At 44.9% G+C, this 63,876-nt stretch overlaps 1 protein-coding gene and 1 long non-coding RNA gene across 8 annotated transcripts; one reads left to right on the top strand and one right to left on the bottom strand.

The window, feature by feature from the left end:
* Positions 1-9,619: 9,619 nt before the first annotated feature.
* Positions 9,620-57,207, bottom strand: LOC125942614 (uncharacterized). 6 transcript variants are annotated; one of them, XM_049660803.1, is made up of 7 exons: positions 56,805-56,852; positions 56,665-56,718; positions 56,537-56,590; positions 56,360-56,446; positions 56,236-56,283; positions 10,176-10,920; positions 9,620-10,069 (listed from the first exon to the last, which is right to left on the bottom strand). In XM_049660803.1, the coding sequence occupies exons 5-7, from the start codon at positions 56,254-56,256 to the stop codon at positions 9,852-9,854; spliced, it is 984 nt and encodes a 327-aa protein (XP_049516760.1). In that variant the 5' UTR covers positions 56,257-56,283; positions 56,360-56,446; positions 56,537-56,590; positions 56,665-56,718; positions 56,805-56,852; the 3' UTR covers positions 9,620-9,851. The 6 variants fall into 6 exon arrangements, with proteins under 6 accessions (XP_049516760.1, XP_049516756.1, XP_049516757.1 ...); XM_049660799.1 differs by having other exon boundaries at positions 56,537-56,718; positions 56,805-57,207; XM_049660800.1 differs by having other exon boundaries at positions 56,360-56,590; positions 56,805-57,207.
* LOC119437719 (uncharacterized) lies at positions 42,806-55,634 on the top strand. 2 transcript variants are annotated; one of them, XR_005189502.2, is made up of 5 exons: positions 42,806-43,219; positions 45,536-45,617; positions 48,705-48,909; positions 51,463-51,676; positions 55,499-55,634. It is a non-coding gene; the product is annotated as an uncharacterized LOC119437719 (long non-coding RNA). The 2 variants fall into 2 exon arrangements; XR_005189503.2 differs by having other exon boundaries at positions 45,517-45,617.
* Positions 57,208-63,876: the final 6,669 nt, after the last annotated feature.

The raw sequence follows: 63,876 nt of genomic DNA, 5'->3' as shown, positions 1-63,876 counted from the left end.
ATCATGCTGGATTGAATCTTGTGAACTGAATACGTGTGCAGTAGTTGGCTGCAAAAATAGTGACTGGCATATGAAGGAATGGAATGAAGCTGTGTGGCCAAGTTCGCGGACTGCTGCTGCAAATGTCCATACGTGTTACCAGCAGTTTGAGATGTACGGCTTTCCTCGAGGATACGGAAATTTGCTCATCTGCCAGCGTTGTTTTGCTAACATTCACAGAAAGGACTTTAGCCCCAGAACATCGGCGAGAGTGCATACCGCTCGTTAAACAATGAAAAAGAGATTAGCGCCACTTCCTGTCATAGTAAATTTCGCGCACAGTTTCTACACACATCTACCCCAAGTTGCACGGAAATTTACACCCACTCTATCGCCAACGTGTCAAGAATAAGTGAATGGGTGCACACTTGAACATATGCGCACAATAAATGACGGACTACACCGTAGTGCACAAATGGTCGAAGCTGAATGTTTCGTGATGGTCCACAAGAGCAAGCGAGTTGCTATAGTGATAGCACATCTTTGCTAGAAGATATTACAAATTACAAAACAGCTATGTTTCAAACCTTGTGTGCAGCAAGAACAAATCTATTGGAACTGAGCACACCCGCGAGGGATTAGGCAGAAAATAGTCGGATAGTGACTGGCACCAAGCAACTTTATTCAGTCAGAAACGTGACAAGCTGCTGGTCAAAATATTTGCCAAATAAATAACGCAGAGCAAAACACACTAATCATGATTCAATTCAAAAGCGGAATGTTTGGATAGTTTGGAATACATTTTTAGCCCCGGTTTTAGAACAAGCACCATATACACTGCTCGCCCCTTTTGAACATAACTTAATCAGCTCCAAAAGCGTTTTTGCGTGTTCTCTGGAGCTGTGGCCAAAGCTTTGTGTCGATCACCCAGTCACAATCTACGATATCTCCCGAAACAGAGGTTTGCTTAACCGCATCGGCGTAATACACATCCATTGTAAACACGGAGGCAGTTGAGGCAAGCCATGGATGCATCACCATGTGATCAAACATGGCAGTGCCCATGAGATCGCTGTGAAAAGGGCCAATAGTGAGCTTGCGGCAGCTGCAAGAGCCTGTCTGTACAAAGGGCAAAATTCCAGACTTCTAATTTTTCCCATTGCACAGCTCCTAGGCCTATAATGATGTGGCGTGTATGCATTGAAGTAAGCGGCAAACACAGAGCATAATACAAGCGAGGTACCTAGCAATGGCGGACAGTCGGAAGAGACAGTGAATGTGACGTCACATGTAAACTATGTATACAATTTGATGAAAACAAAATGAAGCATAAAGAAGTGAACATGTAATTAGTGAGTCCTCTCTTTCATTGACTGTAGTTTGGGCAACCTTTCTCTTTTTTGTTAAGCTATGTCTCTCTTAAATTTCCCTATATACCATTTCATCCTTGTATCTTATTTTATTTAACTGAATTAGAGCAACACATTTTTCTCCTAAAATGCTGTTACCACCTGTTAAATGCTCACGTGCAGTTTTGTAATTGTACAGACAAACTGTATTAATAAATGCAACGAGACGAGTCGTGCAGGACAGTATACAAAGGTAATAATTGACAACTTGCACGTTTGCACCTAATCTAGTCTGACAAGATGTGTTCTCTAGATAGCTGTTATACTTTGCTGTTAGCTGTGTGCTTTCATTGTATTTTGTTCAGCACATCAAAAATGGTGTAAAAGTGTCTAGACTTGGCGATTCAGGCTTTTAATATAAAGTGCTTGTTTGTACTTTTTGGTGTAGTGATATTGGTCATTTCCTTTACTGTTAACTCATGCCTTGTGTGAATTCTTTGTCTTGTGTGAATTCTTTGTTGCACTAATAAATACTGTGTGCACAAGTGTAAATGTGGGAAAAAATGAATTTTGTGTCGTTCTGTGAATGATAATTTTTACCAGTACTTTTTTTCTACTTTAATTTACCACCAATGGTAGCACTGCTGCATAGGGCTCCATCCAAATTTATTGTTGCAGCCCATTCTAAACTTACATTTCAACCTACCAAAGCTGTTTGAGTGAACAAAACTATTTTTGTTGGTGAATGAAAGAGCAAGTACACATATTCTTGTGTTTGCTAAATAGAAGATCAAACTTGTTTATTTGTGTATGATACTAAGGTTTTTATAACAATGATAAGCATAGTCTGTTTGCCTAGGTGGAATATAGGTAAACATATTCTGATGACTAGTGCAGCTTTTCACTTTTCTGAAACCAGTATGCGATAGTTTTCTGTGGCTTAAGTAAACATACTTTTGATAGTATATGACTGGTTGAAAATGTAGGCATGCGCCACGAATAAAGCACTCATTCCAATTTCACTTGTAAATACATCTGACAACTTTCTTTTTATCAGGAAAGCTTATTCACCACCAGACGTATTCAGCATGTATATGCTTAAAAAAATAAGCATGTGAAAATTCCCATATTTTAATGCTACGAGCATTCTTGGAGAAATTACCCAGTTTATGCGTATGGTCTTCGCCGAAACTCTTTCCAACCGTCTTGGGTCACTGGGTAGTCCATTGTCAAGTGGGAATAGCATCCGTTTGTGATGAGGCAACTGGGTTCAAAACCAACCTTTGTACTGACTTTAGTCAGTGCCTATGTAACTCTTGGTATGTGGAGCTCTTCAGTAGTATCTCTGACGCCAACTTTGGTCACTGGGTATGTTTTGCTGGGTATGCGCCACCTTTTATAATGATCATTATATAAAACATAATTACCCACAACCTTAACATGCATTGCTAATAGCATTAAAGATGCCAATCATCTCTATAGGGTGGATGAACTGCCACTTTACTTAGTTCGCACTCATGTCTCCCTTTGTTTTCCTCACTTTATCCCGAAAGATTCTAAGAGTGCTCACTTTTCTAATGGCTGTTTGCTTCTGTATTGAAATAGCTTCCAATTTGTTTGCAGTTCTTTCATATGTCAACAAGGATAACTCTTTTAATACTAAAGATTTTGAATGAACTGTGGTACACTCATTTCTTATATAGTTGGCTGTGCAATGAATTATCAAAAATAATTATCGTATAACTTTTGATATGGCTTCATTTTATAGTAATGCATGCCTATCAGAAGAGCATTTTTTTCAGTCATTTCATCATTTCATTCCCAGAATCTTTCACATGTTGTTAGTTGTAATTGTGTCATTGCACAGATCAATGTCTCCCCTGTGTGACTGCCAAACATCGAGTGTAGTGAGCATAATTTAAGTTATATAACTGCTGGCATCACAGTCACCTTGTTAACATTTGAAGTAATGAAATCAGAATGCATTGAGTGCATGCTAAAAATTTTAACTCCAGGTAAGGTGGTTTCTTTTTTTTTACGACTTAGCGTTATACACAGTTGATGTGCTTTGACATTAGCAATACCAAAAAAAAAGCTACCTACTCATCTCATCAGAAATCCTAAGATGCATTGCCATTTGAGTCTCTGATGTACTTGTGATGCTAAATAACATTAGACGATGCATTTCTGATGCCTGTCTGATGACACATTAGGAATGCATAACGTCCTAATCAGAAACTCATGGTTCATTTTTATAAGGGAGGAGCCAGCGGGCCCCGCACATTGTCGGCTGGGGATACGATCGACATCGGTAAGTGTCTGCGCTCAACTCGCAATGTTTTGCCCGCAAATTTAGCGTAGAATAAGCAATGCATGCTGTGTTGCATCGTTTGGAGAGTCTGTGATCGCTCAGCGAGCAATTACGTACAGGATCATCTATTAGTTGTACAGTGCATGGAGTGTTCGTAGCAGCGTCGCACGTTTGTGGCGGCGCGGACACCGCGTCTTCCCGTTCGCTCGCTGTCCTTTTATCGGCAACATCTTATCGCATGGCTGGTCTGCAACCAAGCTGCGTAGGATGGCTTTGCGGCGGTGTCCTGCCGAAATCTTTTCTCGCTGTTGCGAGTGCTTTCTGATCAGACATGCGGAACAGCTCAGTTTATACTGATCCGCGATCGCGGAAAGCCGTCTAGCCGTGCTAATAAACAGCCCGCATCGCTGGCGTGCTACGAAGCCCTATCTCGCGTAATAAATGGAAACGATGTGGGAACGATGCAATATGTGCCGTCTCATGAAAAGGAACACTCCGCGGCAGCCCAGTAGCTATGACGTTGCACTGTTGGGCGTGAGGTCGAGGGTTCAATGCCGGCCGCGGCGTCCACATTCCGATGGGGGCGGAATGCAAAAACGCTCGTGTGCCGTGCGTTGTGTGTAGAAGCCCAGCTGGTCAAAATAATCTGGAGTCCCTTACTACGGGCAGCAGTTAATGTTTTTAGCAAAGGGAATGTAGTAATGTTGCAGTCTGAGCCACGGGCATGTTTATCGCGTCCAGTTGCATCTCACAGTTTAACGCATGGGAGATCGATGATCTCTGTTCTCCCATCGCGTGTTCCCATGGTATTTGATAACCTGCCGTGGTGGCGTTGCGCTACTAAGCTTGAGGGCGCGGGATCGAATCGCGGCCGCATTTTGATGGGGGTGAAATGCTAAGACGCCCGTGTACTGTGCATTGGGTGCACGCTAATGAACCCGGTCGTCAAAATGAATCCGGAGGCCCTCTCTACGGCATGCCTCATAATCAAATTGTGGTTTCGGCACGTAAAACCCCAGAATTAAATTTTTAATCGTCGTATTTGGTGTGCCAGTATATATATATATATATATATATATATATATATATATTGTGCCCAAGGAGGCTCGATTAGGCAGTCCTTACAGCATGCTTGTTTTAACCTACATATACACTCACTGCTTGATGTCACCTATTTTTCAGATGGCGTGACCTACATGCACCCAATGTGCGTAAACATCTGGGTGGACGACGTGAAGGCATGGCCAAGTGTGTCCAGTGCCCACATTGTGTGCTACGTCATAAGGAGCAAGGCATGTGACCTCAAGGAAGCAGAGGCATACAAAAGCCTAGACTCCTACCAGTGGCGTAGCCAAGGGGGGGGTTGGGGGGGTTCAAACCCCCCCCGAAATTTTTTGCACCCCCCCCCCCCCACTAACCCACCCTTTTCTCTCGTCGCTTCGCGCTGACATATTTCAAGAAACCGGCGCTACTTTCACAATTTCATTCCTGGGCGCTTCCGTTTGGGTTGGTAATTTACAGCGAATCATGTCTGCATATGGAAAAAAACTGTCACGGTGTTTGTCAAGGCCTTGACACTCTGTGAGGTTTTGGGCGCGAATGTGGCGGCCGCATTCTGAAACAACAAATGCGCAACATATGAAGCAACAAATGCGGCAGCCGCATTTAGATGAAGGCGAAAATGCTCGAGGCCCGTTTACTTAGATTTAGGTGCACGTTGAAGTCCCCAGGTGGTCGAAATTTCCGGTATACATTTCCGCCGCTTCCCTTCAGGTGCTGGTTAGGCCGCGTTCGCGTAGGAACTTGGCCTCGAAGCTGTCGGAAGCGGCTAAATCTTGCAAAAATCCGCCCGCCTAGGCGGCAAAACAGGCAGAAAAACAGGCGGCGAGCCAAATTGGTCTCGGACCGATTTTTTCGCCATGGCGAAGCGGAAACGCGGCGGAAAGTCGTTCTGCTCGACCGGAAGCTACACTAGCATGTAAACTTCCGGTCGTAACATTGAACATGGCACCAAAAGTGTAGGCTGTAATGCTGATCGACGCGATCAAGAACCACCCCTTGCTCTACGACAAGAGTGGCACTCAAACGTACTGTCAGCAACACTCGCGATAGTATTCAACGTCGCGCGACAGGAGGTGCGGCAACGAAGCCTTGGCGTGACCCAACTTCTTACACTTTTGCAAAGCCAGGCGAACCCACCACTGCCATTTCCGAGGTTTTCTTGTCTTCCGTTTATTCATTGTCTATTTCTAGAAAACAAGTAGGTAGAAGTATAAAAGCCATTTCTTCTTCCACTTCCATGGAAGACAATAGTTAGGCAGATTCCTCGTTGGCGCTCCATAATTCTCATCGCACGTGCACGGTATGTTGCAGAAGTCGCGGGGTGCTTTTCTCGTCGCGACGATAGATTGGGAGCGTAGCTCTCACGTAGGACGCGCAGGCTTCGGCGAGCCTCAACACAAGGGCCAGCCCGGGTTTTAGCTTTGGTGTTCCCGTTGCCGCTTTCGTGTCCTGGAGGCGCCGAAAATAATACGAAATGATGAAATGTTATTACAACTTGTAAATAAAAGCTATTAAAGAAATATAATCACGCCTATGACACAGCGAACCTGTGACACAGCGCTACCGCGCCCGTGTGAGGAGAATTACAGAACGCCAACGAGGAACTTACCGAAGGTCGCAGATGACACGCGAAATTGCGCAAGATGATCACTTTTGATGACGGGTGGGTCAGTGAATGAACATACCGCTCGAAATAATGCGATAATGAGCGCCACCACGCCGACAAACGTACGCAGACTAGATGGATGTGGACGAAAGCGGCAGCGCGGCCGCGGTGGTAGCAAAACAAATGTGAACTTGGACATACGCGGAAAAGATTTTCCGGCCGCTTTGGCCTCTCCACCCGTTTGCCGCTTCCCAAATGTGAACGTAGCCATAGTCTGCAGCGCAAAACGTCTCTCGTTTGCGATTGCGCTCCTACGGAAGGCTGGTAGTTACTGTTGTGTTGCTGAATCCCAAACCAGCAATTACGAAAGGCTGGTAGTTGCTGTTGTGTTGTGGAATCCCAAACCAGCAATGTACAAGCGAAAGGATTGATGCCAGCAGTGAAATTCCACCGACTCGCAACAGAATGCACGAAACAGACAGCCGACAAGCATGGATTACTGCTGTGCGTAGTACAGCGTAAGTAAACTCTTGTTGCAGGCGCTGACAGTTCTCGTCGGAGTTCACGCGTCCTGAGAAATTGATTATGTGCACTATGCACTGAACAAGACCGGAGTTCATTCCTGCATCACTAGTACACCAATCAGTCGAGATTCTGTGAGGTACAAGGCCACTTCCTGTTTGCACCTGCCTAAGTGAAGCAGAAATGACTCGCACGCACTATATACTTAAAATGCGTACTCATGCCATAACTATGCAGTGCGGTGAAATATTCTGTACAATTCTGAATCTGTTGACGTAAAGGCAAATGACGGCTGCACCCGCCGTGGTTGCTCAGTGGCTATGGTGTTGGGCGGCTGAGCACGAGGTCGCGGGATCGAATCCCGGCCACGGCGGCCGCATTTCGATGGGGGCGAAATGCGAAAACACCCGTGTGCTTAGATTTAGGTGCACGTTAAAGAACCCCAGGTGGTCCAAATTTCCGGAGTCCCCCACTACGGCGTGCCTCCTAATCAGAACTGGTTTTGGCACGTAAAACCCCATAAATTAATTTTACATGACGGCTGCACGCTCGCACACAGCGGAAGACACAGCGGCCCATGCACTTGCCGCAGGAAATGCAAGGCGACGAAAGCTTCGTAAAAAAAAGCATTACTCGTTTTTGCGCGTATTTAAGTTTTTAGCGCAAAGACGCAGCGAACAAGCTATTGCTATGGGAGTAGGTATAGCCTGGTAACACGTGCATTTTCACATGTATAGCCGTCCTTGACCTGTGAAACGCACTTCGCCCCGACGAGGACGACGCCATCCACGCTTAACGGAGATTAACAATTAATGATGTCTTCTCCGATCGGGCGGGTCGTCTCAATGATGCCTTTTCGAAGACTGGTCCATTCAGTGGCGCGATGAGAGACGGTTGCTCCAAACGCCCACTGTACCCGTCGTACTCACTTTATTTTACTGAGCTTACATTACTTTTTACTTAATTTCTTCACAAGCACACAGTGCCACACACACACGCGAGGGGGGGGGGGGGGGTCCCATGTTTTTGATATACATGCATAGAGTGTGCTTAAACTACCGATACTTATTATCGATCACGTCACGTAGTGGAAAGCAGACGCTTGCCCCCCCCCCCCCCCCCGGTCGGGCCGATGAACCCCCCCCGACAAAAATTTCTGGCTACGCCCCTGACTCCTACAATTTTGTGCAGAGTGGCTGGGTTGGCCAGGTGCTTTGTCACATGTTAACAAAGACTTTGTGTACCTCAAGGCGGATGTTCGAACCTCGCACGCCATAAATCAAAAGCCTTGGACAGCATGGGCTTGTGTCAGGCACACCGGCCAGGTAATCACTGCTGGATGCTCATGTATGGCTGGGAAAGCAAGGGTTTGCAGCCATGTTGGTGCACTACTGTGGAAAGTCGATATGGCTGTCACGTCAGGAATGACCGGCACATCATGTACTGACCAAGCAGCTCAGTGGAACAGGGGAACAAAGAGGAATGTGGAACCTGTCCTGCTTGAAGATATGGACTTTAAGCTCCAAAAACAAACTGTGGACTCCGAAAATAAAGAACGAAAACCCTCAAGAGTTTCATCACTTCGGAAATGATGAAGAGCTGATAAACCACATCAGGAGCAAACCATTCTCAGATCTCTTCAACATTCCAGGTGAGGGCACATTTCTTTCCACAGGTGAAATGAGTGAATTTGTGTTAAATTAAGTGCCTTAATATTATAGTGGCGATTGTTTGTTAAAACTCATTAGTATGTTTTCATTGAACTGACTCACATTGCCATTTATTTAGCTTAACAATAATGTAGATTGTGACGGTAGATTTTGGTGGCTTTCAAATACAATAGACATGATGTTTGGTTATTGTATTTAATTATAAATACAAGTGGTGTTAGCTGGCAGAATGCAGTGCAAATTAGTTGCAATTGTTTTATGTCATGCAGGTACTTTGCTTCATAGCACTATGAATGCGGCAGCTTGGGACCCATCTGCTGCTAATCTGCCAAGCCAGCCTCGCCACTCACATACAGACCCATTGGAACTTCCAGAAAGCTGTGGCCCTTGCAAATTATTTTATCAAAAATTTGTTGTGCTTTCGGATGAAGGACGGGCTTTGCTTGAGTTTTCCATTAGGGAACAGGGGTGCCCACTATGGCACATGGCCAGGCGCCTTCGCATAACTGCATCAAATGTGAAGCGGGTTCCTAAAAAGGAAAGCACTGACCCCTCGAAAGCTGTTTCTGCACTTTCAAATCCAAGCTTTACTGGCAATGCTGCCACAAAGCATGGGCTGAAGTACGAAGCCATTGCAAGAGTGGCATTCATGAGGAAAACTGGTCTGGCTGTACCACAGTCGGGGATGGTAGTGAGTAGTACACATCCTTGACTGTCTGCAAGCCCTGATGGCATCTGTGCTGATAATGCCCTACTTGAGATCAAGTGTCCCACAGTTTCTGATTGCAAGGTGTTAATTGAAGGGGGAAAGTACGACGTTAAGCTTGTGAATGGCGAACATGTGCTTTGCCCAGGCGGAAAAAATGGGTACTATGACCAAGTACAGTTTAATATGTTTTGCTGCGGCAAAAGCATGTGCTATTTTTATGTGTGGTCAGCTGAAAGTGATGTAATCGTAAATGTGCCAGTTGACACACGGTACATTGAACAGAACATGAAGAGACTCGAAGCATTCTACTTTTTGCACCTGCTGCCTCACCTTGAGGACCTACATTATAAAATGAAGCTGGCTGTGTGCAAGACATATGTTGAGATTTCTCAAATAACACATACGTAGCAAGCAAATTTTTATTTATTCATAATGTCTGCTTCATTAGAGCCCTCTAAGTATATTGAAAGAATAAACAACATTCAACCACCTGTTTTACACCTTGGCCTCATATCACTTCATAAGCTTCACAGGTACGAGACCAGTGAGGTTACAAAAACAGCATCACTGAAGTGAAGTGTCGTTTACCCTACTCACTTCTCACAGAGCGCTTAGGGCAAAAATTACAATATATATGGGATATTTACGCTCGAGTTAGTTCATTGATGAGTGGACTTTTAAGGTTGCAGAGTCCCGCACAAACAAGGACAATTTTGCTAGCATACTTTCTTGACTTGATGGGCAGTACTTGTTTGAAAATTCTGTACGTCTTGATTCGGTTGATTGCCCGCTCAACATGAATTCGCAGCGAAGCGATGCGCCTAGTTTCGGTGACTTCACTTTCAGGTAGCTGATCCTTTCCTAAGAAAAGAAGAAAAACAAAAAGGCAATCATGTACACGCTTGTAATTACTGTGCAGCTCTTTAAACTTATGGAGGTCATCACAAACACTATTGTGGATACCTACCTTTTGTGAATGCAGGCCTGTTCATTTTAATCCCTTGAACTTCAAGATGAGTGTCAAGCTTGAAACCGCGGTCTGCCATTATCTCGTCCCCTGGAAGGAGGTATTCTTCCACTCCACATGTCTTTACAACGTATTTGTCTGAGGCCCTGCCTCCATACACATCTGACACGAACATTATAAATCCATTTGGTGCTATGACGGTAAGAAATTTCATTGTGTTTGCACCCTTGTATTGGCTGTAACATTGGGATCTGGCCATCAGTTTCCGTGACCTTTGCATTAGTGCCTCAGTGCAGTCAAATATGCATGTTGTACGACTGTACTCACTGTTTCTGAAACTCTCTGGCATGCTTGCCCGCCACCTTGAGCGAGGCAGCCATACAACAACTTCTTGCATGATCTTCACCAGGTCGTCCAGCACTCTCGAAAATGTTCTAGAAATATAAGCGACTGAGACCTCGAATCGTCTTGCTAGATCTCCACAAAGGAGGCCAAGTCTAAGCCTCATGAGGGTCAATAGCAGCTGGTCTTCGATGGTCAAAACCTTGCGGACTGTCTTGTCCTGAGTCTTCAGTGCTGACACGAGTTTGTCAAATACAGCGACAGGAATGCCAGTGTAAAAAAGAATGTCATCACTGGTCAGTGTTCGATAGGAAATAGTTTTCACGATCATGGGATGTCTCGTGCTTGTGTATGAATGGTCAGTTGGCGGCAATTCCCATTGTGTGGAGCTATCTTTCGTCACCTGCAAGGAAGTGAAAAGGCATGTCATCATTTAGAGCATGTTAACATCATAAAATCTTACCTTTGTACTTTCGCTTGTCATGATGTGCTCTGTTCTGCTTGCACAAATCTGTAACAAAATGACAGTTCTGTCGGAAACTTAAACACGTCATCTGGCAACTCAAATAATCTGCGTGCCTACTTACATCACTTTCGTGATCTGATGTTAAGCATAACTGCGAGTCGGCCTAGTTGGAACAGATTCATTTTCTTAAGTTTCTGTGCGCAAACAAACAGGGACGAAGAAAAGGACTCCTTTTCTCGTCCTTGTGTCCTTGTGTCTCCTTTTCTTCGTCCCTGTTTGTTTGCGCACAGAAACTTAAGAAAATGAAGCTGATGTTAAGCTTGCACAAACTTCATTTTCTGAAACAGTGCTGTCTGGAGTAGTTACACCATAAGTGGCAGCCTGTAAACAAAGCACAGCAGCAATCATCATTGCAGCATCACACAGGCAGTAGACATAATCATGTGGAGAGGAGCATGCTTGCACACTCACATCTGGTTTCTTATCGAATGTACATGTGACCAGTGCAGCTCCTTGAAGGGAAACCTGTAGAAGAAAGTGACAGCTAAGTTGCACTTGAAGCAACATATGAAAAAGCCTAGGTTTCCCTGACCACTCACATGTGGTTCACAAACTGTGCCTGGGCTGTCAAATATATTTTCACTGCAGTAAGCCTATGAAAGGAGAAACCATATTAATGGGTGTACTTCTTAAACAGGCACCATGTTCAGAAGCCTAGACAGACTGTGTGAGCACTTACATCTTCATTCCCCAGAACATTGCTGACTGATGTGGTTTCGGTGTGTGCTGCAACCTGTTGAAGTTAAGTTACCTTTAAATATGACAATACAAGAAGGCAGAAGACTTCGCATGACTGCTTACTCTTTCATAATGTGTGAAGAGGAATTGAAAAGCGCTTACACTACTCAGCCTGTTAAACAAATCAACATTCAGTGTGTCAATAAGTGGTGCAAAAGTGCTGCATGCACTTACAGCTGCTTCACTTTCAAGAGCATGAGTGAGCGCTACAGGTTCGGTGAGAGAAGTCTCCTGTTGAGGGAAGCACTACAAAAATTTGCATGGTTGTAAGGTGTCTGGTGTGCCTGTAAACTTAGGCTGTCTGCATGACTACTTACATCTGTTTCCTGGTACGCACTAGGGCTGTCTAGAATGGTATCTTCCACCTGGTATGGGCAGGACACGCAAAAAGTGAGTATATATTCTCAGTGATAGTATGTCAAGACAGGTGAATGCCTACTCACATCTTCCAAACTGTCTAAAACCAAGGTCAACGTGGAAGCTTGTGCGTCAGAAGTGACCTGTAAGAACCACATCAAGAGCATATGTTGCATTGACAGAACTTCAGCTAGCCTACATAGTTATAGAAACTTCATAGCCCGCGGAAGAGCTACTTGGGGCATTTCCAGTAAGTGAAGTTACTTGCAGGCAAGATTATCAACTAGCTAAGTTTGTGTTCTCAAAGACAACAGTTCGTTTAACAAATAATATCTTCCCATATTGTGGTATGTAACATACTACTGAAATGTTTGTTGTGACCAGTTTACTACATTGTTCTTATGATGGTACACACCGGCTATTTCCCAGAGTTGACTGGTTTGTTCAGAATCAGACAAATTAAACCAAAGAAAAGCCTTACACTCTGTGAAGGAACCTGGCGTGACACTTCTGGCGCTTCATCTCGTGTGTCTTTGTTAGTTTTTCTCTGGAACGGAAATAAATCATTATGAGCCACACAATGACATAACAATCTGTACACTTGCCTTCCGCTTAATTGGTGGTGGCGTGTTTTCGTCTCGGTTCAGGCGTCTGCGCCCAAAGATAACCTGAAATATGACGAAGCTTTTATTATAGCAGCTAAATATTCTGGGGTTTTACGTGCCAAAGCCATGATGAAATTAGGAAACACACTGCAGTAGTGACCACCGTATTATTTTTGACCACCCGAAGTTCTTTAGACTACCCAAGTCTAAGTACGCGAATGTTTTCTGCAATTCGCCTCCATCGAAAAGTATCGAAATGTGTCTGCCGCCGATGCGAATCGACACCGCGACTTCGGTCTTGGCAGCGAAACGCCATAACCGCTAGGCCACCGCAGCAAGTTTATTATGGCAGCCACAAACGGAGGCTTCAATTCAGCAGCAGCTGCTGGTAAATCGCCGCAGACGAGCGAAGCGAAGCAACGAAGGTGGAAACATAGAGATCTTATCAGTTCGATATCGTGTCCTCTAGCGCGAAACCTGAGCTCAAGCGTCATATTTCCGCAGCAACACTACCACACCGAATATCGAGCACGAAACGACGGCACATGTCTCTTATTCAGGTTATGCAGAAACCAAGGGGGCAGAAACAGCTACGAGCTACGGTACATGACTTTGTAGCTTTTCTACTACAGCTGTAAAGGCCCACTGCAACGTCTACAGCACTATTTACACGAAATTCGGCGCTTTAGAACTAGACAGGTAGCGGAAAACAAAGTGTTTTCTTACCTTTCGCTCGTAACCCAAGTTCAGCATCGGTAGAGGGTTTTGCTCCGTGGGTTTTCCATCCACGAAATGCGCAGAACACACACGTGAATTTCTGTTTGGCGCAATGTCTTTCCTGTTTTCAGCGAAGTCCACTGACGACACAAGTCGACATTCGCGCGAAAGCAGTGTAGCAGAAATATGTCGCAACCACATTGCTCCTTCTTCAAGCCGTGTTTTTCGCACAAGCTATCCGCGATATTCTTTCGTTTTCGCTGGTTGTTGCCACAACCTACCACTACACAGTGCTGACCGGACGACGTAGGCGCGGTGAAAGGCATTTCTGCTGTTAACCAGTGCACACAAAAAGAAGAAAACCCATTGATACAGGCACGTATCAACCTCGGTCGAGCAAATTTAACAGCCCACTGCAAGGTGGCCACTCTGGGTAAGCGGAAACGGAAACAGGAAATCGCGCGCAGCGCTCCTGGTTCGAGAGTATTGCCGCGCGCTCCGTAAAATCGTCTATAGAAGCACGAATACGGGCCCCTTTGCCGTTTGGTACAAACAAGGACACCGCAGGAATATCGACGGGCGCAGAAAAAACTACAACGCAAAAGAATTTGACAAGCAATTAGACTGGAACGCACATGTCCAGGACCAGCAGCCTTCTGTATAGATGGAGCAATCGCACAACGGAGCGCGCCTTCTCCGATCACTAAAGACGTGTGACGCAATATATGCCCGGGCTTCCACATGCACGGCGAGCGATTTTGCGCGCTCCTTGAGTGCTCTTTGCGCTCACTTGAGCACATAATGCCTCCCTCTTTGATCACAGGCGTTATGTTTTGATGTCTGCGTTGAAATTACCACGAACTACAACAACAGCAGCAACAACAAAAGAAAAAAAAAAACACATTTGTGAAACTATTTGCAGTGTACACTGGCTGTTGAAGGGAGCGGGAGGAGTGACCACTGTTGCTTTGTACAGGTGACGTGCTGCGACTCATCAAACTGTCCTACGTTGTCTTCGCCGCAAATTACGAAGAGAACGCACGTGAAAAGTGCGAACGGGACACGTGGCAACTTATGCCCATATTTGCATGCACCAGAAAGCACACATCCTTCATCAAAATTTGTGCGGAAATGATGGACTGCAGCACATCTCCTGGCCGTGTTTCCATGGCCAGCACAGCTACTTGGTAAACTAAATTATGGTACTTAATGCCCCGTAGCTGCAAAGTGGGCTATGAGGAACGCCGTAGTGCAGGAATCCGGATTAATTTTGACCTCTATAGGGGTGCACCCAAAGCCCGGTGAACGATTCCGACCCCATGGGAATGTGGCCACCGCGGCCGCGAAGGTAACCCGACACCTCGTGCTCAGCCGCGCAACGGCATAGCTACTATAGGCCACCACGGCTGGTGTAATGTCTAGAAAATTAGCTGTGTGAATAGCTGGGCGACATGCGAATGTGGCGAGGCCGTGGATTTGACTGATAACAAGGCGACGGAGAGTGCGAGACAATCGGCTCGGGTGATACCGCCACTCTCGTGTCTGATAATGGCGAAGGCGGCGATCTTGCCGCTGCGATAAAGCTTGAGAAGGCTGTGACGGTAACGATAGCGATATGGATGTAGAGTTAAGAACATTATGGTCTGCTGCCTTTTCTCTAGTGTCGTTCTTGCGGTTCTTTGTTCATTGCATGAGGCTTGTAAACAGCTTCCGCTACATAACCAACTTTCGAGCTCATAGTGATTTTAGGAGCCCACTAACTCAGCCAATATGACCTGTACATCTCTTTTCAGAAAATGAGAAATATGACCACAGGTACCACAAAATATTATCTGTAGGATGCATATGAAACTGTTTACCGCTACGGTGGTACCACTGCGATCTTTGCAGGGAATACAATGGATCACTTCGACCCAAAATACCGGGAACCGATTTCGTAAAGGGTTTTCGAGATTTCACCTACGCCTATAATTATGATATAAGGTCAAAATATTTCATTTGGTTTGTTTTCGTACGCGGACGGTTTAAATGATTTACACGCGAGCTTAGGAAACCTTTACGGAATGCAAATCAAACGGACGCAATATATATGCAGAACATATCCTGTTTGCGTCCCGATCCCACCCATGCCTCCGCAAAAAAAAAAACATTTTGGCAAAGTCGACCATAAATACCGTCGACGTACATGCAATAAAGGACATTATCTTACGTTATGAGCAAACACAGGAAGTAAAAGCCCATGACAGCTATAATTAAAGTTGCGTAGCTCACGGACCACTAGGTACACTGATGGTCACTGCAAAAACAGCAGGCTATACGCTAGTGGGTAACTTGAGCACTTCGTTTTTATGCTCCTAACCGTCACATTAAAAAAAATTAATGGAGGCACGTAATTTCTTCGGAAGAAGCTACGCATAATGACAAGACATATAAGACTAAGGAATTAATTTTGCGTGGTCTAGAAGATTACTGTCCTGCCGTCTCAATTTCCGTCTCGATTCGCCTTCATGCAGTATACATGATGCTTCAATGGCAAGTCAATGTAGAGTATAGTATCGTTATAAATTTAACCTTCAGAATTTTAGCGAAATAACAAAATAACCTTTATTATACGTGTACACAATAAGGAATATGTTCCATCCATTACACTAAAATGTCATAATAGACTTTGTCATGCCCGAAGCGTTATCTCGAAGTTCTGCTCATTTTGGTTAAAACATAGGAATACGCAGATCACCTTTCACACAAATTCGGAAACGTCATCTAACGGATATGTTAAAATTACGTTAGACACGATTAGCGGCACTGTTAGCGTCTGCTGCTGCGCAGCCGATTCGTGTATGCGTTCGATGTTGTCGCCAGTCGCGGCAAAATACACCTCGGGAATACCGTCACGTTCTCCTCGATGTTTATGCCATAGTTTCCTACAAAAACTACTAGAGGGAACTCTGGCAATAGTGTCTATGGTAGCTACACCGTGGTTCAACCAATATGGCTTGAAACGGCTTTAACTTCGCAAGTATAGATAATTGTCAACAAAATATTGCGCTATAAATGCAAAATTTCTTAATAGTTCTGCGTCTGCACATAGTCTTGTGTCCTTCTGCGTTTAGAAATGTGGGACTGTCCCGAACTTTATGCCAATAAAGGCAGACGAAGCGCAGTCAATAAAGCCGCGAGAACGTCTGAAGCCATAAGCACGAAGATCAGACAAATCCGTGTAATAACGATCATTCCCATATAGTGGCTGAACGGATGGATGCTATGAGCGTCCCCTTTGAAATGGGGTGGTGGGTTGCGCCACCAAGCTCTTATTATTTTGTCTAATGTCCTACTTTTATTTTCGAGAAAACACACGTACAACTACAAATAATATCAGGCATCAACCTTTTTGAACCATTAATGGAAACTCTGTTTCTGTACGTCTTCGTTGTTTTTGGTCTCTACTTTTCTGCCAACAGATATCCAACCGCCTCTTACTCCAATCGCCTCTTACGATGATGATGATTTACTGGCATCCCCTTTGAAACGGGGCGGCGACAAATAGTCACCTAGCCTGCTGTATTTAATCAGGTATACTATATATGTTTTTTATCTAGCATTTTTGTATACCTCTCATTATAATTTTTCTTTTTTAAAAATTACCTTGTAGCGCTACCTATGATTTTTAGTGATCAGGTCGTATCCATCTTTTCCCTGCTTTTTTTTTCAACCAGTACTCTAATCGTCTCTTGCTTATCTCTACGGCTGATCTGTTTATGTTTCCTTCCACTTTAAACCCAAGCACTTCTGGGAGTTGCACGTTACCTACGGTTCTCGCTGGGTGGATCCCGTCGCATTCCATTGGGATGTGCTGAGTGCTCTCTAGATTTTCGCTGCAGCATACACATGCCTCATCTAGTTCCGAATATTTGCTCCGGTATGTTTTGGTCCTTAGGCAACCGGCTCGAGCCTCAAATAGCAAGGCACTGCCCTTTGTGTTATTGTACAGATTTTCCCTTCTAATTTCTTTCTTCTCATTCTTGTAAATCTCCATTGTCCTTTTTGTTTCCATTCTTTGCATCCAATTCACTGTCTGTATTTCTCTCACTTCCTTTCTGATGATTCCTGGCTGTCTATTTACAGTTTCGATTATCCTGTACTTGGTTGCCAACTTCCTTGACCTCTTCCTCCATTCTGTGTCCACGCTTTTCATGTACAGATACTTGTGGACTTTAGCCACCCATTTATTTTCATCCATGTTCCTGAGCCTTTCTTCAAAACCAATTTTGCTCTGTGCTCCTCTGACTTCAAAGGAGGCCCAACCCATGTCACTGCCTCATTTGTGGTATTACTGTGGGCTCCCAAAGCCGACAAGATATCGGATTTTAAGCATAGAATGGCATTTGCGAATGTTAGCGCTGTCACCATTACTGCTTTCCAGATTCCACGCACCACCTCATATTTATTGTGGCCCCACAGTGCTCTGTGTTTCATTATTGCTGCATTCCGCTTCCTCTTTATTTTCAGATTATTTTGGTGGTTGCTTGAGTAATTCCTTCCTGAATTCGTTTATGTGTACGCCGAGGTACTTATATTGCTTCACTATGGGTATTACTTGCTGCTGAATTGACACCATGAAGTTACTCGTCCCCTCATTAGAGATCATAATTCCTGATTTCTCTGTGCTAAACTTAAGGCCTTGATTTGTCGCTGCATTTCCACAGATGTTTGCAAGTATCTGTAAATCTTTTTAATTGTCCGCTAGTAGCACAATGTCGTCTGCGTACATCAGTCGAGGGACCTTCTGTTGCACCATTTGTCCATTACTGATGTAGGAAAAATCAAAACCTAATTCGCTGTTTTCCAGTCGTCTTTCTATACCCTTAACGTAAAGCGTGAACAAAAATGGTGACAGAGGGCATCCTTGCTTCAATCCTTGGTGAATTCCCACCATTTCATTACCTTTTCGACCTTCCCATACCATTTGTACTTGGTTGTCTCTATTAAGCTCCCTCAGCAGCTCCACGAAATCGTCATCTATACCTTTGTGCTGAAGAATATCCCATAACAATTCCCTGTCTACGTTGTCATAAGCTCCTTTAATATCTAGAAATGCTATCGATAACGGTCTTTTCTGAGCTACTGAAATCTCTATGCACTGAGTTAGTACAAACATATTATCCTCTAAGTGTCTGCCTGGCCTGAACCCATTCTGTAGTTCCCCCAATACATAGGTTTTTTTCACCCACCCACTCAGCAGTTGCCCCCTCCCTGAAAGGGGGCAATGGAGCTTCTCAGGACCTTCATTAAAATTCTTTGTCTGTCTGTCTGACCCACTTCGACAGTTCTAATTTTATGGTTTGCAATGCCATTCTGTATATCACCGACGTTACTGTAACTGGCCTGTATGAGCTCGTCTTATCCTTATCTCCTTTGCCTTTGTAGGTGACGTTCATCTTGCTTTCACGCCATCCAACGGGAATTTTCTTTGTTCTAATCACTTGTTCTATGGCATTAGTCAGCAGTGCCTTGCTTTTTGGACCGAGGTTTTTGATTAGCTGTATTGAGATTTCATCGGGTCCTGCTGCCATGTTATTAGGGACATTTTCTGCTGCCTTTTTCCAATAAAAGCTTTCTATGCTAAATTTTGATCTCTCAGGCCTCTCTGCTGTTCTTGGATATGTTGTCTGAACTACGCTTTTTCTCGTGCCGAATTATCCCTAATAACGTCTGTGATGTACCGTAACGCATCGTCTCCTTCGTAGATGTTACCGTGTTCATCCCTTATAGCCGTTTGCGAGTTTTTAGTTGGAGCTCCGAGTGCTTTTATATGGTTCCAAAATCTTTCTGGGGCGCCTTTGTCTCTTTTGTGAATGTTATGCACCCAACGTTCACTTGCGTATTTAATTTTCTCTTGCACGAGCTCACTCGCCAGCCTCTTCTTTTCTCGGTATGTATTCCATCTAAGAAGCACCTCGTCTTCTTGTAATCCCAACTTTTTGGCTTTTGGATGAGCCCTAGATGCCTCTTTACGCTCTTCTATAGCTTGTTTAATTTCCTTGTTCCACCACTTACGCGGTTTCCTCTTTCCAATCGAACAATTGTTTTGCCGTGTCTGCCTTATTTCATGCTGCATAATGTCCACCAGTTCCTTATATTCCCAGACTGCTGTAGGAAGAGCCTCAATTTTCTTCTCTATGTTGCTTGCCATCTCTGTTATTTGCTCGTCATTCATTTTAAAAACTCTGAGGCTGTTCATGTTCTGCGTTGGCATCTCGCCCAAACTTTAATTCTTCTTCTTTCTGGGGTCTTACGTGCCAAAACCAGTTCTGATTATGAGGCACGCCGTAGTGGAGGGCTCCGTAATAATTTTGACCACCTGGGGTTCTTTAACGTGCACTACAACGCAAGCACACAAGCGTTTTTGCATTTCGCCTCGAAATGCGGCCGCCGCAGCCGGGATTCGATCCCGCGATCTCGTGCTCAGCAACGCAACGCCTTAGCTGACTGAGCCACCCCGGCGGGTGCCCAAACTTTAATTCTAAACGTCTATGGTCGCTTCTCAGGCTATTTTTTTCTATTTTCGTCTATTATCATTTGGTCTAGTTGTTCGTAGACCATTTCTGAGACTAAGGCATAGTCAATACATGAATGCCTGTTTCCGCATTGCCACGTTGCCTGTCCATGACACTTATTCTCCCTGTTAACTGCTATAAGGTTCTGTTCATCACACAGGTCCAGCACTAGAGAGCCGTTGTAATCAGTATATCCGTCTAAATCGTCCATGTGTGCGTTCATATCTCCCACTAATATCACCTGGCCCGATTTACTGAACTCATTATTATCGCTTCTAAGGCAATCAACCAATTCCTTATTTTTTTCTGTGCTATCACTACCTGTCCACAGGTAAGGTACTCCCAGCCATGTCTTTTTACCTTGCCATGTGTCGCTAATCCATAAATGCTGTTTACATTTATTTATTTATTTTTATTTATTTTCAATACTGCCACTCTCAGTTGAGAGCATAGCAGGTGGGCATTACAAAGAGACAATCATGTTAAAAAAAATCGACATTTTGTACATATGCGCTCTTATACAGGGCATTTAAAGCAAAAATCACGCACAAATTCAAATTAACATTTCAAAAGATGCATGCTGCGTACACGAAATGAAGTACAACCACGAGGAAGGATTACAACCAGTTTTCCAAGCAAAGAGAATCAACGCCTTGTCTATCATGCGCAATGTGCAAACATGAACTAATACTGAAAAAAAAACGCGAAGCACAACCAGGCACAGGATTGCAATCTGTTAAAAAAGGGAATGGAATAAAGAAGCAAGCAAGTGATAGTATAAGAACGAAGTTATGTGCAACAGCATAAGCAATCCCTTTCACCAAGAAAACCGGTACACATTTCATAGGCCATCACCAGCAAATATTAGGAAAGGAAATACATTGTATAAGTGCAGGAATCTAAGAAGACGGAACTAGCGTTCAAATGAGAGAGTGTGCGTGGCAATGGGGGTGGTACTAGAGGTTAGATGTATGTTCTAACTTTGCACTGAAAGCGGACACTGTTTCGGCGTCCGTGATATCTGGATGTAACCGATTCCATTCACGTATCGTAAGTGGGACAAACGATTGCCCAAACGAGTCGTTGTTGAAAGAATATTCAATTAATGTGTATTTATGCTTATGACGAGTCGGGCGCGACTGTGAAAATGCAACGTACTTAGACACATCTATCTTATAGCTGTGATGCAGCAGTTGGTATAGAAACTTGAGACGTGCCTGCTTTGCTCTTGTGGATAGAGTCCTAATGCCAGAAGAAGTCAGAAGGTTAGTGGGAGAGTCCGTGCGTTTATACTTGTTATACACAAATCTTATGGCTTTGCGCTGTACTGACTCCAATTTTGTTATACTAGTTAGAGAATGAGGGAACCAAACTGTGTTAGCATATTCTAACACTGGTCTTACGAATGTAGTGTATGCTAGAAGCTTTGAGGACGCGGGTGCCATTCTTAAACATCTTTTTACATAGAATAGCTTGCGTAGTGCGGCTGCCGTGATGTTGGCAACGTGCGTGTCCCATGTGAGGTCTGACGTCAACGTAACGCCTAAATACTTATGTTGTTGAACATTCGCTAGTGGTTTACCATTAATAGTGTAAGTGAATTGGGACGGGTTCTGTTTACGTGTTACTGCAATGGTTACGGATTTTTTTTACAATAATGGACATTTGCCATTTAGCGCACCAGTCTACTAACTTATCAAGGGACGCGTTGAGTTTAAGGTGGTCTGTGATGCTGTGAATTTCCTTATAAATAATGCAGTCGTCTGCGAAGAGCTTGATACTACAGTCAATGTTTTCTGTAATATCATTTATAAAGATTAAAAATAATAGTGGTCCCAGGACAGAACCTTGAGGAACTCCAGAAGTTACAGGGGCAGTTTCTGGTTTAATACCTTCGAAAAGCACGAACTGTGAGCGGTTTGTTAAAAGATCTTTTATCCATGAAAAAATTAATCCCTCTCCGATTACACTTTTTAGTTTTGCGATTAGTTTACTATGACATACGCAATCAAAGGCCTTTGATAAAACAAGTAAAATCATGTCCATTTGGCCGCGGTTGTTAATGTTAAGTGCGAGGTCATGAACTACCTCGGTTAGCTGGGTGATAGTGGACAAACCGCTACGAAATCCGTGCTGATTAGGGGACAAGAAGTTTAGTTTCTCAAGAAAAACGGTTATGTGTTTTAGGATAATGTGTTCGAACAACTTACACGAAGTGCTAGTAAGAGATATCGGACGGTAATTTGCTACTGAAGACTTATCTCCTGATTTGTGAATGGGTATTTTTTTGGTAATTTTCCAGTCGTCTGGTAGCTGAGACTAAGTAAGTGATTTACGGAAAATTAGCCCAAGATACTTGATGCACCATTCCGCATATTTTCTAAGGAACTCGTTTGGAATATCGTCTGGGCCACTGGATTTTTTTAGGATCGATGTTTAGCAGTAGGTTGAGTATTCCTGCATCTGTGACTTCAAGACAATCAATGCTTGATGGACCAAGGGATGAAATGGGAGGAATGATACCGTTATCTGTGGTGAATACTGAGCGAAAGAAATTGTACGCATTAGCTTTTTCCTCTCTTTCCTCGGGACCCGTGTGCGACGCCGTGGAATTTTTAGTGCGAAGGTGTCTCCAAAACCTGTTAGGATTGCTTTTAATAAAACTAGGAATGGTGACGCTGAAGTAGTATTGTTTGGCATTTTTTGCTTTCTCTCTGAACTCTGCTTTAGCGCAGTGTAGTTTGTGCCGAATGGACGGCTCGCACTTTGTGTTTTTCACCACCCTGCGCAATCTTTTGATTCTTCGCTTTGCCTGAATTACTTCACGTGTTATCCAAGGATTGTTCACTGTTGGTTTCCTTAGTTTCGTTGGTATGAAGTTATTAATACAGTGGACAACAGTAGATTTGAAGCTGAGCCAAAGTAGATTAGTATCAGTGGCTGCATCGGAAGCTAGCCGTGAAAAAAATTCAAACTCATCTGCGAGATGGGTTAGCACACTGTTATCGTCTGCCCTTTTAAAATCGGTTGCAGTTGATCTACGCTGTTGATCTGCAAAACTAAAGCCGAGCGGCAGCAAGCAGATAGGTATGCTATGGTCACATGTCTCGTTTACCTTTCGCCACTGCAGACCTCACCTAATTAGTACGCCTACGCCTCCGCCTTTCCTTGTCCCGTTCATTCTGTTGCACCCTTCCCATAGAAAATTGTCAATGACAGGCGGCTGCTCCAAATCTCGTAGATGCGTTTCGGTCAGGACGTACACGCTAATCGCTTCATCATTCAGCAGCGTTTTAATGTCCTGCCATTTTTCCTGCTTGCGACTACCCTGCATGTTAATGTAGCAAATTTTACCTTCTTTATTCTTATCCTGTGTGCGTCTTTTCCTGACTCCTGGTCGTCTAATTCTGCCGTTTACTGGTGTTTGGCTGTGTTCAATACTTAATCCTGCTTCCTGACTGCCTGGGGCCCGCCTAAAAAAGCTACAGCTCGCGCCGCGAATCGACGTCCGACTGGTGTTGCTACACTTTCACTAAAATGTATCCCGTCACGCACAAAAGCGCCTTCGCGGCTTGCTCGGTGCACTTCCCGGTTGATTACAATGTACGATCGCTTAAGTCCCTATATAAGAAAAGTACCGCCATCCTTTGATAAACGCCGCTTCTCTCTCTCCTGTATATCCGATTGGACGATGATAGCGCGCGCTTTTCACTTCTATATATTTGCCTTTTTTCCGCCTCAGGGCCATGTTGAAAGTCCTCTGCGCAGCCGCAGTCGCCGGTGGCGGCGAGCGCCCGGTCTGAAAGCTTCAACGTGGACTTTCTAGGTGCGCCACCGTCGACTTCGCTTTCGCAAGCAAAAAGTAAAGAAAAAAGCAGCGCTTTAGGAGAGGAGGCAGCGGAGGAAAGAGTAGATGGCGGTACTTTTCTTATATCGGGGCTTTAACGATCGCAGCACCAGAGCTCCCTCTTGTAGTGTTAATAGGAAACTCAAGCAGATGGAAGAGCCGTAAAGTGCGATTACAACGTTTAGTGAATGCCAGTGATCCGAGAAGGATGCAACTTCGAGAGAGAAAAATGTGAAGTCACGATTGGGTCGCTCACTTTCTGTACGCAGGCTATGGATGTGAAACTGGGTTTAAGATCGGTGTCCTGCGGTGCATGTGAGGCGAATCACGTGTGTTTTTGTCCGTGAATAGGCAAATGAGCTGTTGCTGAAATTTTACTCAGTTACCACGTGGGCCATGGCAAAGGCACGCGCAACCACCCTGTGGGCGTATAATTGTGGTTTTGGCGTTGCGCTTTTGAGCTCGAGGTGCGGGTTCGATCCCGGACGTTGTGGCCGCCTTCTGATGGGGCCAGAATGCAAAAACGTTCGCGTTCCGGTGCAATGTGTGTACGTTAAAAAAAAAACCACGTGGAGAAAATTTCTCGAATCCGCACCCCTACGGCATGCCTCATAATCAGATCGCAGTTCTGGCCCGCAGCACTCCAGAACGTAATTCTAATTTTTAAGGACCGAGTGTGTTTGGGAATCCGGCCACAGCAACTTGTGCGCCACGACAATCTTACGCGCCGTCGCGTGTGTTCCTTTGACAGCTACGGACATTTGAGTATCTTATAAGAGGATAACTTTTTCCGACTACATCGAGACACTCGCTCAAGGCAGGACCAGAAAATCCATGTCATCGTCAGAAGAAGCATACGCGCCGGCAGCACATCGACGCAAATCGCCGTGAACAAACAGTGAAGCATATGCTTGGACTTGAAAACATAATAGAGCGCTCGTTCATCGCCCCTGGAAATAAACTACTGGAGGCGTTATTTCAGGCTTGGATGGGGGCATATATATAGGCAACAAGGACCTTCCAACGCAGCTGTCATCCGCGGTCCGCGTTACTGATGCCCATGCACCAATTCACCAACTCGAGGTGCATGAAAGTTGTATTTGAAGCGCACTTTGCCGATAGGTCTTTAAACTATACGTGAACCCATGTACAGGGTGTTTCAGCGAACACTTGCAAACGTTTTTAAAGGTTGCCCGTGACAGATAACACAATTCTACTTCATGATCTGGTCTACTCGAAGCGGTCTGGTCTGGTCTACTCTGGTCTACTCGAAGAGGTGGACATTACTTGCACAAAAAATTGAAATGCCGTATCGACTAACAAAAAGTCACTAATTAACTTTTTACTTAATTACCTTATATATTGCAATTTACAAATTCTAGTCGTGGAGTTTGCAAGGCGGATCCACTTGGAACGAATTCTCAGGGTGACAGCTGTTTCGAGATATTAATTCCCGAACTTTGTGGATAAATGCACTGGCGTTCCAGTGCCTTCCACTTCCTTAACAAAACGTCGTTTTATGCATTGAACCAAGAAAGTTACTGGAACGCCAATGCATTTCTCCGCAAAATTCGGGAATTAATATCTCGAAACTGCTGTCATCCTGAGAATTCGTTCCAAGTGGATCCGCCTTGCGAACTCCAGGGTTAGAATTTGTAAATTGCAATATATAAGGTAATTAAGTAAAAAGTTAATTAGTGACTTTTTGTTAGTCGATACGGCATTTCAATTTTTTGTGCAAGTAATGTCCGCTTCTTCGAGTAGACCAGCTCATGAACTAGAATTGTGCTATCTGCCACAGGCAACCTTTAAAAATGTTTGAAAGTGTTCGCTGGAACGCCCGGTATGTTATGGCCTTTTCAGCGTCGAAAGCGTTTGAAGCTTATCATTTCAGGGCCACTTGTTAGAACTAAGTAACATTCCTGCACAGTGGCTACGGCTATGTGATCAGTAAAGCGGTCAAGTATACAATATATAAAATCCCAAAGTTGGCTAAATGCGAGGGATCTCGCAGTGTGACCTCCAAGAATCGATCGCTTCGATTTGCCATCTTCCACTTATGTATTCAGTCTACTGTAGTTACAACTCAGTACCAACGCTCGTAGATGCACAGAGACCACGGAGGAAGATTATTTAGGAGTAGAAACTCCCGTCAGCGCGGGCGCTCGCGTGCGACCAGATAACGTCACATTTTTATGCGCCGACGGGGGCGCATGCAGTGGCGGCGCCTTGCGGCGCGTCATGCAAACAGCTGCGAAAAAAAAAAAAGAGCAGCAGCCCGGCGGATCGGTGGTGCCGCTCGGGCGCGTTCTCTTCGGCGGCGCCCGTGTCTCCCGCGCTCAAAGTAGACGACACAGGCGTTCGGCGTTCGCTTCAGCGTGCACGCCGTAGCGTTGTTTTTGTGGGCCTTTAAGTCAAACAGTAACTGTTCTTGCCGGTGTCTGTTCGAGGGCCGTAATACTAACAGCGCTGATACGTGCAGTGTACCCTTGTTCGGAAATTGCTAGCCTAAGATGGGATGCAGGTGGGATGCGTGAGTGCCCTCAGTAGAAGTTGTGAGGCGCGCGACCGAACGGGAGCAACGCGCGCGGCCGCGAACGAGAGAAACACATGTGACCGGTTGCCTTGGCAACCAAGACGACGGTAATTTCTTTCTCAGCCGCCAGGTGCCGCCAGCATGATAGTGGCTCCGCGGGCTTGTGACATTATCTGGTCGCCGCAACTGGCGGAGTTTCTACTCCTAAAGGTTTCTTGCTCCGTGACAGAGACATACATTACAATCTCGTGACACGTGAGCGCACTCAGAGAGTGCTAAATATTCTCACTAATATAGACACGCATGTAATCTCATACTAGGAAGAGTGATGCATTTTGAAGATGAAATAAATAAATCCCGCTAATACTAGTATGAAATTTGTTGACTAGGGTTTGTTTGTTTTAAAACGTCTTTACTATGCAGCTGTCTTATAAACACCTACTGGGAAGTTCGCCAGAGTGCAATTTGTTTACTCCTGTATAGAGGACCATTTGTTTATTGTACACCTCGGAAGCTCGTCGACTGGTCGGCACATGTGGCATACGTTGTTACCTCTCTCGTTGTTGCGTGTGGTCACTATGTGTACGGTTTCTAAACAGCGCGACCACATTGAAACGTTGACATTAAATGAATACTTTTTTTTTCTTGACGTTGGAAAGCCAGTCTGGTACAATGCAGCTGCCGTTAAATTATACAAGCAATCGGGTACATCTCGGTCAGTATAGACCTTTTACAGCGAGCAGCCCGCGCACCGCGCACCAGAGGCCGCTACCGGCGCGCCGCCATTGAACGCCTTCCGAATGGGGAGAAAGTAGGCATCAGCTGCGGCCGACAGCTCCAGCAACGTTCCACCGAGAGGCCAGGGATCGCTTGGCACTAATAATTTAATATGTGGAAGAGCAGAGGGAACACGTGCTCTGTCTCTGTCGTGAACAGCAAGAACTGAGACAGATACAAGAATGTACGGGACGGTGCGAATCTCACCTGCCTCAGCTGCATAAGAAGTGCACGTTTTTACGGCCGTTCATCATTCACACCGTCCCCAAGGCGAGCACAAAAAAGCTGGACTGCCAGCTCTGGATGGCCAATTGCCGGCAACGACTACCAGCTTAAAACCGCCTGTACACGACAACACAGCATTACAGCCACGGATGGCCCAAAGTATAACGGAATGTTGAACTTTGATAAGCATGCAAGTAAGCGCTACATTCTTCCCACGCAGGAGCGACTGACACATTTGAGTACCTTGACTTTCCATTGCAGCGATCTCAAACGTGGGATATTAGGCGGACGCCGCGAGTGGGTTTTCTTCGCCGTAAATCAAGCAGGCTAACGATGGCCCGTCCACTTACAAAATTTTCGTCCACGCGTACGCGAATACATCTTAATCTGCGCTGTAAGTAATCAAAAACCATTTCAGACTTATTAGTGCTGGCGACAAGAATGGCGCGGTAGGAACCAACCACCATGGTCGGAGCAGGTCGCAAACAGGCATGTGTTCGGACGCGTGTCTGTTCCCGCATGAAGTTGTTGCACATACAGTTAACGACAATCGACTGGCCGTAACAGCCTCACAATTCTACCGCTGTGAAGACTAGAATATAAAGGGTATGAACGAACATCAGGCTACCGCGTTCGCCACCTTCAGCTGGTTAGTTTGCACGTCAATTGAAATTGCAACCCAGACATAACGGCTAAATGAAAGGTGTACACTTCCTCTGCAGCTTTGGCCAAAGTCTTGTGCCGTCTGCCCACTGGCTGCTGACCATGGTGGCAGAAATAGTGGCTGTCTGAATGGTGCCTGCTGCTGCCGTGGCCGTTCAGAAGGCGCTAAATGGCGGGCGCTGTCACGGATGAAACATGGTGGCGTCCATGGGTACGGTGCTGTAAACGGTCTTTATTCTAAAAATTAATTTCGCTCGATTCCATTCCATTTTTATGCTCCACCACTGGCGACCGGTAGATCCTCGTGATAACGTAAGTGGAGCACCGCTCGGAAAAATGACGAAGCTTAACAATGATAAGAATAGGAATAGTATTCTTATGTTATTCCGACGTTTTTGTCCGTAGAAAGATTATTTATGGGCACAAAAGTTATAATAGGCACAAAAGAGCACCAACACAATGGTGATTGGTTGGCTGGAGGTAATGAGCCCGTCGAGTTGTTGTCCAACTATCCAGCGAGCTGGCTAGGTCGATTGCATTCCACAGAAGTCGCGGAGGACGTTGCACCGCATGCGCCACTACTTGCGTTTTTATATAGTACTCTCTACGGGGTTCGCCAGAGCACCCGCTATGTATTATCTCGGCGCCTGGCGCGCTCGCGCGTTTCATGTTTCGCGCCACATGGACGCTTTTCCTTTAACCATATTGTGCTGGATCGTCTCATGTGCCGCTGATCAAAGGTGAGTCACATAACGTCTATACCGAGCAAAGAATGTACGGTTGAATTTTGCCTGCGGATAAGTAAATTCCGTCGCCCCGGCGCGTAATGGCAAAATATAGCGCCGACTTCTCCCCAACTGTGAATGGCGTTCTCGGTCACATGGAGTCCCAGAAATGAATGCGATTCGCTCTTGAGTTCCTCTTAGCTCTGGGCTAAAATTCTCGTCACTGCCTGTGCGTGCTGGTCTCGTCGACACATTTTTCTGTTTGGTTCGGGTGGGCGCATTCCTGCGCGTCATCTTTTTTTTTTTTTTTTTCCTCCTTATGCGGCTGGCTCCCAGGAGCGCCGCAGCCGCAGTTGGCATTCCAACTTGTGCCGATTCGGTGCCCAGGTGCCGACGGGGAGGCTTGCCGAGAGCGGCTGCGTGGACGGCGCGAGTCCGAGCGAGAAATGCATCGCCGCGGCTCACACGGAGAGCAGGAACAGCAGGGGGCGCTCCCACCAGAGGAGGCATCGGTGGACCCGAAGAAGAGCAACGCTCGTGTCAGGGCAGGTGTGGCGGCCCCCTCCTCCTCCGCGCGGGGCGTGCGCGCGCGCGCACCACCTCGTTGTCGACGTTCGGCCAACTCATTAAGTGGCCCTGTTTGTTTAAGTGATGGATCGCGGCACCGAGGGTGCCGCGGAGCGGCCCCTGGGTCGACGCTAATTGGAAAAAAAAGAAAGAACGGCGAGGGGGGGGGGGGGGATGGAAGCGCCATCTATCTGGCTGCTCCGAAAAACCAGCTCCGTGGCCTCCTCTTCGCGTTCTCACCAGCTCGACGCTTTCGGGTGCCAAGTTGGGCGCAGCGTGGTCGCCGGTTACTGCGGCCGCATTCGCACCCTGCGTAGGCGCGGTCGAGCGTTCTTAATGCCTCCATATCGCTTCCGGGGAATCGCCTCTCGGCGGTTGATGCGTGCGAGCTCTGGGCCTCGTGGAATTTCGAGGCAGCGCGAGAATCTGGAAGAGTTCGTGCGACGTCCATCGCATCGGCGTCAGTAACGTCGCGTGTTCGACATTCACCTGAGAGGGCTCAGATTTTCGGCGTCAGTGGTACCGAGCCTTCCAAATCGCCTCGCGCGTTTGTTTAGTCTAGTACTCCCGAGGAAAACCGAAAAATACTTGCGTCTTTTTTTCTTTTCTTTAATATAAGAGGGTCGTCTGCGCCTCTATTGGAAAAGTGACGCAGTGCAAGACGTTGCTATACACTGAGGCTGTGTTATTCAATGTTATTCAATTCCCGCCTTGACGATTTGCTCTTGTTCGAATACGCCCAAAACAACGTGTCTTCGTGCGTGCGCAAGCTTCCGGATGTTGCCTTGAAGGCTTATAGGTCATATACGACCGGCTGACTCGCAGGTGAAAGCTTATTAACTAGGTGGTGTTCTATGTACATGGGCCATATCCAACATTTAGAACTGCAGTGCGCCTGTTCTAAATAAGGCATCGCGATATGCCCGTAGGTAACATTGCAAACGCGTCTGTAGCGCCCCCCGTGTTTTCATAAAGTTTTGTATTAGCGTGGTCAGAACATTGCAGTGCTCTCCATTCACTCTTCTCCAGTACGAGCACCTAGAGTACCGAGAGCAACTGGCTGCCATGACAGAAGTCAACCTATAGCGCACTTTCGTCGTAATTGCGCCCTCCCATGAGAGTGATCACACAGTAGAGTGCTCCTTCAACTTCAAAGCCGTTGCCTGTATAGGCGACGATGCAGGAGTTGACGACGTCGACAGCACAGTAAGTGGCCGCCTGTTAGCGTCGGCAGCGTTGGAAAGCGTATGCATCCTGAGAGCGGCCGCCAAAACCACCGTCTCTCTCGCAAAAACAAGCCGTGTGCGCGCCATCTCACACTTGATTGCTTCTACAAGTGCTGCACCGAATTATCGCAACGGAAAGCGGTGCGGCGGCTGCCATCCCGCAGCGACTATACAACGGCGCGCAAGCGAGAGCTAGAAATGGCTGTTTTTTTTCCCCACTTGCTCTTGGTCCTTTCTCTGGACGAGCGAGTGGTCTGCGCCCGTGCGGAGCTACTTTGGTCGGTCAGTTTCTTAGCTGCCGCAGTCCTCACCCTCGGCCCTTCAACTGCCACCCTGCTTCCCCTCACTGTGATCGCCCTCGCCTCTCTCTTTAGGACCGCCGAATCCCCGCCTTCTTTTTCGCAGGCGGCTGTGTGAAGCGCGTTAACACGGCGACGGCCCGCGGGAGATGTGTATAACTCAAGCAGCGCGCGAGTCGTCGCGGCCACTCCGCCTCATGCGGAGAAGCAGCAGCGAGCGCTCGTTTTCAATCTGGTGCGCCCTGCCTCTCTCTCGCTCGAACACCCCGCTAACACACGGAGCGCAGCGGGAAAGCGCGAGTGTGTCTACACCGCAAGCGACGCGCGCGCGTATCTCGTTGATCGCTGCCTTCCGAGCGAGGGAGCCCCGGTCACCATCGAATGGCGAGGGGGAAAGACAAAAACAACACGCAGATATGAATGGACGAAAGGGAGCGAAATTAACCCGTGGTGGAGAAGACGGCATTGACTCGTTGCGAGAAGTGATAAAACATCGATGTAATGGCAAGTAAGAAAGCGCGGCGAGAGAACGCTAGCTTGAGAGGGGGAGGGTATGAGCAGGGGAAAGAACAAGCGCGTACACGAAAGCGAGATGGAGGGGTGTATTCTTCAACACGAAGAATAATAATAAGAGGAAGGCGGTACCGGCAGCGTGTGGGAAACGTGGCCTGCTCGCGAGCTGGGCGCCTGTTGCCTATGGCTGGCAGTATTTCTTTCTCGTCCCCGCGCCCTTAGCGGTGATGATGTCCACACATCGTGGCCCGGCCCGCAAGAGACTCGATGAGTTGCCTTCCTCGTAGAAGCGTGACACTTGATTAAGCCAATGTTCCCGCCTCTCGGGGCCCCTTGGCTAATATTTCTTTTTTGCCGTCTTCCACTAGTTGTCCGGGAATTTGCCGAGTGGCGGAGTTAATAAGGCTATTAAAGCCAGCTGAGGCGCTCCCGAGATGCAAGGTCTCTATTCTGAGGGATTGACGCCGGCATCCTTGAGCGGACGCTGGGACAACCGAGAGAGTGGTTCGACCCCGTCATCGGACAGGTCGCGGCACGCGCTCCCGCGGGCACTTTTGGACTGAGGCCGTAGGTGAGGACCGAACGCTTGAGCAAAATAAACTTAGGCCTTCGGGAAGAAATATATCGAGCCTAAGAGGCTGTGGCGGTGAGAGCGTCGCTTAGGGCCAGATTCCATCGTCGGGTGTCAACGGCACTGGGAAACCGCGCCGTGAATTGCCGACCGAGACGCGATCTTTATTTTAATGCTTTCTTTCTCTTTTTTAACTATTGAACACGGTGAAAGAAAATGAGGAAGTAAAATAAACCTGCTCCCTCGGCAGGCTGTGGGTGTGCCAAGTTCAATCAACTTGGCCTCGGGACCCTGACGTGTCGATAGGAATTCATGAGTGTAGCGCTTTATTTTTCTTATTTGAGCGGCTAGTTTTCATCTAGGGCACTCCAAAGGCTGTGTAATTTTAAGGCATATGAGCCCTTTCGCAATTAAAGAACAGCCGTTCCTCGAGTCAGGTTCCAAAACACCCTTTTCAATAGCTCGCCAACCAAGTGATGCAAGGCGGATGTTCGAACCTCGCAGGCGATAAATCAAAAGCCTTGGACAGCATGGGCTTGTGTCAGGCACACCGGCCAGGTAATCACTGCTGGATGCTCATGTATGGCTGGGAAAGCAAGGGTTTGCAGCCATGTTGGTGCACTACTGTGGAAAGTCGATATGGCTGTCACGTCAGGAATGACCGGCACATCATGTACTGACCAAGCAGCTCAGTGGAACAGGGGAACAAAGAGGAATGTGGAACCTGTCCTGCTTGAAGATATGGACTTTAAGCTCCAAAAACAAACTGTGGACTCCGAAAATAAAGAACCAAAACCCTCAAGAAAGTTTCATCACTTCGGAAATGATGAAGAGCTGATAAACCACATCAGGAGCAAACCATTCTCAGATCTCTTCAACATTCCAGGTGAGGGCACATTTCTTTCCACAGGTGAAATGAGTGAATTTGTGTTAAATTAAATGCCTTAATATTATAGTGGCGATTGTTTGTTAAAGCTCATTAGTATGTTTTCATTGAACTGACTCACATTGCCATTTATTTAGCTTAACAATAATGTAGATTGTGACGGTAGATTTTGGTGGCTTTCAAATACAATAGACATGGTGTTTGGTTATTGTATTTAATTATAAATACAAGTGGTGTTAGCTGGCAGAATGCAGTGCAAATTAGTTGCAATTGTTTTATGTCATGCAGGTACTTTGCTTCATAGCACTATGAATGCGGCAGCTTGGGACCCATCTGCTGCTAATCTGCCAAGCCAGCCTCGCCACTCACATACAGACCCATTGGAACTTCCAGAAAGCTGTGGCCCTTGCAAATTATTTTATCAAAAATTTGTTGTGCTTTCGGCTGAAGGACGAGCTTTGCTTGAGTTTTCCACTAGGGAACAGGGGTGCCCACTATGGCACATGGCCAGGCGCCTTCGCATAACTGCATCAAATGTGAAGCGGGTTCCTAAAAAGGAAAGCACTGACCCCTCGAAAGCTGTTTCTGCACTTTCAAATCCAAGCTTTACTGGCAATGCTGCCACAAAGCATGGGCTGAAGTACGAAGCCATTGCAAGAGTGGCATTCATGAGGAAAACTGGTCTGGCTGTAGCACAGTCGGGGATGGTAGTGAGTAGTACACATCCTTGGCTGTCTGCAAGCCCTGATGGCATCTGTGCTGATAATGCCCTACTTGAGATCAAGTGTCCCACAGTTTCTGATTGCAAGGTGTTAATTGAAGGGGGAAAGTACGACGTTAAGCTTGTGAATGGCGAACATGTGCTTTGCCCAGGCGGAAAAAATGGGTACTATGACCAAGTACAGTTTAATATGTTTTGCTGCGGCAAAAGCATGTGCTATTTTTATGTGTGGTCAGCTGAAAGTGATGTAATCGTAAATGTGCCAGTTGACACACGGTACATTGAACAGAACATGAAGAGACTCGAAGCATTCTACTTTTTGCACCTGCTGCCTCACCTTGAGGACCTACATTATAAAATGAAGCTGGCTGTGTGCAAGACATATGTTGAGATTTCTCAAATAACACATACGTAGCAAGCAAAATTTTATTTATTCATAATGTCTGCTTCATTAGAGCCCTCTAAGTATATTGAAAGAATAAACAACATTCAACCACCTGTTTTACACCTTGCCCTCATATCACTTCATAAGCTTCACAGGTACGAGACCAGTGAGGTTACAAAAACAGCATCACTGAAGTGAAGTGTCGTTTACCCTACTCACTTCTCACAGAGCGCTTAGGGCAAAAATTACAATATATATGGGATATTTACGCTCGAGTTAGTTCATTGATGAGTGGAATTTTAAGGTTGCAGAGTCCCGCACAAACAAGGACAATTTTGCTAGCATACTTTCTTGACTTGATGGGCAGTACTTGTTTGAAAATTCTGTACGTCTTGATTCGGTTGATTGCCCGCTCAACATGAATTCGCAGCGAAGCGATGCGCCTAGTTTCGGTGACTTCACTTTCAGGTAGCTGATTCTTTCCTAAGAAAAGAACAAAAACAAAAAGGCAATCATGTACACGCTTGTAATTACTGTGCAGCTCTTTAAACTTATGGAGGTCATCACAAACACTATTGTGGATACCTACCTTTTGTGAATGCAGGCCTGTTCATTTTAATCCCTTGAACTTCAAGATGAGTGTCAAGCTTGAAACCGCGGTCTGCCATTATCTCGTCCCCTGGAAGGAGGTATTCTTCCACTCCACATGTCTTTACAACGTATTTGTATGAGGCCCTGCCTCCATACACATCTGACACGAACATTATAAATCCATTTGGTGCTATGACGGTAAGAAATTTCATTGTGTTTGCACCCTTGTATTGGCTGTAACATTGGGATCTGGCCATCAGTTTCCGTGACCTTTGCATTAGTGCCTCAGTGCAGTCAAATATGCATGTTGTACGACTGTACTCACTGTTTCTGAAACTCTCTGGCATGCTTGCCCGCCACCTTGAGCGAGGCAGCCATACAACAACTTCTTGCATGATCTTCACCAGGTCGTCCAGCACTCTCGAAAATGTTCTAGAAATATAAGCGACTGAGACCTCGAATCGTCTTGCTAGATCTCCACAAAGGAGGCCAAGTCTAAGCCTCATGAGGGTCAATAGCAGCTGGTCTTCGATGGTCAAAACCTTGCGGACTGTCTTGTCCTGAGTCTTCAGTGCTGACACGAGTTTGTCAAATACAGCGACAGGAATGCCAGTGTAAAAAAGAATGTCATCACTGGTCAGTGTTCGATAGGAAATAGTTTTCACGTTCATGGGATGTCTCGTGCTTGTGTATGAATGGTCAGTTGGCGGCAATTCCCATTGTGTCCCTATTGAAAATCCCAGCATTGCCCATCATTAGTTTTATGCTGGGCATGCCGGGAAACGTGCTGGGCATGCTGGATAAGTTGCTGGGCATGATGGAATTCATCGTGGGTATGCTGGGTGGATGGTGGGCGATATAGATGGTGCTGGGTAGATGCTGGGTAGACGGTGGAATACCTACTGGGTGACTCGTCTCAATGGTGGGTGTACTGGGTGGACGGTGGAATACATACTGGGCGACCTGTGCAAATGATGGGTGAATGATGGGTGTACTGGTTGGATGGTGGGTGAATGGTGTGCGTGCTGGGAGAATGGTGGGTGTACTGGGTGGATGGTGGGAGGACAATGGGTGACTATATACAAGGTGTTTCAGCGAACACTTTCAAAAATGTTTAAAGGTTGCCTGTGGTAGATAGCACAATTCTAGTTAATGAGCTGGTCCACTCGAAGAGGCGGACATTACTTGCAAAAAATAAATGCATAATCAACAATACAATTAAGAAAAAATCACTAATTAAGTTTCTAACTAATTGCCGATTGTCCCATATTCCAATTTACAAATTCTAGCCGTTGAGTTCGCAAGGCGGATCCACGAATTATCCGGATGACACCAGTTTGGAGATAATAATGATTAAGATATAAATGTTTTGGTTGCCTGTGGCAAATCGAACAATTCCAGTTCATGATCTAGTCTACTCGAAGAGGCGGACATATACTTGCACAAAAAATTCAAATCTTCTGTTCAAGTATCGGTGTTACACTTTAAGCAGTTAAATCAACATTGGAAGTTGTTTATTTTCTACCATCAGTTAGATTGAACTTGTTCAATCACACCTTCTTTGGAACTTCATCATGTTAAGCTCAATGTTCTTGCCAGCATCCAAATTTTGAGAGTGATGCCTGGTTTTTACTCGAAGGGTGCTTGCATCCTCTTTCTTTACTACATAAACATTAGGTTGTTTCTCAAGGGAAACCGCCTGTGGAATGGTCTTGAAACTCAATCTGATTAGCGTATGATTGAGAAGAGTGTGTATCAGGAAAGTCAAGTTTCTTTCATGACTGCCTTCTCTGCCAAACAGCTGGGAACGTTCTTGCATTTTTGCAAGATTAAGTATATTTACATATTCCCAAATGCTACACAGCGTGTTCATTTTTATGTTTTATGGAATTGTTAGAAAATATGCTGCGGCAGGTAGCATAATTCTTTTCATTGAGCTGGGTTATTCGATGAGGCAGACATTAGTAGCACGAGAAATGGAAACACATATTTAACTATCATTAACGAAATTTCACTAATGAACTTCTTAGTGAATTACTTTACGACATATATTGCCATTTACAAATTGTCGCCGGTGAGCTTGTCAGGCGTATCCACTTGGAATTAATTTGCAGAATGACACCAGTTTGGAGATGTGCCATCGAACTCGCTGTAAAAATGCACTGTTATTCTACTTACTTTTTTGCCAAAATGCTGTTTTATACATGGAAGCACAAAAGTAACTGGAACGCCCATATATTTCGTCCCACAGTTTGGGAAATATCTTGAAACTGGTGTCATCCTGGAAATTCATTTCAAGTGGACGTGTCTTGCAAACTCACTGGTTACAATTCGTAAATTGCAATATGTGCCATAAAGTAATTAACTAAGAAGTTCATTAGTCAATTTTTATTAATTAGTTGAATATGTGTTTCGATTTCTCGTGCTGCTAATGTCCGCCTCTTCGAACAACCCAGCTCAGCGATAAGAATTATGCTACCTGCCACAGGCCATTTTTAAAAATTCCTTAAAGTTTAATTTTGAACATCCGGTATATATATGTACGTATGCGCTTGGTAGCTTTTGCTCTAGTGATCACGGTGAATGTAACAACAAGATATGTTTCCGTATTTCAATTAAGCTATTGATTGCTGGAACGTACGCACGAGATTCTCGAATACAGTGATACTGTATTCGAGGAAATCACCTAATTGTTGCGACTCCATGACTCTGGGATATTCTCATTAAATTAATTACTAATGCATCTGGGTACTTTCTCGCAAAAAACACGACAGACAGTGAGAAACTTAATGACTTCTGAACTGGTGGAAGATGTGTAAATGCCCTGTTCCCGTTAACGAAAATGTCAACTAATTGACTATGCCGAAGCGCCGAAGCTAAAAGCTTCAATAATGAACTCGTGACGCCGCTAACTGCTGTTTGCGTCCCCTGCATTCTTGTCATGGAAATGGGCACGATTCACCCTTGTCGCACCATATGCACGCGACGTCGACAAGCAACGCCAAAGAGATCGATAACGCTCAAGCCGGTTGCTTTGCTGGTGACACCACAGGTGAAACCACATATACGTGCGAGCGACGGCTGCAAGCGACGCGACGTGGAGTGAGTGCGATACGCAGATTGGTTGATAATTTGCATGCGTCGGTTAACACCGTCACTGTTACGGCGGACTCGTACTTTGCACTGTAATTTGCCCGTAAGTGCAATCACTACTGCTGACAGTCTTGCCACGAACTTTACCCCCATTGCTAAAGAGATGCGTTTTCTGGGATCGAGTGGATCGCCGCCAGAACACCGCGCCTGATCATACACCGCGTGTATACAACCCACGGAAACAGCAATAGTGTTTCTTCGTATATCGTGTCGAGTTGCGGCGGCGATTGGCATGCAAACCTACGGCTGCTTGATCGAGAAGTACAAGGTTGGGCAAATGACACCGAACTGCGGTAATCAAGAAGACGCGCTCCACTGCAACATAGACGGTCCTGAATATTTCTTGTCTGAAAAAAAAAAAGTTTTGCGCTCATCGTTGCACTCTTCTTGCTCATATTTTGCAGAACGATCGTATTTTGGGGTCTGCTTCCTTTAGTATAACACTTACCCGAGTTATCTGCCTGGTTTTTAAGGGGAAAAATGCAAATTTGCCTTCAATTATGGAAACGCGAGCAGTTCCAGCGACGGCGCTAACATAAAGTTGTGTCGCCACCTGCCGGCGGCTGCAGAAAGCAGCCGGTCAGCCCGGTTAGCCGCGTGTTCTAGGAGCGGGCAACAGGCGGCAAACCACCTTAACCAGCTGCTTTCCGCAGCTTCCGGCAGGCGGCGACACAAGTTTATGCTAGCTCGTCGGTGGATCAGCTCGCATCGCCATAAATGAAGGCAAATTTGAATTTTTTTTCTTACAAACCAGGCAGTTAACTGCGGTAAGTCTTATACTAAATGAAGCAGACTCAAAATGCGATCATTCTGCAAAATTTGAGCAAGAAGAATGCAGCGGTGAGCGCACAATCCTTTTTCGAACCGGCGCTGCGAAATACTCCGGACACTACAAGAAAGGCTGGCGGCTCGCTTGCTCGTTGGAAGAGGATTTTAAGTCTCACTGTAAGCGTTTACCTTACATACGAAAGGTTCGAGCAAAACTTACGCAAAATTAATGAGAACTGGCGTTAGAAAACGCCAAAATAAACAAAAATTTAGTACCGAAAGCCTACAGTTCGGACTGAACCTGGATACCAAAATAGCCCCTCCACCCCTCCAATACTGATTGCATAGTGTACAATCAATATTGCATGGTGCACCGATAGACTAAGATATCACTTTGCTTTTACATTGAGCGTTAGAGCATTATTCTGAGCTGTTCCTGACACCATCCACAAAAGTGAATTAGGAGGTGATATTTTGAAATCGAAACTGAAACCTGTTCAGGCACCGCGGCCGTAGCGTCGCCACTATCGCTGTTTACAGACATGGCGTCGTGTTATGCTGCGTGCGTATCTCTGTGGTACAGTGGCTAGAATGGGGAAGTGTGACGACCGGCGAGCGGCTCATATGGGAGGCGCTGAAGCCGGAGAAGAGGGAACCGCGTGGGGGCGCTCGCTCCCGCATTCACGTCGCTGAAGCTCCGCCGCGCCGAAAAGCTCGCCGTTTCTTTTTGGTGAATGCCACGTGCGTACAGTTCTTTTTACGGTTCTGCGCGCAAGTTTGACCCCCGTCGTGTGTAGTCATGCTGTAGTCATGCCAAGGAGGCAGAGTCATTGTTTTGTGCCTGGGTGTACGACAGGCTATAAGTCTAACAAAATAAACTGGCCTTGTTTGGTGTACCGAAGGACCAAACCTTGCTCGCACAGTGGCAACGCGCTGTTCCTCGCGCCGACAAGAAACTGGAAGAAAATTGTGCAGTGTGCGAACTCCACTTCGACGATAGGTTCATTTCTAGATATTTTGAGCACACAGTGAATGGTGAGCTCATCCGCATTGACAGAACCAGGCCTGTGCTGCTTCCGGGAGCGGTTCCTACTCGGTTCCCGAACCTACCTGCCTATTGCTCAAAGAGGCTGCCACCGGAGAGAAAGCGCCCCACAAGGACTGAACAGCATGCCCCACCGAGGAAGAAGCGTGCACAAGAGACAACCACATCAGTAAGTGCTGAGAACGCGATCGACAGTGTTGACATCAACAGCGATTCATGCATGCCGTTTGAGAACTTCGCCTTACCGTCGCCCTCGTGGGGGAAACATACGTTCAGTGTATCTCCTCTGATTGTTGGTTACAGCGTGTGTGAACCGGGAAAAGACAAGAACATCTTGTTCGCCAGGAAGCTGGTTGTTTTCACACAAGAAGAAAACGGAGTGAAGCAAGAAGTGTTTGTGAAAGGAATACAGATACTGCACGATGTGTGTGACGACCCTGCCTCACTGTTAGGGCAGGTAGACGCTCTAAGCGTGTGCTCAGGGGCTGGAACTGTTGAAGAATTTCCGTTTGCTATCGGAAACAAGAGGTACCTTGTCACTGGTACCGAAATATCCAGTTCAAAATGTCATGGAACCGCACAAGAGAAAAAACAATGCGTTTCGTGTAAACTTCTCAGGAAAGGCCTCCTCAATCAAAGATCTTCGCGGAAACAACGCAGTCGGACTCAAGCTGTTCGTCTATCATTAAGGAGGAGGACACAAACACAAGCTCTTAAACGATTAAGGGCTAAGCTTTCGCGGTATGAAGATAATATGCAGAAACTGAAGCAGCAAAGTGAGGAGCTCGAAGAAAACGTCCTTGAAAACCGACTAAAAGATCTCAGGCCCAAGCAAAGGCTTGCCATCATGCAATGTTTTCAGGGTGCACGACGTAAGTCGGCAAAGGGAATGAAGTACAACCCAGAGTGGCTATTGGAATGCATGATAATGCGAATGAAGAGCCCTAGGCTGTATGAACACGTGAGACGGGAGGGCATACTGCTGCTGCCGAGTCGCTCGTGCCTGAAAGTATACATGCGCAAGTATAAGAGCGGCTTTGGCTTTAATTCCATGGTGTTAGCAGGGATTGCCGAGAAAACGAAATCAATGGATGAATTCAAACGACACGGTGGGCTCATAATAGACGAAATGAAGTTGTCAGAGTGCTTGAGTGTTGGTACCGCAGGAAAGGTAGAAGGATTTGTAGATTTGGGAGCGTTCACACCTGACAGCGAAAAGCACATTCCATGTGATCATGGCATGGTCATTTTGTTTCAACCGTTGACAGGCTCCTGGCATCAAATACTGGGAGTTTTTGCTTCCAGAGGAAATATAAAAGCTGCACTGCTTTCAAGGATTGTTGTGGAAGCCGTGCTGCTTACAGAGAAAGCAGGCCTCAAAGTGGATTTTATAACGTCGGATGGAGCATCATGTAATCGGTCCATGTGGCGTAGGTTTGGTATATCGGGGTCTTCAACATCCATAAAGTCTTCTGTGCCGCATCCTGTCGAGGAAGGCCGGCGCCTTTTCTTTATGTCAGACTTCCCACATTTAATGAAGTGTGTTAGGAATGGCTTTATAAAAGCCCCTTAAAAAACCCCAGATGGTGCTGTGTACATGGAGCATATCAAAGGGGCGTATGATGAAGATAAATGCGCCGTCACACTAAAAGTGATGCCTAAAATCACCGCTTCCCATGTGAACCCAAACAACTTCGAGAAGATGAAGGTAAACTTAGCCTTCCATTTGTTCAGTGCTGAAGTACTACGTGGCCTATTTTTTTATAAGAATGAAGTGTCTAGGCGTTGGGGCAACCCAGCTCCAACACAGGCGTTTGTGCACAGGATGGTAAAGCTAATCGAAGCAATGACGGCACGTATTCCATCGCAAGGACTGAAGATAGATTCTCCTCAAGAAACGAACATAAAAAAGTTCCTAGAATACCTCAACAAGTGGGAAACTTCCTTAGAGCCATCCAAAATTGGATTCATTTCAGGAAGCACCGCCGAGGGACTGAGAGTTACTCTGCATGCTACCCTTGGCCTACTGAGGTATGCGAGTGAAAAGCTGAACTTCAAGTTCATCCTCACAAGCCGTCTAAGCCAAGACTGCATTGAAAAGTTATTTGGTGTCATTCGCCAGTTTTCAGGGTGCAACGATCACCCTACGGCAACGCAGTTTTTGATAACGGTCAACTGCCTGAGCTTTTATGATTTGGTGAAGGCCCCAAACAGTGGAAACTGTTCAGGAGGTTCACTGACCTCTCTCCTTGGAGATGGCAGTAGTGCCAAGCCAGTGGACTCGCTGATTAACAATGGCAAGCTCGAAGAAGCTTCTGGAGTATTGGAAAAGTCGGCGCTTGATCCTGATCATGTGTATGCTGCGAAGAATAGCGATGCCAGACTTGTTTATTACATAGCCGGGTATGTCGCTAGGAAAAATGTTCTGAAAAGCGGCTGCCGCGACTGCTTCGATGAGCTTCTGGTAGCTCCGCAGGATGCAAGCAAAGACCTCGCTACGCTGACACATTTTTGCGACAATGGTGGGCTACTCTATCCGTCGGAGCAGCTCTTCGCGTTCGTCGAAGCCCTTGAAATGACTTTCACGACATGGTTCAGCTATAATGAGCTACATCATGACAGCTTGGCTGAGTTGACCTCGTGCCTGAAGAGGAATTCTGTCGTGCTTGGATGTGCACAGCACGGTGACAGCCTAACCAACCAGATCATAAAGTTTTTTTTTCATAACGCGCCTCCACTTTTACACGAAGACCCTGAACAAGGAGCGTGCATCTTCCCGCGATAGAAAGAAACATCTGAAACTTAGCCGTCTGACGTAAACATTAGGTCCAACGCTTGACTGCTTTCCAACCCGTGCGACGTATTTGTGTGTTTCTAAGTTGTGTTTCGGCAAGTATACAATAAAATATATTGTTGTGGTCCAGACTTTCCTTTCATTAGGAGTTGTTTCATAAATCCAAGGGTGAACTAAAATAGTGCAATCGCAAGAATCCAACAGCGTGTTGATCGCGTTTAGTTGAGGGCATTCCGCATCCGTGCAAGCTTCTGCCATCTGTTCACGCCATATTAGCATATCATATCATTGAGCTACAAAATGCAAAATGTGTAACCACACTAGCTAAAAAAACGCGAATTAGAATAATGAAACGCGGCGATCCGACGCCTTGGCAACGCTTCTGCTTCAAGCGCGTGACGTGAATACGGGCCGCAGCGCCATCTACCTTGTTCCCTGCAAAGCGGCACGACCGAGCGGGCGCGCTCGTCACACTTCCCCATTCTAGCCACTGTATCTGTGGTGATGCAGTCGTCGTTTAGTGACTTTTTCTTTTACTATCTCGTGATGTCGCTTTTATATTGCGCTCATTAACGAAGGAGGAACTTCTGGGCCGGATATGATGCGTCATACGGGAGGAACTAATTCAACAGCAACCTACTGCAACACAACCTCAGTGATCCCTTTGTTTCATTTGCGGACGGACGTGATTCGTAGTGTTGGAGGATACCGTCTTCAAATGCTTCCGCACAACAGTGAAAAGCAGTGCCGAAGTTCCTTCTCGACAACGCGCTCTGTGGCGAGGAGAAATTCTTTGAAGTCCGGGCACATCGGGAAGTCGGCACATTGCCCCAAGACCAACGGACGCCCGGCAATCGGCAGCGCGGCACATCGCCACAAGACGGACGGACGCGTGTTTTTCGTGCCAAAGGTAGGTAGCCGTGCATGCTATCCTTTTTACGTTGCGCGTTATCATTGCTCTATGCATTGTTTCCCTGGAAATCGAACAGCGTGGTACCGAATGCGGTTGCAGTGGCGTTGAATCTGCTTGCGCACTACGTTTGTAGAGATTAGTCGCTACTAATACGCGCTGGTAGTGAGATAAGACGTGCGCACTACCACTCGTAAAATTTTCCCAGTATTAGACGCAAAGATATTCCGCCGGCAAGATGATCACCGTGCATTTTAAATTTGCGGTTTGCATTAAACGCTGTATTGACTCGTAACGACGCCGAAACGTCGGTATGAATACGTCCGAGCTACAGCACTAAAAAGTATCTGCAGCCACCGCGGTGTTCTGCGAACCAAGAGTCGATACCGTAAGACAAATTACGTTGCATTTAGAAGTGTTTGTTTTGCGGCGCATTTTGTTTGTACGGAGCCGTGATGAGTGTGCACGGTTGCACTTTTAATTATCGGCGTTTAAGGAATAGATTTAAACGATTATATGTGTAGCTTGACACGGAAGTTGATAGCTGATGCATATTGAGAGAACTTCGTATTACAGTATCCTCGGCGGATTTACGCAGTTACAGAAAATGCTTCTCTTTAATTACGTTTTTCCAGATTTCATTTTGCACTGAAAAGGGCTGTTAAACCGAGGTAGTTCGTACAGGACTGCAAGAAAACTGTGCCTGAAATACACAGCTGTGTTCTCGTTCTATTTGCGTAGTAGTTTTCCGTTCATTTTACAAGTGTGGGACAAATGCAATGGCAAATTGTTGGCTTGCGAGCCTTAGTGGTGGTTTGCAGTGGTTATCGGCGGAACACTGTAGAACAGTTGCCATTTCTTTCTTAATAAATGTATGCACTGATTTGTACAAGCTTTATTTTTTTTAATAGAGAGACTGTTTGAATGTGAAAATTTCGATTCTGTGCAACAGGTCCAAAGGCATTTCATAACACTGTCAATATGGAAGAGGCATGCAATAATGTTCCAATTGCATATTTTATATCAAGCTGTTAGTAAAATACGGCAGATGTTGGCTTCGAATGGGCAGTAAGCTTCCTGCACTGTATGTGTGCCCATGCCTTGAAGGTACACCTGAGCTTGAGATTATTAGTTGCCATTTGGTGCACTACGTAGATTGTGGAAGACGTCTGCTGCTTTCTTTATGTGGCGATGGGTTCATCAAGAAACCATTTACATGCATTTCGCTTGTTCTTAGAGTGAAATAATGACTGCATATCACTGTCAGGAATTATAAAGCACCTGCTCTACTTCCTCTGATAGTGGTGTCGTAAATTTGAATTTTCACCTGCATGGAGCAAGAAAGTGGGCAGAGTTGTGTGATCTAGAACTTGTCGCACATTATATATGTGGTTAGGCATTATGTATGTGGTCAAGCATGCTTAGAATTAAACCGCCACCTGACGTGGTTGCTTAGTGGCTATAGTGTTGGGCTGCTAAGCACGAGGCCGCAGGATCAAATCCCGGCTACGGCGGCCGCATTTCGGTGGGGGGAAAATGTAAAAAACACCCGTGCACTTAAATTTAGGTGCCCGTTAAAAGAACCTCAGGTGGTCCAAATTATTCCTGAGTCCCTCACTACCGCGTGCCTGATAATCAGATGGTGGTTTTGACATTTACAACCCCCATAATTGTTTTTTGAATTAAACTGCTTTGAATCCAAGGCAAGTCAGCTGGAATTGCCTTGGCATAACACATCACTACTGCCACACTCAGAGCAAGCATGCTGTAGCTGGTACTACTTTGTCGGATGTAAACATACCTGTAGAAAGCATAAATACTGAAAAAAAACTGCAAATTTCCGAAAAGTTCCAGAAATTCAACATGCATAATACCAAAGGTGGCTTAGCAGATTTTTTGAACTGTCACTGTGAATAGAACATCACATGGAAAGAAATTTATTGTACACTTATTACACTTCAGGTAACACCTCAATAACTTCAGAAACACATTTCCTTCCTGAAATCTCAGACTGTGGAGTAGCTACTTTAATGTGTCAGTAGGTGCACCTCATTAGTGGGATCAGTTGGGGTCCTTTCAGTCTTTATTTGCTCATAATAAACTTATCAGCTGATTGGTAGATAATGCGCAAGTGCTAAAATAGTCCTTGTGTTTGTCACAGTGTCATCTCTTATTCAGTGCAACAGTTGTCTGTGTGAAACTGTATGCTTTTGTATGTAATAACGTCTAAATTGACTAGCATCTGTTGTGTCACTCGACATAGTTTTAGAGCCTGTCCTGTATTTCTGTACTTTCAGAAAACCTGTTTTTTTTCAGCCTCTTCCTCTGCAGATGACGTTGGTGATTAATATCTGTGAGCAGCACTGACCTATGCCTGAGTGAAGAGACATATAAGTAGGTAAGTCTAGGCTTTGTTGTTAAATCATTTTGTCATTATCGTAGCTGTAAAATAGATTTATGGAATTTCAGTGTGACATCTCGTGTGGTCGGGCTGAATGAATTGCAACTGTGATGCATAAACAAGGGAAGTAAGGCATGTTTTGGGCTAGTCAGTTCATAGATTCACCAAAAATTTTTAAACTGCGCAAAGAAGACACAACGTGAACAGAAACGTGTGTGAGCTTGAATGTTTCTGTTCACGTCTTGTCGTCGCGCTGTTTAAAAATTTTCTTGAAACAGGGGTACAGGCACAAGTACTGATTTGGAATGAAAAACTTACTGAATGTACAAAATATATCTACCATAAGAATTCAAATGCAACCAATTCTGAAACTACTTGAAAGTGGTTCATTTCCAGGTTTAGCTGCACTTGTAACAGCGGTCTAATTCAGACTCCAAAACATGCACTTGAGACTACTGCATGCTTAGAAACCAGCTACAGTGTGATTACATGTTGCACATCCGTGTAATTATCCGTAACAAATATTCCTGTTCGCATTTCAATTTATGCTATAACTGAGTAAACTCGAGAAATAGTGTGCATATGCTTTTGTCAGTAACTTCCATCTGTTATGTGTGCCTCATTGTCCTGTACAGTAGATATTATGTATGCTTTTCCAAGAGTCAGTGAAGTTGCTACTTATTGCAAAGCTAGAAGTAGGTGTGGCTCACACTGTTTTTCGCTGTTGTTGCTTTGAGTGTTACATATGGCTGTACATTATCCCGTGGCATTGTAAGTCTCTTAACTATTCGGTGGCATCTCAAATAAATGCTAGACTATTGATAGGTGTAGTATAAATGAAGGTTTCACTGGCAGGCACACAGAAAGTTGATGCTTTCTGAGGCATAAGATGTCTGTGCACCTACACCTACAATCTTTCATTGTTTTTTTGCATGACAAGTGGAACACACGAAGAAGATATTCCTCTTATTGTGTTGACCTTGGTGCCATGGTACCATGAATTTATACTAGCCAGTCCAAATATTATTTGTTTTTGTTAATGTAATCTTTGACACATGCCAAGAGAACTAAATTGTGGTTTTTCGCATTACAACTTTTTTTAGAACAAACACTGACCGCTTATGATAATGTCAAAAGCAATGAGGAAAACCAACCGTATCGTCTGGCATGCTCACAGAAGGCACTACAGATACAAGTGTTTAACCTGAAATAACATCTTTTTTATAGACAAAGTTATGCCGTCCTGGCACACATCTTTGGCTGTTGCTATACATTGTTACAATTAATTTGTTTCGCTTTGGGATTTTTCAGGAACCTGGTGCTATTAAACAGTGGACGGCAAGCGCACTTATTAAAGGGCAGCTAAATGGCTACCATACTCATTTTTACATTGTTTTTGGGCTGTCTCGCTCTGTCATTAACATTCCCTAGTTTCGCTAGCCATTTAGCAGCTCTTGTAATAAATGCACATGCACTCAACTGTTTAGTAGCGCCAGGTTTCTGAAAAATGCAAAAACCAAAAAAGTTTAGTGGTGCACTGGATAGCAAAAGTCATAGACAAGTGTGTCAGTGTGGTTTCAATAAGCTGATCAAAACGAAGCGATGGTATATATCGATAAAAACTTGTAACTGTAGTGCCATCTGTCCACATATGAAGGAATTCATTTTTTTTTATTTGCCAATGTACTGAAGTGTTTACCAATGCACGGATCACCAATCCTTAAACCCTATTTATCTGTAATCTGTAGAGTCAACTCGACCCATTTCAGCATCGAATAAGAGCACATTCAGAATGGGGATGGCAGCTACATTGAAGCAATGAAGGCACAAAAAGCACTATCTGGTGTCCGTCTTTTTTTTTACTGTGCTCTCATAATGTAGCACCTTTGGCCTATATAGCTTCTACAGCTTAATGGAATAGAATATATAACACATGCACTGCAATCGACTACATTTTTGGTGCAAAAGAAAGTCATGCTAGCAACTAATGAATGCAACCTTTAGGTTGCAGACGACAAACCTTCACGAGGTTGGCTACCCAAGTTAGTTCCTGGTGCTCGTTGCAGAAGGCCTGCTCAAACAGTCACTGCAGAGGCAGATGTGTGCTGAATGGCAGGGGGTGCCACCATTAACAAGATAAAGGATGCTGCAGGACCGTAAATCACAGCCTTTCGCACAACTTAAAAAGCACAGCAAGCAGACATCAACTTTGTCTATTCTGCACCAAACTAGTTAGCATTTACCAGGAATGCCACAAGTGTAAAATGTAAAAAAAATGGTAAAGTGTTGTCAAATGCAGAGCATACATTATATATCACATTGGATTATTCTGTGGAAGAAGCTACATAGGCTAAACAGGCAGATGTGCGAATGAGGCTGCGTGAGCACAGTAACAAAGTGAAGATAACGGCACCAAATGGTTTGTTGTTCCTTCAATCCTTAAAATGTGGCTGCCGTTCCTGTTTTGAAAGTACCGTATTCTAGGTAGAAATGGGTGTGAGTTGACTCAACAGAATGAGTGGATTGTCAGGGCTGGTCACGTATGTATTAGCAAATATTTTGTGTTGTCAAAAAAATCGGAATTCCTGCATATGAGCTGAGATTACCGTGCAAGTGTCAGCATTTTTTTTGCAATTGTTTGCTGTTGTACTAATGATTACACTTATACATGTATTTTCTGACGCACAAGCCGAGGTACAAGATGGGGTACCGGGAAATAAAAGTTCTTCTTGAATGTTAGCAATATGTCTGGGTGTGTTCATACGCTTTATGTTGACCTCGCCTGTATACACTATACTAGTATTTCAAGTGCTTCCATGTCCGAAGCTATTGAGCTATACAAGAGAATGTGTATGTTGGCTATTGAGCTATACAAGAGAATGTGTATGTTGGGTGAATAATTCTGCAGTTACAGTTATATCTTGAGAATGTGTTAGTTTGAACTGTGAAACTTGTCATCAGCACAAAAAAGGGCTTGGGGGTTTTTCAGAAATCGAAGGAGCTAACCTACAAAATATTTTTATACAAATGTGCTTTAGTGTTATGAGTATCGGTCAAAGAAATAACACTTCATACCTATTGCAGGTGCAGATTGGTGTAGGCTTTGTGCTGCCTTATAACAGTGGCAGTATATTTAAAGTGTACATCAGATGCCAAGTGTGCAATAGATGTGGGCCTGTGGACACCAGCAGAAGCTGGGGAAAGACGCCTGACTGGGCAGGCCTGCCGCACAGTTTGGATTCAACCAGAAAGCTTGTGGCAACACCGGAGAAAGTGGCTGCTGTGAAGAGTAAGTGAACAGTTACCTGAATTTTACCTGAGTTACCTGAATGATTTACATTCACTACTGTATATCAGAAAGTTATCTGGATGAGTAGCATTGACACAGCAAAAAGAAATGCCAAACAATGATTGATGCTAGTGCCTACTGTTTATTGTCTTAAAGACAAGTGAGATTTTCAGCACCTTATGTTCCTTGAAAAGTGTAATGCAGACTTGACATGTTCGATCATAGTTTTCCATGCTGCAGCATTCATCCTAATGCTCTCGAAAAAATGTTTGAGTAAAATTAATTTGGTTCTGACACAGCTTGGCAAATTGTGTGGTCTGAAAAGAAGCTATTTAAACCACTGTCTTTCCAATGTAGTGACGGTGGTGATCTATTTGTTATAATCTGCAACATTCAGAGCCACGCGATTTCTAAGCACACCTGTCTTATTGAAATTTGCGACATGTGTCCTATCAGTACTTTTGGCTTACTTGCAGCGATTTCATTTTATTTGAGAATAGAAATGAAGAAAGAATTACTACACAAAGAAAGCACCTTGCACATTAGTGGCATGTCAGTTATAAAATGGATATCTGTATTTGTCGTGATAAGCCTGCGATAAATTATGCCTGTTGTCGACGCCAAAAAAAAAGCAAGGCACTGAGGCATCATACAAAGTTTCAGCACTCGCCTCCAGCTTGGATTAGAGCAGACGACTACACAGTGTGACTGTAACTAGCCTTTTCCTTTCTGTGCAATTTCAATTTCTTTGTAAATCTAACTGCCAGTAACTTTTTTTAGCACCCACAAACAGTCTCCCACAATTTCCATTTGCTGCAAGAATGTGTTTATTAGAAATAAACGAGCATAACAGATTGCTTTGTTTTATTTTGAGACTCTTCCTTAGGCTACTTTACATTGAAGATGTATTGCAGGTCAGCTTATCAAAAAAAACAATATGGTGTTTGAACAGTGATACACAAAGACATTGATTGGAAATGATGCATTGTGGACAGCACAGAAAATCAAGGACTAAGGAAACAACACAAAATTGTTGCTGTCTAAACTGAAGGTTTATTTAGAAAGCCTTGGTGAATATGACGGCCTTGATATAAATGAAGAAAATTTCTTAAAGGGCCCCTAAACATAACATCTGACAGTTGATATTTCAAAGAAATGTGCGCATGATGTAGAGAATGCCATGACCATAGTCTGGTGAATGCGGCAGTGCTATGTGCTGTGGGAATGCCACAAATAAAAAAAAACTCATGTACTGCTCCCCTGGCCTTTCTGGCACTGCCTCCGTGCATCACGATGTCAACACACGCGATGCTCCAGGTGACCTCGGCGTTAGGAGCAAAAGCTGTCGACCAGTCAATCATCGAGGAAGGACAGAACCGACATGGCGAGAGCCAATTTTGTGTTCTGAGAATGCCGGAGGGGGTCGCCCATTGTGCAACACTGAAGCATTTGTGAAGGTTCCATTAAGCTATCTTAATGGGGAGAGTGATTAGGGGCAGACAATGGAGGAACCTTACTTCTGCCGTGCAATGCAATTCGTAGCTTTAGGTGCACTTTGTAGTGTAGTATGAGGGCACGAGTAACGAGTGTAGCGAAGGAGTGAGAAACAGTGATGGCTTATCAGCGGTTTATCAAATGCCTTTACTTGTGCTATTACTGGAGCGCTATGTCAAAAAATTCTTGCAGCTTACGTTCATGTGCACTACAGTTCTCGCTTATAACAATCGCAGATATAACGAATTATTGGTTTAAAATAACCGCATTTTATTGCATTTATTATTTTCTGACCATGCCTGTTCAAACTGCGTCCACATATAATGAACATACTCAATAGCACCGTACTGTTAAAACAAACATGTCAACTCCGATCGCAGTAAAAGGAGGGTGCACACAAAGTTCTGAAGTTTGCGATTGCGACGGGACTTGGCGCATCCTCTGCACCAGTTTAGTCATGACGATGATTTAACTGCGAAGATGAGTGAGTGCTGCACGTGGATTTCAGAAATCACAAGGAAATTCACTCTTTTTCAACCGTGCAAGGGTAATCATGCTTTCAAGGCATTTCTCCAGTGTTCTTCAGAACGAGGCCGTGCAGTGTATAATGGTATTGGCCTTTGGAAACTGGCGCACATGGCTCCCTCAGGTCACGTGTGCTCTGTTCTCAGTGTGACACTGCTTACAATCTCGGAGGCCACGATGGCACTCGTTTTTGCACTGTTCTCTGCGTGGTACTGCGCCTATTTGAACCAATTTTTTGCTTTCTCCATCAATTTCCTTATTGCAAGGTTAAACTGTATAAATTATACTATGACTGCTTGCTGCCCACAAGGTGGGGAAATTTTATTAGTTTAATATCCTTTACAGGGAAAGGTTAATTTCGTGGTAAGAGTGGGTTTAACCCGATTTTTATAACGCTTGTTCGAGGGGCAGAAATGGGAAATTATGGGATTTTATCAGAAATCAAAGGACCTAACCTATACAATATTGTTTTATGCGAGTGTGTTTTAGGGTTACGATTACTGGTAAAAAAAATATACTTTCTATCTGTTGCAGGTGCAGATTGGTGTGGGATTTGTGATGCCACTCAACAAGTGGCATTACATACTAAAGTGTACCTCCGAAGCCAAGTGCGCATTAGGTCTGGCACAGCACCTGTGGACACCAACACAAGCTGGGGAAAGAAGCCCGACTGGGCCGGCCAGCCGGACTATCTCTGATGCATCTGGGAAGCTTCTGGCAACACCAGAGAAAGTGGCTGCTGTGAAGAGTAAGTGAACATTCACCTCATATAAGAAACGACTGTATATCTGAAAGTTATCTGGATAAGTTAACGTTGATGTACACACAATGGAAAGAAATGCCAAAGCAAGAATGATGCGAGTGCCTATACATGTCTTTTTCTTAAGCCGTATATATGCGCTGTCAAAGCAGCATAGGATAATATCGAGATATTGGTTTCTTGCGAAAACTGTCTGCAGTTTCTCCTATAATCGGTTTCAATGACAAGCAATCAAGAAAGTCAGCTGGCAACATGTGCCTTATTTGAGCATAAAGATGAGGAAAGAATTACTACACAAAGAAAACACCTCGCACATTATTGACATGTACGCTATGACATGGATAGTTGAGCTTGACCTGTGTGCAGCTTCCTATAAATTTTCATGCCTGTCATCAGTGCCCTAAAAAAATCAAGGTGCTAGGCATCATGCATAGTTCTAGAACTCGCAGCCAGCCTGGATTAGAACGGATGACAACATAGTGTGGCTGCAATGCCTAGTTTTTCTGCGCAGTTTCAATTGCTTTATGAATGAAGTGCCAGTAACTCTTGTACTGCCATCAACAGTCTGCTGCAAATACCGTTTGTTGCTAAAAAGGTTTTTAGGAACAAACGAGCATAAGAGATTGCTCTGTATATTGAGATGCTTCCTTAGGCTTTCTTACATTGAAGATGTAGGCTAGCTTAGCAAGGAAGCTATATGGGGTTTCAAAAGAACACTAAAACATTGGTTGCCATCATTGCAGCTAAATAAAGCATGGAAACCAGCCATGACTACGGCTTGTACATTCAAAAAATTTTATGCCTACTTGGCTAATGCTAAAGTTACGACCCGCTTCCTCGCCCACTGCAGGAAATACAGACTGCGAGCAACAGGCTAACGGTAGCAGATGACAGAACTAGCACCTTGCAGGTCTCCTGCATTCGTTGGAGACCTCTTAGGTTAGCAGCCCGACGATTTTCATGGAAGCCAGAGAAGGGATAGGAAAGAGTGCTGACTTACAACAATTTTATTGTGCACATAACCAAGGTTTAAATACCACGCTAAGGCACAAAAGAAAAAACAGAAAGGTAGCACGTATTCAGGACTCGGCTTCCAACATACGATATGCAAATCATGTGGTTAAATATTGCACTTCTTTATCGCACAGTGACAATGAAGGGACACTGACACAGCGCTCCTCAGATTTGTGAATTTCGAGCGCTTCAATAATTTCTCTAGGATGTTTGTTTTTGTTGCGACTGATAATTTATGCGCTATCAAATAAGGGTTTGCAACGTTGGTCTCTGCAATGAATACCAAGATGACCAGAAACAGAGTTCAAACCGTGATTATTATGCTCCTTTAATCGTTCATTGAGGCAGCGTCCCGTCTGACCAATGTATTCGCGGCCGCAGGAAAGAGGAATGTTGTAAACAACACCTACAGCGCACGTGACAAAGCGGTTAGTATGGTTGGTTCTGCAGCAATTTTTTTTTCTTTCTTAAGGATTACAGTTGACCTGCCTGCATAAGCGTGACAGCTTATGTGGTGCCAAAAACACAACATCGTCACCAGCACGCCGACCAACTTTCTTGATATTATGGGACGTGTGAATGTAAGGGTTGACGCTGACTTTCTTCCTGGACGTGGCAGAATCTGAGTTGCTAGCTTTTTATTGCTTTTGCAAGCTTCCGGTTACTGACGTCAGCAGACTGCCTGGGTCGCCCGATTGCTCAAGTCTCCGGGCCTGTTTCCCGAAACTGGTTTCCATTAAGTGGTGACAGGACTTTGAAAGGGAATTAGTGAAGCATAGGCTAACGATTCCTTGCTGAGCTTTGAATGGGCTGAGTTAAAAGGTAAAAGAGCTTTGCAAGCTCTGGGTTCATAAATCCAGCATAGCTGGTTGTTCCTAAAAATGAGTCAGGTCTAAAAACCTAATCGAGTCGGCAACTGGCAGCTCATTGGTTAACACAAATGTATGAAGACATTCTTTAAAAAGCGATAAAGCATCACAGCAGCTAGTTTCGACAGTGTCGGCGTCAGTATCTAAAAGAACAAAAAATCATCTACAAACCTAAAAACTTTTTCCACGAAAGACGCAAGGAGTTTGGAAAGTGCACAGCCGTGAGTGGCTAGCAAGATGTCACTCAGCATGGGCGCTATGCAAGAACCGATGCAAACCCCGCCCCTTTGCAGATACGTCTTCGCGCCGTGCGCTTTCCAAACGCCTTCTGTCTTTCGTGGCATGTTTTTAGGTTTGTAGATAATTTTTTAGTTCATTTAGATACTCACGCCAACACTGTCGAAACTAGCTGCCGGGTTGCTTTATCGCTGTTTAAAGAGTGTCTTCATCCATTTGTCTTAACCCATGAGCTGCCAGTTGCCGACTCGATTAGGTTTTTAGACCTCAGACTCATGTTTAGGAACAACCAGCTGTGCTGGATGTATGAACCCAGAGCTTGCAAAGTTCTTTTACCTTTTAACTCAGCCCATTCAATGCTCATCAAGCAAGAAATCGTTTGCCTATGCTTCACCAATTCCTTTTCAAAGTCCTGTCACCACTTAATGAAAACCAGTTTCGGGAGACAGGCCCGGAGACGAGCAATCGGGCGACCCGGGCAGTCTGCTGCGTCAGTAGCTGGAAGCTTGTAAAAGGAAAAGCTAGCAACCCAGATTCTGCCACTTCCAGGAAGAGAGTCACCGTCATCCCTTACATCCACACGTTGTCCCATACTCTCAAGAAGTTGGGCGACGTGCCGGTGTCGATGTTGTGTTTTCGGCACCACATAAGCTGTCATGTTTATGCAGGCAGGTCAACTGTAATCCTAAAGAAAGAAAAAGTTGCTGCAGAACCAACCATAATAACCGCTTTGTCACGTGCGCTGTACGGGTTGTTTACAACATTCCTCTTTCCTGCGGCCGCGAATACATTAGTCAGATGGGACACTGTCTCAATGAACAATTAAAGGAGCATAATAATCATGTTTTCAACTCCGTTTCTGGTCATCTGGATATTCATTGCATAGACCACCGTTGCAAACCCTTATTTGATAGCGCACAAATTATCAGTCGCAACAAAAACAAACATACCAGAGAAATTATTGAAGCGCTCGAAATTCACAAATCTGGGGAGCGCTGTGTCAGTGTCCCTTCATTGTCACTGTGCGATAAAGAAGTGCAATATTTAACCACATGATTTGCATATTGTATGTTGGAAGCCGAGTCCTGAATACGTGCTACCTTTCTGTTTTTTCTTTTGTGCCTTAGCGTGGTATTTAAACCTTCATTACGTGCACAATAAAATTGTAAGTCAGCGCTCTTTCCTATCCCTTCTCTCGCTTCCATGTAGATCGTCGCGCTGCTAACCAAAGATGAAACTTTACCAACATGCCCGTTAAACCACCCTTGCGTTAGAGACAGTCTAGCCAAGTTGTGGCTCTCGAAATCTGAGAGAAATTTGGGTGGTTGAAGAGCAGACAAATTATGCGAAATCGGAAGCAATAAATCCGCCTGACGGTGCTTCGAATGCAGCTGCCGTTTGACTAAACTTTGCAGTAAAGCCAAACTCCTGATGAGAAGAGGCGTAGCTTTGGCAAACACCTACTAAAATCCCATGCGACTCAGCAAAACAGTGTGATGCATGTGCATACATTCTCACTGAAAATAAATCTGCTCTGCCATGTGCGCTGAGTAGCATATTTGTGTGTAATATATGCTGCATTGTATTATTTGAAACTTGTTGAATCTTTTGCAGCAGATTTCCTACATTCACTTATTACTACAAATGGTTTCAATAACAATTTATTTCTATATTTATTGCACTCTTTTAGACTGCCTGGAGAAGTACATCGGGGAACATCCGATGGGGCCACCAGCACCACCTCCAGAGCACCACCTTGCTTCTGTAACGAAGCACCTTTGGAGCTTCTTCACAGAAGCGTGCGCGAGGGCAAGCGAGTATGGAAGACGTGAATCGCCTTAACCTATTGCATTTTTTCAATAAAGTGTGAAGATATAGAACATATTATGGTGCTATACATTCATTCCTTATGGCATGAAAAGGTAGCGGCATACTTGGCCACCTGTAGATACAGACTGCACACTTTGCAAGACTCAAGAACGCATGAAGATAGCCCATCATGAGCTTCCTAAGTGCAATGGCTGCTCCTTCGATTCATTACACAACTTACATTTGACCTGATGTGCCCACTGTTATACCCAGCATTCCACCCGTCGCCCGGCATTCCACCCGTCGCCCGGCATTCCACCGTCGCCCGGCATTCCACCCATCGCCCGGCATTCCACCCATCACCGGGCATTCCACCCATCACCCGGCATTCCACCCATCACCCGGCATTCTACCCATCACCCAGCATTCCACCCATCACCCAGCATGCCCACTGCCCAGCATGCCCATTACCATAATCCACCGTGATGATGGATGATGGATTCCATCATGCCCAGCATCGGGCAAATTTTCAATAGGGGTGGAGCTATCTTTCATCACCTGCAAGGAAGTGAAAAGGCATGTCATCATTTAGAGCATGTTAACATCATAAAATCTTACCTTTGTACTTTCGCTTGTCATGATGTGCTCTGTTCTGCTTGCACAAATCTGTAACAAAATGACAGTTCTGTCGGAAACTTAAACACGTCATCTGGCAACTCAAATAATCTGCGTGCCTACTTACATCACTTTCGTGATCTGATGTTAAGCTTGCACAAACTTCATTTTCTGCAACAGTGCTGTCTGGAGTAGTTACACCATAAGTGGCAGCCTGTAAACAAAGCACAGCAGCAATCATCATTGCAGCATCACACAGGCAGTAGACATAATCATGTGGAGAGGAGCATGCTTGCACACTCACATCTGGTTTCTTATCGAATGTACATGTGACCAGTGCAGCTCCTTGAAGGGAAACCTGTAGAAGAAAGTGACAGCTAAGTTGCACTTGAAGCAACATATGAAAAAGCCTAGGTTTCCCTGACCACTCACATGTGGTTCATAAACTGTGCCTGGGCTGTCAAATATATTTTCACTGCAGTAAGCCTATGAAAGGAGAAACCATATTAATGGGTGTACTTCTTAAACAGGCACCATGTTCAGAAGCCTAGACAGACTGTGTGAGCACTTACATCTTCATTCCCCAGAACATTGCTGACTGATGTGGTTTCGGTGTGTGCTGCAACCTGTTGAAGTTAAGTTACCTTTAAATATGACAATACAAGAAGGCAGAAGACTTCGCATGACTGCTTACTCTTTCATAATGTGTGAAGAGGAATTGAAAAGCGCTTACACTACTCAGCCTGTTAAACAAATCAACATTCAGTGTGTCAATAAGTGGTGCAAAAGTGCTGCATGCACTTACAGCTGCTTCACTTTCAAAAGCATGAGTGAGCGCTACAGGTTCGGTGAGAGAAGTCTCCTGTTGAGGGAAGCACTACAAAAATTTGCATGGTTGTAAGGTGTCTGGTGTGCCTGTAAACTTAGGCTGTCTGCATGACTACTTACTTCTGTTTCCTGGTACGCACTAGGGCTGTCTAGAATGGTATCTTCCACCTGGTATGGGCAGGACACGCAAAAAGTGAGTATATATTCTCAGTGATAGTATGTCAAGACAGGTGAATGCCTACTCACATCTTCCAAACTGTCTAAAACCAAGGTCAACGTGGAAGCTTGTGCGTCAGAAGTGACCTGTAAGAACCACATCAAGAGCATATGTTGCATTGACAGAACTTCAGCTAGCCTACATAGTTATAGAAACTTCATAGCCCGCGGAAGAGCTACTTGGGGCATTTCCAGTAAGTGAAGTTACTTGCAGGCAAGATTATCAACTAGCTAAGTTTGTGTTCTCAAAGACAACAGTTCGTTTAACAAATAATATCTTCCCATATTGTGGTATGTAAGATACTACTGAAATGTTTGTTGTGACCAGTTTACTACATTGTTCTTATGATGGTACACACCGGCTATTTCCCAGAGTTGACTGGTTTGTTCAGAATCAGACAAATTAAACCAAAGAAAAGCCTTACACTCTGTGAAGGAACCTGGCGTGACACTTCTGGCGCTTCATCTCGTGTGTCTTTGTTAGTTTTTCTCTGGAACGGAAATAAATCATTATGAGCCACACAATGACATAACAATCTGTACACTTGCCTTCCGCTTAATTGGTGGTGGCGTGTTTTCGTCTCGGTTCAGGCGTCTGCGCCCAAAGATAACCTGAAATATGACGAAGCTTTTATTATAGCATCTAAATATTCTGGGGTTTTACGTGCCAAAGCCATGATGAAATTAGGAAACACACTGCAGTAGTGACCACCATATTATTTTTGACCACCCGAAGTTCTTTAGACTACCCAAGTCTAAGTACGGGAACGTTTTCTGCAATTCGCCTCCATCGAAAAGTATCGAAATGTGTCTGCCGCCGATGCGAATCGACACCGCGACTTCGGTCTTGGCAGCGAAACGCCATAACCGCTAGGCCACCGCAGCAAGTTTATTATGGCAGCCACAAACGGAGGCTTCGATTCAGCAGCAGCTGCTGGTAAATCGCCGCAGACGAGCGAAGCGAAGCAACGAAGGTGGAAACATAGAGATCTTATCAGTTCGATATCGTGTCCTCTAGCGCGAAACCTGAGCTCAAGCGTCATATTTCCGCAGCAACACTACCACACCGAATATCGAGCACGAAACGACGGCACATGACTCTTATTCAGGTTATGCAGAAACCAAGGGGGCAGAAACAGCTACGAGCTACGGTACATGACTTTGTAGCTTTTCTACTACAGCTGTAAAGGCCCACTGCAACGTCTACAGCACTATTTACACGAAATTCGGTGCTTTAGAACTAGACAGGTAGCGGAAAACAAAGTGTTTTCTTACCTTTCGCTCGTAACCCAAGTTCAGCATCGGTAGAGGGTTTTGCTCCGTGGGTTTTCCATCCACGAAATGCGCAGAACACACACGTGAATTTCTGTTTGGCGCAATGTCTTTCCTGTTTTCAGCGAAGTCCACTGACGACACAAGTCGACATTCGCGCGAAAGCAGTGTAGCAGAAATATGTCGCAACCACATTGCTCCTTCTTCAAGCCGTGTTTTTCGCACAAGCTATCCGCGATATTCTTTCGTTTTCGCTGGTTGTTGCCACAACCTACCACTACTGAGTGCTGACCGGACGACGTAGGCGCGGTGAAAGGCATTTCTGCTGTTAACCAGTGCACACAAAAAGAAGAAAACCCATTGATACAGGCACGTATCAACCTCGGTCGAGCAAATTTAACAGCCCACTGAAGGTGGCCACTCTGGGTAAGCGGAAACGGAAACAGGAAATCGCGCGCAGCGCTCCTGGTTCGAGAGTATTGCCGCGCGCTCCGTAAAATCGTCTATAGAAGCACGAATACGGGCCCCTTTGCCGTTTGGTACAAACAAGGACACCGCAGGAATATCGACGGGCGCAGAAAAAACTACAACGCAAAAGAATTTGACAAGCAATTAGACTGGAACGCACATGTCCAGGACCAGCAGCCTTCTGTATAGATGGAGCAATCGCACAACGGAGCGCGCCTTCTCCGATCACCAAAGACGTGTGACGCAATATATGCCCGGGCTTCCACATGCACGGCGAGCGATTTTGCGCGCTCCTTGAGTGCTCTTTGCGCTCACTTGAGCACATAATGCCTCCCTCTTTGATCACAGGCGTTATGTTTTGATGTCTGCGTTGAAATTACCACGAACTACAACAACAGCAGCAACAACAAAAGAAAAAAAAACACATTTGCGAAACTATTTGCAGTGTACACTGGCTGTTGAAGGGAGCGGGAGGAGTGACCACTGTTGCTTTGTACAGGTGACGTGCTGCGACTCATCAAACTGTCCTACGTTGTCTTCGCCGCAAATTACGAAGAGAACGCACGTGAAAAGTGCGAACGGGACACGTGGCAACTTATGCCCATATTTGCATGCACCAGAAAGCACACATCCTTCATCAAAATTTGTGCGGAAATGATGGACTGCAGCACATCTCCTGGCCGTGTTTCCATGGCCAGCACAGCTACTTGGTAAACTAAATTATGGTATTTAATGCCCCGTAGCTGCAAAGTGGGCTATGAGGAACGCCGTAGTGCAGGGATCCGGAATAATTTTGACCTCTATAGGGGTGCACCCAAAGCCCGGTGAACGATTCCGACCCCATGGGAATGTGGCCACCGCGGTCGCGAAGGTAACCCGACACCTCGTGCTCAGCCGCGCAACGGCATAGCTACTATAGGCCACCACGGCTGGTGTAATGTCTAGAAAATTAGCTGTGTGAATAGCTGGGCGACATGCGAATGTGGCGAGGCCGTGGATTTGACTGATAACAAGGCGACGGAGAGTGCGAGACAATCGGCTCGGGTGATACCGCCACTCTCGTGTCTGATAATGGCGAAGGCGGCGATCTTGCCGCTGCGATAAAGCTTGAGAAGGCTGTGACGGTAACGATAGCGATATGGATGTAGAGTTAAGAACATTATGGTCTGCTGCCTTTTCTCTAGTGTCGTTCTTGCGGTTCTTTGTTCATTGCATGAGGCTTGTAAACAGCTTCCGCTACATAACCAACTTTCGAGCTCATAGTGGTTTTAGGAGCCCACTAACTCAGCCAATATGACCTGTACATCTCTTTTCAGAAAATGAGAAATATGACCACAGGTACCACAAAATATTATCTGTAGGATGCATATGAAACTGTTTACCGCTACGGTGGTACCACTGCGATCTTTGCAGGGAATACAATGGATCACTTCGACCCAAAATACCGGGAACCGATTTCGTAAAGGGTTTTCGAGATTTCACCTACGCCTATAATTATGATATAAGGTCAAAATATTTCATTTGGTTTGTTTTCGTACGCGGACGGTTTAAATGATTTTACACGCGAGCTTAGGAAACCTTTACGGAATGCAAATCAAACGGACGCAATATATATGCAGAAGATATCCTGTTTGCGTCCCGATCCCACCCATGCCTCCGCAAAAAAAAAAACATTTTGGCAAAGTCGACCATAAATACCGTCGACGTACATGCAATAAAGGACATTATCTTACGTTATGAGCAAACACAGGAAGTAAAAGCCCATGACAGCTATAATTAAAGTTGCGTAGCTCACGGACCACTAGGTACACTGATGGTCACTGCAAAAACAGCAGGCTATACGCTAGTGGCTAACTTGAGCACTTCGTTTTTATGCTCCTAACCGTCACATTAAAAAAAATTAATGGAGGCACGTAATTTCTTCGGAAGAAGCTACGCATAATGACAAGACATATAAGACTAAGGAATTAATTTTGCGTGGTCTAGAAGATTACTGTCCTGCCGTCTCAATTTCCGTCTCGATTCGCCTTCATGCAATATACATGATGCTTCAATGGCAAGTCAATGTAGAGTATAGTATCGTTATAAATTGAACCTTCAGAATTTTAGCGAAACAACAAAATAACCTTTATTATACGTGTACACAATAAAGAATATGTTCCATCCATTACACTAAAATGTCATAATAGACTTTGTCATGCCCGAAGCGTTATCTCGAAGTTCTGCTCATTTTGGTTAAAACATAGGAATACGCAGATCACCTTTCACACAAATTCGGAAACGTCATCTAACGGATATGTTAAAATTACGTTAGACACTATTAGCGGCACTGTTAGCGTCTGCTGCTGCGCAGCCGATTCGTGTATGCGTTCGATGTTGTCGCCAGTCGCGGCAAAATACACCTCGGGAATACCGTCACGTTCTCCTCGATGTTTATGCCATAGTTTCCTACAAAAACTACTAGAGGGAACTCTGGCAATAGTGTCTATGGTAGCTACACCATGGTTCAACCAATATGGCTTGAAACGGCTTTAACTTCGCAAGTATAGATAATTGTCAACAAAATATTGCGCTATACATGCAAAATTTCTTAATAGTTCTGCGTCTGCACATAGTCTTGTGTCCTTCTGCGTTTAGAAATGTGGGACTGTCCCGAACTTTATGCCAATAAAGGCAGACGAAGCGCAGTCAATAAAGCCGCGAGAACGTCTGAAGCCATAAGCACGAAGATCAGACAAATCCGTGTAATAACGATCATTCCCATATAGTGGCTGAACGGATGGATGCTATGAGCGTCCCCTTTGAAATGGGGTGGTGGGTTGCGCCACCAAGCTCTTATTATTTTGTCTAATGTCCTACTTTATTTTTGAGAAAACACACGTACAACTACAAATAATATCAGGCATCAACCTTTTTGAACCATTAATGGAAACTCTGTTTCTGTACGTCTTCGTTGTTTTTGGTCTCTACTTTTCTGCCAACAGATATCCAACCGCCTCTTACTCCAATCGCCTCTTACGATGATGATGATTTACTGGCATCCCCTTTGAAACGGGGCGGCGACAAATAGTCACCTAGCCTGCTGTATTTAATCAGGTATACTATATATGTTTTTTATCTAGCATTTTTGTATACCTCTCATTATAATTTTTCTTTTTTAAAAATTACCTTGTAGCGCTACCTATGATTTTTAGTGATCAGGTCCTATCCATCTTTTCCCTGCTTTTTTTCAACCAGTACTCTAATCGTCTCTTGCTTATCTCTACGGCTGATTTGTTTATGTTTCCTTCCACTTTAAACCCAAGCACTTCTGGGAGTTGCACGTTACCTACGGTTCTCGCTGGGTGGATCCCGTCGCATTCCATTGGGATGTGCTGAGTGCTCTCTGGATTTTCGCTGCAGCATACACATGCCTCATCTAGTTCCGAATATTTGCTCCGGTATGTTTTGGTCCTTAGGCAACCGGCTCGAGCCTCAAATAGCAAGGCACTGCCCTTTGTGTTATTGTACAGATTTTCCCTTCTAATTTCTTTCTTCTCATTCTTGTAAATCTCCATTGTCCTTTTTGTTTCCATTCTTTGCATCCAATTCACTGTCCTGTATTTCTCTCACTTCCTTTCTGATGATTCCTGGCTGTCTATTTACAGTTTCGATTATCCTGTACTTGGTTGCCAACTTCCTTGACCTCTTCCTCCATTCTGTGTCCACGCTTTTCATGTACAGATACTTGTGGACTTTAGCCACCCATTTATTTTCATCCATGTTCCTGAGCCTTTCTTCAAAACCAATTTTGCTCTGTGCTCCTCTGACTTCAAAGGAGGCCCAACCCATGTCACTGCCTCATTTGTGGTATTACCGTGGGCTCCCAAAGCCGACAAGATATCGGATTTTAAGCATAGAATGGCATTTGCGAATGTTAGCGCTGTCACCATTACTCCTTTCCAGATTCCACGCACCACCTCATATTTATTGTGGCCCCACAGTGCTCTGTGTTTCATTATTGCTGCATTCCGCTTCCTCTTTATTTTCAGATTATTTTGGTGGTTGCTTGAGTAATTCTTTCCTGAATTCGTTTATGTGTACGCCGAGGTACTTATATTGCTTCACTATGGGTATTACTTGCTGCTGAATTGACACCATGAAGTTACTCGTCCCCTCATTAGAGATCATAATTCCTGATTTCTCTGTGCTAAACTAAAGGCCTTGATTTGTCGCTGCATTTCCACAGATGTTTGCAAGTATCTGTAAATCTTTTTTATTGTCCGCTAGTAGCACAATGTCGTCTGCGTACATCAGTCGAGGGACCTTCTGTTGCACCATTTGTCCATTACTGATGTAGGAAAAATCTAAACCTAATTCGCTGTTTTCCAGTCGTCTTTCTATACCCTTAACGTAAAGCGTGAACAAAAATGGTGACAGAGGGCATCCTTGCTTCAATCCTTGGTGAATTCCCACCATTTCATTACCTTTTCGACCTTCCCATACCATTTGTACTTGGTTGTCTCTATTAAGCTCCCTCAGCAGCTCCACGAAATCGTCATCTATACCTTCGTGCTGAAGAATATCCCATAACAATTCCCTGTCTACGTTGTCATAAGCTCCTTTAATATCTAGAAATGCTATCGATAACGGTCTTTTCTGAGCTACTGAAATCTCTATGCACTGAGTTAGTACAAACATATTATCCTCTAAGTGTCTGCCTGGCCTGAACCCATTCTGTAGTTCCCCCAATACATAGGTTTTTTTCACCCACCCACTCACCAGTTGCCCCCTCCCTGAAAGGGGGCAATGGAGCTTCTCAGGACCTTCATTAAAATTCTTTGTCTGTCTGTCTGACCCACTTCGACAGTTCTAATTTTA

Source organism: Dermacentor silvarum, chromosome 1, assembly GCF_013339745.2.
Source record: "Dermacentor silvarum isolate Dsil-2018 chromosome 1, BIME_Dsil_1.4, whole genome shotgun sequence".
NCBI classification, from domain to species: Eukaryota; Metazoa; Arthropoda; class Arachnida; order Ixodida; family Ixodidae; genus Dermacentor; species Dermacentor silvarum.
Note: the sequence above shows the minus strand (reverse complement) of the source record. Positions and strands in the feature narration are given on the sequence as shown.

Bases quoted from the DNA above. Each gene is read 5' to 3' on its own strand.
- LOC125942614 (XM_049660798.1), bottom strand. From the start codon at position 56,632: ATGTTGCTTCAAGTGCAACTTAGCTGTCACTTTCTTCTACAGGTTTCC. The intron at 56,447-56,536 runs GTGAGTGTGCAA...CTTTGTTTACAG, and splicing joins CATTCGATAAGAAACCAGAT to GCTGCCACTTATGGTGTAAC. The intron at 56,284-56,359 runs GTAAGTAGGCAC...ATTTTGTTACAG, and splicing joins CATCAGATCACGAAAGTGAT to ATTTGTGCAAGCAGAACAGA.